We start from the raw sequence: 70573 nt of genomic DNA on the forward strand, positions 1-70573 counted from the left end.
CAGCTACGGCCAGTGGCCTTCAGAGATGAGCAGGGGCTGTAATTGATTCATCAGGACTCCTGTTAACTGGGCTTTGCTCAGTTGTTGCAATATATTTCATTCCTGATTATTACGCTCTGGAGCCATGGTTCCTTTAGGTAATTTATGCTGTAGCCTACGTATGTGTAAAAAATTTATTGCAATCATGTTTTTAATTAAAATGCATGCGATAATACTAAAAGCAGAGAGGGGGAGGGAGGGAGGAGAACGCAGATTAAGTTTTTAATTGTTTTAATAGTGAGATTTGTTTCAGAGAGAACAGGGCATATTGGTTTCCTTGGAAACATTGGCGATGTATTAGCTGTATAAAATCTAGCATAAAAGATTTGAGAAAGTGAAGCCTTTAGGTTTTAACTGATGTTATAACTCTTTTCATTTGGAAAACCAGATTCACACATGCTCCCTGGAGTCCCAAAAAGGTGTCTTTTTGTGTTTTCTCTTAAGCCTTAGGAGTTATCATTTCATAGATTATCGGAATCATTAGAAATCCAAAACTGCAATAACAACAAGAAGAAAAAAAACCTTCAACAATTCAGTATCCCTGATTCATACGATTTAATTAGATGTGCCTGTAAGTTCTCTTTGTGCCAAACAGTACCAGGCTCAGGCAAGACTCCACGTGATTTGAGAAAGAAGTGCAAAAAATTTGGCTTTTTCAAATGTTCCAGTAAAATTAAGATTATTGGTAATGGACAGGGGGTTCAGTTATTTTATTGTACATCACCTGGAGGTACAATATACAATGCACAGACAGTTTCAAGCTCAGAGAATCACTGAGACTGCTGCTGATGATCTGGCCTCACACAAAGTCTTCAAGGCCTCTGTTTTTCCTGGCTTATGTTTTAGGAACCAGAGAACCCCTGGAGAGCCTCATCCCCAGAGACAGCACGTCAGGTTTGGGGCTACAACACTCCAAGGCAGTACAGGAGGTCAAATGTCCATTTTAAGGATGTTCTCATCTGAAGTTAAAACACTTTCTTTTCATTCTCTTTGAAAAGCAGGCTCTCAAATTTTAAATTTTGTCTCTTAGTGAGGAAGGATTCAGGTCTCTGCAGCCGAGTGGGACTGAAACAACCAATTTTAATATCTGTGATTCACCTCTGAGCCCAAACTGTGATGATACAGTGCATCTGGGGATCAAATACCGCAGAAACGCTCTCTTTGAAACAAGGGGGGGAACAGACTGCAGATAAAGTACCAGATGTAGGATTTTGGTCCATCAGAGAAGAGAATGGAAGGCTTGGTTTTAGCATGTAAGACTAATCACTCAGTTGAAATCATTTCAGCAGCTGAGTAAATAGACTTATGGAAAAGACATTTATGGGAGCATTTGTGTTCCAGGATCCTCCCTCTTTCCTAGCCCTCCCGTTTGTTTGCTTTTCTGTCTCTTTGGTGTCGAAGCCTCCCCGCTCGCAGGTTTATGAGGCAGCGGGGACGGTGTCAGCCGTGCCGTGTGCGAGCAGAGGGGTCTGAGCTCCCCACCCTGCCCAGGGACAGGGGCCCCTCTGCCCCGCGGGGCTGCGCTGGGCTCCGGGCACGGGACCGGGAGCACCGGCCCGGCCTCTCCATCGCTGTCCCGGTGCTTCCCCCGCTCCGTGTCACTGCCAGCAGCGGCTCCCGGCTCGGCCAGCGCAGGGGATGTCCGGGGCGGTGCCTGCCGGGGTGTCACGGAGGGGCACAGGGAGAGTATGAAATGAGTAAAGCCTGAAGGAAGGGCACGGTCCAGGCAGGCTCGGCCTGCACAGGGAATGGGGGGACTTCATGGCCCAGCCCTGCCTGGCTGTCTGTCTGTCCTGCCTGGCCTGAGCCCTGGCTATCCGTCCATCCTGCGGATGCAGACGAACCCTAGCTGTCCATCTGTCCTGCCCAGCCGGTGCAGGCAGGGCCCCGGCTGTCCGTCCGTCCGTCCGTCCGGCTGTGCCCAGCTCAGGGCAGGGCACGGTCACCGCTCGACACCCCGCAGAGGTGATGCCGTATGTCCCTGCCTGCTGTGCGTACGGGCGGGTGAACCGGTTCATGACCGGGGCAGGAAGCGCTGGCAGGGCTTGTGTGCCGTGACACACCCAAGGCACGCTCAACCTGCAGCGCCGGGGGTCGGAGCAGCCCCGCCCGCTGCGGTGGCGCAGGGCCCGCGCTGTCCCTTTAAGGCGGCGGCGCGGGAAGGCGCGCGCTGCGCCTTTGTCACGGCCCCGGGTCACGGCGCGGTCACGGCCCCGCCCCACGTGGCGCCGCCGCCCGCATGGCCCCGCGCGCCACGCCCCCTGCTCTGATTGGTTGCCTCGCGCCCCGCGGCCGCGGCCGCCACTCCTGATTGGCTGAATCCGCGCGTCCTTTACCGGCGGGGGCGGGGCAGCGCCTGCCCGTGACACCGGGGCCATCTGGGGCTGCCCCGCGGCCTCCGCGGGATTTAAAGGGGCCGCGCCCCGCGGGGCGAGGCGAGTTCAGTTCTGGGCGCACTGTGCGGCTGGGTTTTCCATGCGAGACCGAGGGCGCATTCCTGGGGACACCCTTATGGTACCCCACGAGTGATGGTGATGGCGGGAGGAGGGCTCGGGCTCGCCCTGTGCTGACGCTGAATGGCGACTCAAGACAGGGGCATTTTCAGAACCTCCTCCTCGTCCTCCTCCCCGCAGAGGTTCCCTGTGGCAGGCGCGGAGGGGCTCCGGGGATGGCTCCCGAGCTGCTGCCCGTTTTGGGCCGGGGCAGTGAGCGGGGCCTGCCCTGCCCCGGCTGCCCGGCAGCTCCAGCCCAGCCTGAGCGTCCAGGCAGAAAAATGCAGAGCAGAGCCTGGGTTTGCCTGAGCTCACCGTTCATGCAAGAAGCAAAAGCACCGAAGCGCAGCAGTTGTGTTTTGGCAAACACCAGCGTGTCCGTGTGTAGCATTTTTGCGTGGGAGTGCGCTGGGTGGGCGTAGATGGGCATCAAACAAGGACAGTTCAATCCATGAGCTGTTTGCAGCTGCTCCGCTTCCAAAACAATGCTGAGAGTGGTTCCGAGCTGCCTTCCAGCATCACTCAAGTGCTTCCTTGGATGAGCCTGAAGTCTTCACTTGGTTGTGGCAGAGCTCAGGGTCACTCACCTTTGTTTGCTTTCCAAAGTGCCATTCCCCTCTCCAAAATGCCTGCTGTTCCCTCAAGAAAAGTCAGGGATTATTTTATGCTTAAGCAGTTAAAAGTCTTCCCTCGGCGCTGTTTTATTTTACACGTGCCATCCCGGTTTCTCTATCACAAGGCAATGAAATGTGCTCAGGCGGAGAGCTGTGAATTCGGAGGGTTATGTATCTCCTACCAGTGCCTCAATAAAATGCAAAGGTAGGGTGGAGTCTTTCCAGTGATGTCAGCCGGAGTTATATTGGGCCCCAAATGAGACAGAATGGGTTGGAATAACATTCTGGTGGCTTCAGTGAACATTTTCATTACAAACAAATACTCACTGACTTTTTATCCGTCCTGGATGGGAACGAAATCTCCTAAGTGGGACCCTTAACTAAAGCTGCTGAGCATCCATGTCCCCATAGCATTGTTCTCTGTGGCAGCAGAGATCCTGTTCAAATTGTTCGGGAGAAAGCCTGAGTTTCTGGTATCAAGCAGTTAAAAAAATAAACTTAAATTGAGAGGTTAGTCACCAGAAAGTGGAAACCATGTCTGGGATTGTTAGAAATAAGGCTTGCTTGAAAATAAATATAGAATTATTCACCATGGTAACTATTGCCCTATTGCGTTAGTGCGTATCGATTTAACATTAATCCAGAGACTAATGCTGTGAAATATTTGAACTCTTTAATGGACAACTGTTTGGTTAACAAAGCTTTGGGAAGTTTTGCAGTTTTTTTGGTTTAGTTTTCCTTAGGTTGTCCTGAACACGATTTGACTCTTAAGGTTACTTATTTCTCAGATGGATCTTGCTTTTCCATTACATGTTATGAATTTATCCTTAGTGCTGCACTATAATGATCTAAGTGATGCTGGAGTGTTGCAGTGAGGAATAAAAGGAAAGATTTAAATGTGACTGCATAGGCAAATGCCTGACTTCTGGTCTGGCACTGAGCAAAATTATGTTACAATCCCAGACTAGCCAGAGCAGGCTGATGTTCCCATGTCCTTCGGTTTGTCCAAGGATCCCAGATGATCTCAGAACTCCTGTGTGTCCCTTTCCCTGGCTGCAGAGCCTGAGGCCCAGGGAGCAGCCTTGGCTCTCCCTGAAATTTTATGGCAAACCCAGGAAGCAAAGGGAGATCTCGCAGTTCCAGACTCATCCTGGAGCCGTCTGAGGTGTCTCCAGGGAAAACATAAAAAGAAGTGGAAAAAAGCTGATCAGTGACAGAATACAGGAGCCAAAATCAACAACAGTGTGTTCTGGAAGTGTCCCACAGATGAGCAGCACTCGCTGCTGGGACAGAAGCTCTGACAAATGCGTTGGGCTGGAGGCTGGATGGTGTCATTACAAAGAACAGGGTGAAGCATTTTAGTTAGCTGATGTACTTTTAATTTTTACAAGCCCATCTGGGATGACTTTAATTATTTGTTCTTAAATCATGGTGGAAAAATGCTGATTATTCTTAAAGCCACATGAGTAGTTCAGATGAAATGGGGATGGTGGTAAACAGAGCATTTTTAAACCAGCATCGACTTGCAAACAGTTATTTTTTTCTTTATTTTTAAAGAAGGTTAGGAAGATGTGTGAACTTGCAGCAGCCTGCACCTGAAATGGGAGCCTTTATCCACCAAAGCGTTGGGAACTTGTAAAAACTCCCCCTGAGCAACGGCACGGCCAGAACCCGGTGCCCAGGCTGCACTGGAGCTGTGGGAGAGGCAGCTCCAGCGGGGGAGGGCAGGCACTGTGCCATTGCTCAGGCCACCCCATCTCCAGTCCCTGTGCCCAGGAGTGATGCCTTTTGAAAGGCAAAGCCTTGCTTGTTGCAGCAGAGATTGCAGAGAAGGACCCTCCACTCAAGGAACTGACCTGCCTCAGAAGAATAATCCATTGCTTAGAGCTGCGTTTACTCTCCTGAGACTGTTTAAGGGTGTCCCAACTGTCTTAAAATCCAAGAATTCTGAACCAAACGTGAACTGTGGCCACATCCATGCACCTGAGGAGCTCGGAGGGCTCGGCAGTGGTGGCAGGGCTGGTGCTGCCAGCTGGGATCTCACATGACACGGGGACACGTGCAGTCTTCACCTTGACTTATTTATGGCAGTACTACGTGTTTTAAGTGCAAAGGATGGTAATTGCAAGCTGGTAGGCTCAGATAAGCTTCCAGCCACTTTTTCTGGCCAGTCAAGCAAGGTCCTTTGAAAAAGCATCGCTAATATTCAACTGCCAAGTGTTTTAAACATAATATAAAGATATATTTCCAGATAAATAATAATAAAAGTGGATTGATTGATAAAGCCTATCTGAACTGGAATTTGTCTTCAGAGTTTTGACCGTGTGTGTGCCTGGCTTTAACTTTCTTGATGGCCTTTCTGGGTCTGGTAGGCTCCCTCCTGCCCCAGGCCCATGCCCCTGTAACAGAGGTAATGTTTCTTCACATTTTCAGAAGGCATTTCTAAAAATCTGAGTGCCACAAAATAAATTGAGCCCCCAGAAATAACCTGAAGGAATCAGGATTACCCCTCCTGTGTTACTGATGAGGAAACTGAGGCAGGGAACAAAATATAAAATAGGACTGGAAATGCTTTATCTCCAGTTCTAGCACAGATTTTTTTTTTCAGGTAATTGTCCCTAATCTCCCTCCACACCAACCCCCACCTCTGGTGCCACCCCAGTAGCTCCTCCTGCCTTTGGGAATGGCACTTGTTGGATAATTCATGTCTGCCCAGTGCTGGGAAGCGCAAACTTCTCAAAGCTTGTTTCTATCTAAGCCACACGACCCTCTTCCGTGTTTCCTTTGGATTAGTAATTGCTGGGAGTTACCATCTGTCGAGTGACAAAGAGTAAAAGATTAAACAACCTGGCAATTCCTTGTTCTTTCTCTCCAGGCATTTTCAGTGGACTGAATGGGGGCTGCAGAAGTACAGGTGGGTATTTAACATTAGTTTGTAGTAGTCATGTAGAAATAAATTCCTTTTTTGGGGAGGGAAATAAAGGTTAAACCTTACCAGTGAGTGCCACTGTCTCTGACCCAAATTTTGAAGCCATGCATCTCCTGTGATTGCTTCAGCTTTGTTGGAATAGGATTTCTGCAGGTCGGTCGCCCATGCCCACCTCGATGCATCTTCCCAGCAGCATCTCTGGGGTGCACAGGCCCAGATGGGGACTCCTCAGATACTCCCAAATCCTAAATCAGAGCTATCAACAGTTATGGGAAAATGTGCTTTCTTAGAAGATAACTGAAGCTGCCTTTATCTCCCAGTAACAGAATTCACCAAGTATTATAGCAGCTCTTCGCACCACTGTAGTTAAGCTTGTTTCAGCATTTTCATTATAAACCTTTGTTTTCACAGGTTTATTTCCCAGAAAAAAAAAAAAAATCTGTCTTGACTAAAGCTTGGCACACTGAGCCCTCGGGGAAGAGATGATGTTTTTTACTTTTACCTGTCTTGCAGTGAATGGGGTCACTCCATTTTACAGTGTGTGGTTTGAAACAAAAGTGGGAATGTGTCTGGAATAGTTCCTGAGCTCTGAGCAACATCACTGGCACTACCATGGCAGCTAATGGTAGAATTTTCACTGAGCTCAGCCATGGCCAGACTGGCCCTTACAGGTTTATCCCCCACATTTCTTTTCCAATCTTTCCCATTTTTCTGTCTGAAATGCTGCACTGGGGACTGGCTGTGTGAAGTGAGGCTGAAGCCCTGTGGCTCGGTGCTGTGGGGCCGGGGCTGAAGGGGGTCCCCACAGCTGGGTGGGTGTTGCGGGGTGAGCCTGACTTTCGGGTGGTTTTCCAGCAGGATACACAAATCCAGGTGCTTTTGGAGCTGATCTACAAAATCTCTGCCAGGTTCTGGTGGAGGCTGGGAGCTGGGGGTGCCACTGGACCCACCTGGGTGAGCTCAGTGCAGGTTGTACTTTAAAGATCCACTGTGGGTGGGTGGGTGGGTGCATGACTATGACTGGAGCATCTCTTATGAGGAAAAGCTGAGAGAGCTGGGCCCGTTCAGCCTCCAGAAGGGATGACTGAGAGGGGACCTCATCAATGTCTGTAAGTATCTAAAGGGAGGGTGCCAAGAAGATGGACCAGGCTCTGCTCGGTGGTGCTGAGCAATAGGACAAGAGGCTACAAAACTGATGGCCAGGAATTTCCACCAGAACATGAAGAAGAACTTTGTTCCTGTGCAGGTGAACGAGCACAGAACAGATTGCCTAGGGAGGGCGTGGAGTCTCCCTCACTGGAGATATTCCAGAGCCGCCTGGACACAATCCTGTGCCCTGTGCTCTGGGATGACCCTCCTTGAGCAGGGAGGTGGATCACCAGCTGACCTACGGTGGTTCCCTCCAGCCTGACCCGCTCTGTGGTTCCGGGGGTCCGCCGGAGCTGCCGCCGCCCCGCCTGGGCGCGTCCCGGGGGGGCCGCACGGGCGCTCCCCCAGCTCCGGTCCCGGCGGCGGCGCGGGGAAGGGAAGGGAAGGGAAGGGAAGGGAAGGGAAGGGAAGGGAAGGGAAGGGAAGGGAAGGGAAGGGAAGGGAAGGGAAGGGAAGGGAAGGGAAGGGAAGGGAAGGGAAGGGAAGGGAAGGGAAGGGAAGGGAAGGGAAGGGAAGGGAAGGGAAGGGAAGGGAAGGGAAGGGAAGAGCAGTCCCCGTCTGGCGCTGACGTCACGGTCCCGCCCGCGGCGGCGGCGGCGCGGCCGCGTCCCCGTGGCCGTGAATGAGCGCGGGGGGCGGGAGCGGAGCGGAGCGGGAGCGGGCGGGCCGCGCTCCCACCGCGCTCCCACCGCGCCGCGCCCCACAAAAGTGCGGGGCTGCCGCGGCCGGGCCCAGCGCTGCCGCTTCCCGGGCCGGAGGGGCGCGGAGCAGCCGCGGGGCCGAGCGGAGCCGCTGCCGGGGGCGCTGCGCCGCGCCGGGTTTTTTATTTCCAATTTCTGGTCGCAGCTGCATTTCCCTCCCTCCGCCCCCCCGCGCCGAGGAGGAGCCCCGGCTTTATGTGGTGCTGCCCGGGGAGCGCTCGGCGGCCGGGAAGTTCTTTGTGTCGCCGTCGCCTTCCTTTTTTTTTTTTTTTTTCTTTTTTTTTTTTCTTTTTTTTTTTTTTTTGTGTGTGTGTTTAAATGTATAACTTCATGGGGCTGAACAGCACGGCCGTAGCTATTCAGCCCAATGTGTCCTGCACATGCAACTGCAAAAGGTCTTTGTTCCAGAGCATGGAGATCAGTAAGTACTCGTCCTGCTGCTCCCGGGGAGGGTGCGGGAGGTGCCCGGGGTGCGGGAGTGCCCGGCGGCCCCGCCGCGGGCGGGGAAGTTCCCGCGGGGGCTCCCGGCGGCGCCCGGGACCCTTGGCTGCGATGCGCTTTCCAGGAGTGGTTTTCCTCCCCCCTCCGAGCGAGCCCCGGTCTCTCATCTGTTGCAGCTGGGATGTCGCTGCGGGTGTGACACGGCGCGGGCCGGGCTGGCGGAGCTGCCCGGGGATCAGCCTCCCCCGGCCGCTCCCCGCCGGCACCGGGGCTGAGATCGCCGCTCTTCCCCATCGCGGCTCCGTCACCACCCGCGTCTCGCCCCTTGCCCGCGATGCCCTGGTGCCTCTGCCCCGCACCTTCCCCTCCTGCGGGGGTGATGCTGGGGGCCCCCGCTCTTTGTCCGGGGGTCTGCACTACCCCCGTGTCAATCACCCTCGCCTCGGTACCGGGGGGACACCGCGGTCCGGACGCCCGAGTAGGGTTCGTATTTGGGAACCTGTTCCCCCCGTCTCCAGCCCCTCGGGGCTTTTTGTTCCGAAGGGCGATTTGGGTTTTTTCATTAATATTTTTCAACCCTCGCAGAGTAGCAGTGAGGGCAGTGCCTGACCTAAATATCCACCACTTCTCTATGTGCTCTTTCCCTCTTGGAAATGAAGTGCACGGAGGTGAGAGAGAAGGAATATTACTGCTGAGGGGAGAGGAATGAGTTGGGCTCTTTGGCAGTTTTGAGCAAATGGTATTTTCTGTAAAGGGAAGGTTTTCAAGGCATCCCAGACCGGGCGGGTTGTCAGGATTGTACCCTGCTTAGCACCTTGTTCAGTGCCGTGAAATCCAAACCCTGCACAGACTAATGCAAAATGGCCCAAAAGGAAAACTTGGGAAAGAGTCCGGATTTTGCATATATTCCTGGCACTGCGACGGGGCAGGCTGGCGCTCGGTGCGTGCAGGGAGCGCCAGCTGAGCTGTGCCTGTTTCTGCTAGCACAGGATCTACCCCGTTACCTCCAGCGGGGCTGCAGAGCATCTGTCCCTTGGTATTTTGGATGGCTTTTGTCCAGTGTCTCTGCCTTCTCCTTCTCGAGTTTCATCGTTGTTTAATTCAGGTGTCTTGAGTCCTTGAGAAGGTCTGCAGACATTTGTATACCAGGTACTAAAATGTGTTCATTCTGAATTTTAGCATAAACCATACGCTTTGTACTGAATGCACTTTTAATCTTGATTTAATCTCATTCGTGTTCAGACAAAACTAAGCTGGATTTGCCTGATTTTATTAACACTACCGGTACTGAATAGACCATTATTCTTCCCTGACTTTAACAGGCCGGGCTAGATGTGCATACCAATAGCAGTGTATAAATAATGAAGATACAGTTCTTTTTTGTGTCAGCCAGTTGCTGAACATAAACTGTGTCCCACAGAATCCCAAGGATGAGAGACTTTACTTTGTGTCTGATCAAGGCTCATGGTTATAATAAAAGTTGTGAATTAAAATGTGTAATGTCTTTTGAAGAAAAAGCTTCTATTCCAGTCTAACTCTTGGCATGAGGTTTTGTTGGAACAACTCAGGCTTTTAATTTCACTCCTTGACTTTTTAGAAATAGCATAGTTTATAATTTTTTCCCCCATTTTTTTCAGCATATGATAGGCTTGGTAAGAGGCAGGTGCTGCTTATGGATGGGGGGTGTGAGAGACTGGGGACACTGAATTACACCGGGGGAAACCTTGCCTGAATTTGGATAGGTATTGTGGGAGCCTCGTGCCTGATGCTCCCGTGGTCCTTCCCTGACTTGTCCCCTGCCCTCTGTCAGCTCTGAGGTCCTGATACTCGGGTGCTGAGTTCCCATTAGCTCCTTGGACTGAGCCTTGGAGCCTTGGACTGAGCTCCCTTACTGCTGCCCTTCCTTATTTCATGTTGGTGTAGGTTTCTTATCACTAGTATTATTATTTATTTCCTGCTGATGGCGGGCAGCGTTCGCTCACCTCTGTGCTACAGGAGAGCTTTGGTGGCACTGCAGGGTTGTTACCTGATCGCTTCCTCCACCTGGCTCCAGTGGAAAGGGCAGAGATGAGCCTCCCTGAGATAAATTCATTCTACAGCATTTTTCCTCCTCCAGTCGCTCGATTTTGTGTATCTTTCTGATACGACTTTGAGGGAACCTCAGAGCAGCTACCACCAGATGCTCCTTAATTTTTCAGCCACAATTTTCAGTTACCAGGCAGGAACGATTCAGGAGAGCGGCACGTGGAGGAACATGCAAACTCCTCTGATTTATAACCATCTAAATAGGTTAACTGTCCAACCGATGCCCAAAACCCTTTTCCTCGCAGGCTTTATTCCGTATGGTGGCTGCGGCGCTGCGGTGGAGGAAGCAGCTGGTTTCTGTGTGTGGCGCTCCCAGATTAGGATTATAAAAGGGCTTTTTGGGGGCGGGGGTGCGAGTCTCGCCCGCCGCCGGGCTGGAGTGCCAATATGCCGGGCGGTGCTAAGCAGCCAGACGTCTGCGGCAGTGGGCTCTAATCGCCTCGGCTGGGTGAAGGAGGTCAGGGGTGACCGGTGTGGCGGAAGAGGCTGTAAATAACTAATTATTTGGCGCGAGGAGCCTGCCTCCCCAGCGGGCACCGGCACCTGCCCACTCCGGCCATCCCGCGGGCACGGCTCCTGGAGGGTGCGGGTGCCAAGGCGGGGATCCCGCGGGCACCTGGGCATCCCTGTGGGAGGTGTGAGGGCAGCTCTCTCCCGGCTGGGTGGCTCTCGGCAGAGGCTTCGCTCATGCAGACACTTTGGTCGTGCAGGAACATTATCTGAGGCGTTTGGGATTTTTGGGAGGCGTCGGCATCTCCCAGGAGTCGAGTCCCAACTGCAGCGCCGTGTCTGGCTGGGCTGAGCGAACCGTGGGAGTGGGTTCCTGTCCAAGCCAAGACTTCTAGGTTTTCACATTCTTTGGTTTAATAACAAACCAAGTGCATATGGCTCAACCAGGGATCACGTCTCCTTTCCACTTTCACACTGCTTTTCTGACACTCTGTCATCGACAGTTACGGCCTATTCCAGGGCAGAGTGGGTAAGAACCATGTGCTTCTTTATTCCCCCCCAAAGTTTTCCTCGTGGAGGAAAGCCAGAGCTGCTCCCAGTGTTTCAGCAAGCCCGAAAGTACTTGCACAGAGGATGTTCAGTTTGTGGCATCTCGGTTTGACCTCAGCCAAACCGGGAAGTTCCCTGTGTCTGCCTCTGGCTGTGTGTCTGTGACAAGCTCTGCTTTTTGCTGAGATCAGCATCCCAAGGTATGATCCTGGAGGAGCAGAGCACGGGTGGCTTTTGCTTGTGGTGGCCCAAGAGGTGTCTGTGTGTGCCCTTGGCCATCCCAGGAGACCCGGACACTCTGCAGTCCCAGCCCCACAGGTCCTGTGTCTCATACCCAAGAAAAAGGCCTGATTCCCTCAGCCTGGACAGCACAGGGGTCTTTATTAAAATTACAGTTTATTTTGTGCCCTCAGGTAGTGGTTTTAATCTTCGTGTTTTGTAATGGATGTTGAATGGGAGAATGAAAAGACACAGAGAAGGAAATGCAGGGAAAATAGTCAAACTTTGTTTTTTTCCTGTGGGTGAACACCTGGATTGTGCCGTGCTGCACAGCGGGACTGGCACATGGCACCAGAGGTGATCCTGTATAATCAGAGGTGATCATTTATAATGCAGAGTGGAGGCAAGACATGGTTCATTCTTCGTTTTCAGTCATTGTCAGGGTGTTTTCAGAGGAGAGTGTTTGCTGTAGTAAGTCCTGTTACCTTCTGCCATGGAGGCATCCCCCACGCCCTGAATGTTTGCCTTCATTTGTTTAGTAGTGTGTTTTCAGATCCTGGTTGTGAGAGGACCAACACTGAAGGGTGTGTGAGGAACAGCAACCATATTCTTTTCCTTAAAGCCAGGAATTGCCAAGGTGGGGTCCGGGATCACCTCTAAATTTTTGGGATATTGCATTAGCTGCTACCACTGCTTCCTTTGCGAATGGAGAGAAGAGCACCTACAAACATGTGCTCTTACTTTTATTTGCTGTTGCTCACCAAATATACTAATAATTTTCAATTTCCCAGGCTGAAGTTGGTGGTTTGATAAATCCAGTTTTAGAATGAATTTGTAAACTTAAATTATAAGTGGAGAGACATGAGGAGACCTTTCCAAGGGAAGTACCAAACTACGTGGTGTCACTAATAGAGGGTAATTACAACCCAGCTCCTTTCCTGAGTAACTCATTCTACAGTCATGTCTGTCTGTGTTGTTTCATTCAGGTAGCAGCAGCCATCAGAATTTGCTAAGCCTAATTAGTGAAAAAAAAGGTCATTTATTTGCAGTGGTGTCTCATGTGAAAACTGCCAACCAGTTTGCTTCCTGGAGGGAGATCCCGTACTGGTGTGTGGTTTGTCTTATCAGATCCCTCCCGTTCTCTGATACACTGTGCATCTGCTTCTGGCGGGTTTCATCAAAGTGATGAAGCCTGGCTGGAGAGCTCATGAGGAGAGGTACAAGAGCCACTTCGCTGCAATTAAGTGGAAACTTGGTTCACGCCATGAGCGCGCTCCCAGACGCCCATAAAGCACAGGAATCATTGATGTCGATGAGGATGTTTTTATGCAGTGTTCTTCCTGTCTGTGTGGCTGAATTGCTGGGTGATTATTTTATAACTATTTTGGCAGAAGGTAGGTCACTCAGGCAGGTCCCAGGTGAAGAAACGCATCACAGACCTGCTCCATCTGCGAACGTCACGGCTGAGTCTGGCACAGGGAGGATCAGGGAGGAATTCTGTGGCAGCAGGGTCTCATCTCCATCTTTCAGAACTGATCAGTGGCTGTTGTGTTGCTGCTTCCTTGCTGCAGGGAATGCAGTAGTAGTCTGGGAGCTCCTCCAGGAGTGATGGGTGAATGTGGGGTGTAGTGGAGTGGGGCAAGGATGATCCCGGCGCTGAGCATGGGAGCTCAGGTTCCAGGTCCCTGAGTGCCAGCACCTGGAACCTGGACACTCAGTACTGAGAGCTGGAGAGACCCTGCACACACACACCACCAAGAGCTGACAAGTTTTAATACTTGAGGAGGTCTCAGGGTTCTCCCTGTGTGTGCACACAGCCATAAACACATCGGTGAAACTGAATTTAGTAATGCAGGAAAGTGGCTCCAAATGAACTGGTTAATGAAGTAGTTGGTAACCAGAGAAAGGAGTTTTGGGGTTTGGGCTTTTTTGATTGTTTTTTTGGTGTTTTTAAAGCAGATAAATTTCAGCTGTAAGAATTTATCACTCAAATCAGAGGATTTGGGGAGCTATTGAGAGTAAAGGGAGCTTTGATGATTTGGCAAGGAATACAGCTTCTAAGGCAGTACTTTGATCTGCATTTTAAATGCTTCTTTGTAATGACAGTTTCACAATTTCTTTTCTCATTTTGAGTCAGTTTTGCAGAGGTATGTTTTGAGAGAAAATAGTAACAGCACACATTATTCTTGTTGGCTTTGGAGCCAGCTAGAACTTGTAGTTCATCCCAGATCTTTTGGCTACCATGGTAAATTTATGATTGCACCAAAAAGGAAATTAGTAAAGATGTTAAATATTATCAAAGCTTTGCAAATCTTTTGAAATCTCTCCGGTGTGAAAACTAAACTTGCATTAGCATTTCTGCTGTGGTGTGTTGAACAGTGTTTATCCAAGCATCCACCTAATACTGCAGGTTCCTGATTTAGCTTTCTTTTTTCCTTCTGAAGGACACGCTACTGTTTAGCACATGCATCCTTTTAGTTTTGCATTGCACCTGAAACCTTGGCTCTAGTGACTCAAGTTTTCTAAAGACAACCCTACTGGGAACCTTTCTCCTTTCTTTCTATCTCCAGCACCTTCTCAGGTATATCTAACTAGTGTTGGATGGAGAAGGTTGTTGTTGCCTGCGTGTTCTTATACAAGAGCGCTTGTTGCATTAATTTGTATGGTATGGAGAGGGGTAAGAATTGGGAATGTTTATTAAGGTTTTAATTGAAATTTTGCATAGCATCTTGAATCCAAACGGTGGAGGGGTTTATACCTCTCATTGGAAATCAGCAGCCTCAAGCACGAGAACCAATAAGCAGGTTTTCCCAGATCAGTTTGGAGCTGTGTGGCAGCTCTTCTGGTGCTGGTTTTGGCCTCTGCTGAGCTGTGGCTCTGAGCTGTACCAGGCTGGCAGCTCTCTGCTTGTGCAGCAGGTGTGTAAAACAGGGCACACATTTCATTTGCAAGGTAAATTCGCCCAGGAAGTTGGGTCTTCAGTACATGCAAAGGGTACTGGTAGGCTTTAGATAAATAGTGCTGTGGGTACATTTAACTTGCATCCCTCCCAAATTGTCAGTGACTGTGCTCAGTGGGGCGTTATCCCTGTTTTTGGATCTCTCTGGTAGAAGGTGTTGATTTGGAGCATGTGGCCCTGAGACATGTCAGTCATCCATCCCACTCGGAGATGGTACAGCCAGGGCACTGTCTGTGTTCAGGCTCAGGTTGGCATCAAGTCCACCTTCACTTTTAGATTTTTTTCAACTAAATGCCACTTTTTCACTGCATACAGCGAGGTAACAGTGCTAAGGTTGTCATCCATCAGTGTCCCCTTTTTCTCCAGGTAGTCAGACTTCCCATTTCTCACTGACACAGGACTAGGTTAATGCTCCATTTAGAAGAGGGTGTGTTTTTTGCTGTGTGTGGTGTGTGTTAGCGTGTCCCAGACTGTGGTGTTACGTAAAGACACCTTGCACATCTTTGGAAACTTGCCTCACAAGTTGTCAGTGTTGGTGGATGTCCACGGTGCTTTCAAGTGGTTCACACATTTGTGCTTGGTGTATTCAGTCTCACACATCTCTTTAATAAAATGCCTCAAACTGGGTAGTTTTTCACTTGCAGTATGCATTCAAAAATGTGCAGTTAGAAAGGCAAGTGCTTTTGCACATGGCAGTTCTCTGAACCATTCACAAGACCCTGCTGATGCCTGCTGAGCTGAGGGATTGTGCCTGTGATGGTTCGTGCTCTTGAGCAGGTGCAACAGGATTTCCCACATTTGCAAACTTGGCCCAAACAACCCAGCAAAGCAAAATTTAGCCTTGGCGAATGAAAACTGATTAACCCCCAGGCCTGGAGCGTACCAAGGATGAAAAAAGTCACTGGCACAAAAATCAAGGCTACTTTTCAAAGAATATGTGCAAGACATGGCTTGGGGATTTTTTTCCATCTCTTCATTCTGTCCAATATGTAAAGTAGCTGGTTTGTTACTCTAACCTCCTACAAATGATTGTCAGTAATAATTCTGTAAAACTGTGAATCAACTCTGCATGACTTTGTGCAAATAGACTGAGTAATTTCTTTGTTCTTTTCTTCTTACTTTGTAATTGGAGTCTGTAAAAGCCCAAAGGTTTGGTCTTGTGGAAAGCATGATTCATTTATTGGTGTCTGTGCCGACTAGTTATCTTTCAGTAATTCCAGAGTGCTGCTACAAGCCAAGAGTGATTCATACATGGCTAAGTGCACAAACAAATGGGGTCATGGCCATCTGCAGAAACTTTTCTAATCTATTTATGGTATCGGAGAAAGAAGTGGGTGTATTAAGGATGATGGAATAGGTGTCAATTACATTAGTGACTATAACCGGTTAAGTAACGCTCACCATTACTCAAAACCACATCTGCTCCTTGCTAAAGATCACAACAGCAGGTCCTGTTTAAATGTTAACGCAGGTCTGATACGAGAGATGGATTGAGTGTCTAGCCTGCTTCCTGAGGAGCTCGCCATCCTCACAGCTCTTCTGCCTTCCTTGAGATTCAGACAGGGATCAGGAACTTGCACTGGGGATATCTGTAGTGGCAAAGTCCATCTCTGCTGTTGCTGTAAGCTTTACACACAGAATTTGGCCTTACACTTCGCTTGTGTTGATGATGAGGGTAGGATTTGTCATTGGCACACCAGGCAGAACGGCTGTGTGACATCTCACAGTGGTGGTCAGGTGGTCAGTTTTCCATCCAAATGCATCTTCAGCGGTTTAAAATCTTGAGGGCAGATGACCAGCATTTTACAAGGTGGCATTTCTCTGCTCCCGTCCCTTTTCAGTAATTGTGAGAACTAATTTTCCCTTTGTAACTCTGGTAACAAAACAGCCCTGGCTGCAGCTGTGTCACAATTGCTCCGTTCAGGTTTTGGCTTTTGCTTTGGGGGAAGCCATTTGCTCCTGCCCTGCTCAGGAGTGGAGGAGCCGGGCCCAGGGCTGGAGTTGGTTGTGAGGAGGAGAGAGTTTGAGACCAGCAGTAGGAAACAGCAGGGCAAGAAGCGCTCCAGAGGCCTATGGTTGAGGGTCTCTGGTGGGCTCCCTCTGGACCCCTGACTGCCAGAGCCTGCCTACTTGTCAGCCTTGCACACTGCAGCTGCTTTTGCACCTGAGATATGTGTGTCCAACAAGATCTTGGCCTTGCAGAGCATGGAGTGGTCTCACAGTGGGTTAGAAACCTCCCATGTCTGCAGGATGGATGAGTGTTACTCATGATGAGGTTTGGAAGTGGCCATGGCCTCGTCTCCCCGAGCCCTGGGAGACCTTGTACAGTCACTGCTCAGTTTGACTTCAGAGGACTTGAGTAGAACACAGAGCTCACGGACTCCAGTTTCTGTAAACTGAATTTAAGCATCAGCACTGGCCAAAAATATGTAAGAATTTGGCAACACATCGTTGTTGTCCTTCCACTGATGTTTTGAGCACTGTGTTCGGCTGCACCCTCGCTGCACGTGCTCCCATGGAGGGAGACGAGGCCTGGCTGACACCCTGAGTTCTCTGCGGACAGGGAATTGACCCAGACTTTTGCCCAAAGGACTGATGAGTCTCTCCTGATGTCTGAGCAGCTTTCTTCTCCTGCCCTTGCTTTACTTAAGTCAACAGATTGTGTAAGCCACATGCGAGATTTACCTGCAGGGCAAGTGGGAGAGAAGCAGTGCCATTTGGATGAGTTCCCAAGAGACATCTAACCGCTGAGCGTTCAGACTCACATTTCCAAGCCTGAGTCCTACAACAGTCCTGAATCTCCTCGTCGCCTCTTCCCTCCGTGGCTTTGGCTGCCGAGGAAGAGTCCCAGGGAATTTGCCGGCTTTGGCTGCTGGCTGGCAGCTCCCCTGCGGGCTGGGCTCTGCTGAGCAAGCTTGGAAATTCTCCCCCTTAGTGGTTTCTGTTTAATGTTATGATTAATGTCGTTATTTCTTATGAAAACAAAAGATCCCCCCAAAGCAGAGCGGAGCCCCGCGCCTCCCACACCCTCCTGTGCTGTTTCCCACGGTGCTGAGGGTACATGGGGCTGACTCTTGGAGCCCTTCACAGGGTGAAACCCACAGCTCAGCAGCTGGAATGACCCAGGGTTGGGCTTGTCCTTGGTGCCTGTTCCAAGCCTGAAACCAGGCTGGGTTTCCTTGTGCTCTTCACAGGTATTTGTGCAATGAGAGTCAGTGGTTGTCGGTGTCCCCTGCGCTGGCTTGGCTGCCAGGGCTTGGCTTCACTGAGGACAGATGTCTCAGCTGCTTTCCTGGAGGAGCAAGTCTTGCTCTTTCTGTGTTGTTTTCATTATTTCCACCGTTATTCCACTTACCAAGCGTGGTCTCTTGGCTTCAATACCTCAGAACAGCATACACAGATTAGGCTGTTAAGCACTGAGCTCTGAAAGTACCTTGTCCTGCTAGGTGCTCTCTTTAGGACACTGAAGAAACAACATGATTGATGGGCACTTGCTTCACACAATTCAGGGAAAATTATCTTAAATTGCAATTATTTCCCATGTAATAAGCAGGAATGTAATTTTTGTTGTTACACTTACATTACTGTAATGGGACTTTCCTTCAACAGGAAGATGTGTTTTCAAATTCAGCATTTCCCTCTCCAACTGCTCAGACACACACAAGGTGTGTAACACTTAATGATACTGATCACTGGTGTGTAATGCAATCAGGGTTTATGTTTCTCTAGTGTGACTTAGTCATAGCAGTATATAGACACTGCACCTTCCTCAGCTTTTTCTGGGAATGCAGGTGCTGGCTGTCCTGTCAGCTGATGTGCCAGAGATGGGCTCAAAAACCAGGAGAGGGGGCAGAGGTCTGTAATGGGGGTCCTGTGCGAGGTGCAGAACAAACTGCAGAGTTACAAACACATTCTCTCCTGCTGATAGCTTTTAATCCTCATCGTTCTCATGGGTTTTCTTGAGAAATACACTTCTCAACCTCCACTGAGTTGCCATCCAGGCCTGAATTGTAAGGAACAATAAACATAATGGACAGACTCAATTTAATAGATTTCGCTATGAGCTTTTTATTAGTGCAGCTTTTTTAAAGAGAAGGAAAAAGAGATGACTGCATTTATTTACTTGAAGTGCAGAAAGCAGCTCTTTAAAATCTGAGGGAAGCATGCCTGAGTGGGCTCAGTTCAGCTGGTGGTTGTGGAATGAGGGAAGGATCCCTCCTGCTGTGCAGCCTGCGGAATGCTGGCTGGTCTGGAGTGGGTTAACAGTGTGTGCAGATGTTCAGGAATTCCTCTTTTGACTTGACCGTGGGGTTTTGCTGCTCTTCAGAGCACAAGTGCACTCCAGTCACAGCAGGTTCATGGGTTTGGAGATGCCTTTCATCCTCTCCTGTTCTTGCTGTGTGCTCGGAAGGGATCACGCCGTATCTTGCAGCCATGTGTCTTCCTTGGTTGCGTTTCTAGAGATTTGCAGACCACATAAAGCATCCATTAAATTAAGCAAAATGGCCTTTAGAAAGCAACATTTCAAGTGGAAGAAATGCTTTATGTAACGTAGGGGTATGTGAGGGGACCTAAATACAAGCTTAAATTGGCTGTTACGAAAATAGGTATAATTGGGTTTTTGCACAGTGATTTTACAGCTTCTGAGTTTAATGTCCTGGCGAAATCCTGTGTCCAGTCCACGTGCAGCCGAGGAGATGGAGGTTGAGGAGCCCAAGTAATGGGACGTGTTCTAGGAACAGCCTTGCCCTCGATTGCAAAACTGGCCATACCTGCCATTTGCTGAGGCTCTGCTGTGTCTGAGAGGTGTCTGGAGCAGTGATTCGCTCTCACCGGTGTTTGCCCTTCGGTCTCTCCCCTCAGCCGCCCCGTGTCAGGGGAAGGGGCATCTCTGACCGTGGTTGTAACTGCTTGCAGGTGAAAAATGCAGCTGTACCCTCCTAACTGGGCACGTGCCAAGAGCTGCAGCTTTGTTTTGCAGCCAGATCAATGCAGTTCGTTTAAGTCGTTGGGTAATTTAGTAGCTGGAGGCACTTCTGTGGGCTTGGCGTGAGAGTGACTGCTTCACTCCCTCCTCGGGAAGGCTGGGAAGGGTTTCCCTCTGAACCCAGGCTTCCCCAGCTGCATCCGGGCACAGGTGATGCTGTGGGGTCGTTGTCCAGCCGTTCTGGGATCAGGAGCCCGAGGAAGTGGAGGATATCACATTTTGACCTTGCATCCTCATATTAATCCCGATGGTTTTTCCTGTTTTAATATTTAAAGCCTTTCCGTTCCTCTCTGGAGAGACAGAGTATTGTCTCTCCTGGGTAAAGACTGACACATCCTCTTTTGGAAAGCTCATCCCAAAGCAGGTTTTCGTAATAGAAATCAAGGTGCCTTCGAATCCTGTTGGCAGGAATTGAAGGAATAATTTTTTTATTTGGTCTATCTTCAACCAGTTAGGCCTGAGAGATGGTTTCCTTTCTAGCCTACTAAAGGTCCTTCAAGGATGAAAAAAATCTGTTGCTTTCCTTGGAGTCTCTTAGCCAAGGCATGGCAGGAAGGCCTGGCAGTGTGAGACAGGGTGGAAAAAGCTGAGATAGTATTTGCTGCTTCTTTGAAACTATCCCTTTTTAGTTGTCTGAACAGCGTTTCAAAGAAAATCTCTGCTCTTCTCTATCTTCTTCCAACATTATAATTCTATATAATCACTTTTCTTTCTCTAAAAGAATAGAGTGTGATTTTTTTTTTTTTTGCAGAAGGAAGAAGGGATAAATTCCAGATGTTGCTGGGATACACTTTTTGCCTCTGTTTAATGTTTAGTGGCTTCAGTAAATATGCTGCAAGAGGTGGGGCTGGTGTTTTTATTCCAGGACAAATCATCTACAACAAATCCCATCTGCCTGCAGAGGGAGAGCATATCTTGGGTGTGACCTGGTGGGCTTGGAGCTGATCCTGCCTTTCCTGCCCTGCAGAAAGGCAACAGAGACTGAGGCTGGCCCAGGTGCTCCTTTGGGGTCTTTGTCCTTGGTCACTCACAATCTTCACGCTGCCCTTCCCATGTCACTCCAGCTCCGTGAGTGTGGGGGTTGGATCCCTGGCATGGGAATGGGCACTTCTGCTCTAAACTGGCACAGGGCATTTTTGGGAGCAGCTCTGCCCTGCAGGCAGCCCTGGGTGGGTGAGGGCTGTCACGTCCTCCCTGCTGTCCTGCGTGGGATGCTTTGTTTAGAGGGACTCTCCCATCAAGCCAGGCTTTTTTTGGTGCTGGTGTTGCAGCCCAGCAAAGAACATCCATGTGCCCTGCACCAGAGCGGGGCTGGATCCAGGAGCTGGGCTCTGCAGACAGGCAGCCTTTTCCCTCCTTTCCCAGCAAAGACTTGCCTTTTCGGTGCATGCCATGCTTGTCTCTGCTTTGCAGCCTTGCAGGCTGAAGCAGCAGTGATTTTCCAGCATGTGTTGCTCAGAGGCGTTGTGGGACCAACACGGCAGCTCCGTTCCCTGTTTCATGTTTTCACCTGTTTAGGCGAAGTACATCCCTGCTTTGTTGGCAGCCTGTTGGGTTGCACAAACAGTGTAAGGCAAAACCACGAGCAGGTGTTGGTCCAGCCAGGGTAATTACTGGTTCCATGCTGCTGCTGGTAGGCAGAGGAGCCTGAGCCACCCTTCCCATGGAGCTGTCTGGCAGCACTGCGGCTGCAGAAGGGCTCCGGGCACGGCTCAGCCGCTCCCTGGATCTCTTCCCTGCTGCTGATTGCATAAAAAAAGTTTATGCATATAAGGAGGGAGGGAGGAGAGCTGAGGGTGGCTCTGGTCAGGTTTAAAGCACCGACTTTATGTGCCAATGCCCATTTGCATTTAAAAAGTTGGCAAATGCATGGCTGAACCTAAAGGGCAGATGTGAGGATGGGAGAGACAGGCGTGCTAAGAGGGAGGGGAGAAGAAACGTCCCAAAATCTTGCCTGACTTCAGAGGGTTCAGGCTGGCTTCTCCCACATATCCCAGACCATAGTCAAACATCTTGGATGAGACATGATGGGGACAATGTGCTCACATGTGCACAGGGTGTCACGCTGCATCGCCCGGGCTGTGGAGCAGGGAGGGGAGAGACATTGCTTTCTACCCTTTTGGAAATTTAGCCAGAGAAAAGCTGATCCTGATCCAGCCAGCTGCATACATAGGGTCTCTTCTTCTCAACCCTTAAATTTCCTTTGGACTCCCACCCTTCTGGGTCTCCCAAGCCGTTTTGGAATCCACTTTTTCTCAGACTCTACATTTTACTTTTGGGACTCCCACCCTTTTTGGCCTCCAGTCTTCTTTTGGCCTTTTACTCCTTTCCAGCCTCCCACCCCTTTCCAGGCTCTGTGCAGTGAGCTGGCTGAGCAAGAGGAGGAGGTCCAAGCTTGTTGCCACACGTCGGTGTTTGGCTCGGCAGAATTCCTTTCTTTCCTTTCCTGTCACGCTCGGTGTCGGTGCCCATTCCAGCGGGGTGGTGATGGTGGTGCACATGGGCCTGGAGGCTCTTGGCTGCCCATGTGCATTCAGGTGACACCTCGTGTTTGCAGGGCCACTTTTGAACAGCTGCATGTGAAGCATCTAAATCAGCCTGACCTTCACATCGGTGAGCCCAGCCTGCGACCCCTCATTATTTAGCTGCTGCAGTAATTTACAGCAACTCTCTGATCCTAAATCTTTTCCTGGGATGAAAAAGTTGCTTATCTCTGTCCTCCCAGGTACATGGGAAGTAACTTTTTAAAGCTTTATTTGAGAGCAGTGATGTGCTGATACATTCCCTTGAGCCTCCCAGCCTGCTCTCTTGCTGGAGAGGCAGGAGCAGTGTGAGGAGAGGGCGGTGTGTCCGTGGCCCCAGCGTGGCATGTCTGGCAGCAACAGCCTCCCTTGCTCTCGGGTTAAAGGCCACTTTTATAGGCCAGTAGGACTCCTTCTGATCAGACTGTACTAATTAGTACCAATTAACCATTATCAGTGACAGACAGTTCTTAAAGGCTTCATAAAAGAGTCCTGCGTACACGCGTTTCTCTGGCAAACCTCCTGCAGGATGCAGAGCTCCCACCCAGCCCACAGTGTCTCAGCTTGCCAGGCCCTGGGGAGGATCCATGTCCCATAATCCCTTCAGTGTTGCAGGTAGTCACACACTGATGGGTGAGGGAGAAGTCAGGAGTTGTCTTTTATTGCAAACTTTTTGCTGCTTTGTTCTCCTCACTTGAAAATACATCTGCTGGGCATTGCTCCTGGGGTGTTGTGCAAGGTTTTGCTGTGGCTCTTCCTCTTCAGTACTCCACAGCCACTGCCCTCGCTCTGGGCACGGGGTGTCAGGAGACCCTGAGCTTTCACCACAGTCAGCAGCATGTGGGGCTCAGCTCTGTGTGATTGCAGAGGAGACAGAATGTGATAAATAGTCCACCAGTGCCTTGAAGAGCTGAGTGCTGCCCAGGGCCATGGATAGGCAGTCTGGCACTGCTGGATGTGGCAGGGAGGTCTCTGGGGTGGGCTGAGTGATCCCAGAAGCTTCACAAACCTCTGTAGAGCTTTGGCATTGCCATCAGGCACGATCAGGAGAGCAGTCCTGGGGAAGCAGGGGAGAGAGGAATGGGACCTCGAGAGACAGTGTCTGGTGTGGGAAAAGCATGTGGGGTCACTAACCAGGAGTGGTGGCACCCCTGGTACTGCTGGCCCTGCGGAGGTGGTAGGCGTGGGAGCAGGTGTCTGCTGGCCACAGGGGAGCTGTGCCAGGACGAGTTCCCAGGAGGGGAGCTGGGGTGTGTGTGCAGCCGCTCGGAGGTGGCTCCCATCACTGACGGATCCTTTCTGTTTTTCTTTCAAATGTCTCCAGGCACTGAATGTTTAGGTCGCACCTTTCCAGGTAAACTGGGTAAGTGAAGTATTTCAAGAGTTGCCAAGATCTAATTACGAAGGCTGATTGCATGAATGCAGCTGCTGTACCGTAAACACCCCGGTTACTGCTCCACGGAACGGGTGGGACATTGCCTGGCCCCGAGAGCAGCAGGTACCTGCTCCTCTGGTGCAGAGGGGATGCAGTGGTGTCTTCAGAGGCTGACTGTGCAAACTTGCTATTTTTTGTCTATCCATACCTGGCTGCACTTTGGTAATCCTGGATGGGATTATTTTTCTTCTGCTGTTCAGTGTAGAAACATGTTCAAAAGCTGAGTGTCCTTTTAAGCACCAGCTCTCTTCCATGTGCTGCTACTCTGGCAAACTGATGAGCAGCATTACATTGAGGAAAGAGACTTTCACTCTATTTTATGAAAGTAGTTGACATTCTGAACCTTTTTAAGTCATGGGATGTGGGACTTCTGAGTGTGGCCAGAGATGTTCACAGACAAAACCAGGTGTTGGAAGCCTTGCTAAACCAGGCTCCTGGATTTGAGCTGAACCTGTTCATGAAAGAGCCTTTAAAAAGACACTGTTATAATGTTCATGGGTCTGTCTCTCAGTTTAGAATCGAGTTTATGACAGTACCTCAAAAGTAAGGTGTCTTTGCTCAACTGTGGTGTTGCAAGCCTGCTGGGGAAGAACCAGCTAAATAAAATGTTAACAAGGGATAAATAAATGATTTTAATAAATGGCAAATCAATTGCTATAGAGCCTGTGAAGTCAATAGAGCTTATGACCTTGGCTTATAACCACACTCAGATCCTTAACATGCTTATAATGCCTACAAATCATTCATTAGGCTTTTATCAAGCATCAATTAGTAAAAGTCATGATCTAAAATAAGAGGAAAAAAAAGGAATTATTTCAGTTCCTTTATTTCGAGCCTGGTGGCACAATTTGGTTGCACAGCAGGATAGTCCTTGCCTATGCAAAAAAGCTGTAAGACACCACTGGTCCCCCGGCAGTGTTATCGTGGTGCAGACATCAGGCAGGGAACCGCGGGAGCCTGAGGCTGGGATCAGCCCCGGAGCTGGGACACTGACACCAGCCCATAGAGAAACTGTCCTGCAGCAGGCAATGGTTTGTTTACATTTATTTGATATTAATGCCTTAAGATCCCAGCGGATAAGGCGGGCAGAGGGAGCCCTGGTGTCCCCGTGCTCAGGGCAGCTGCTCGGGGCGTTTTCACTCCAGCAAGAGGTGTTTGGCTGTCTCTCCACGGCTGTAAAACTCACACCCGTTTTCTTGTGCTGTGATTTGGGAAAGCGTGTGAGCAGGGATGTGTTCGAGCTGTGCTGCTCTTCCTGCTTTCCCTGGTCTTCCCATTTTGTGTGTGTTTGTGCCTCGGGGAGGGAGGCAGAGATGCAAGTGAAAACATGCGGTTTTCTTAGAATATAAATAACAGAAAATTAAGTATAATTTTTGTTTGTTGTAGAGTCATTCCCTGCAGTCTCCAGTTGTTTGCTCCTTTGCTGCACTCCTGTGCTCTTCGGGTTTTTTTCATCTTACCAGATGGATACTATTTGGAGCGTGCTGCAGGACACTTCGGTGATCTTGCTGCGGGGTTCATTGTGCGCCCAGCGAAGAGCTGCGCTTGCAGACATCAGTGCATGCCCGGGCTTCTGAAAGCCCGGCCTGCCAGGCGGGGCTGCCTCTATCAGACGGCTTTTTGCCTCGCCTTTGTTGTCTGGGTCCTTGTCTGCAGCTCCAGCCTGGGCCGGCATTCCCAGACATCACCACCTCCACCACCCGCGTCCTCCCGGAGCGTCCTGGTGCTGCTTGCAGAGCCAGAACCCCAGGGGGAGATGGCCGTGCCCGTCCCTGTGCCACCTGCTCTAAAGCCCTGCACATGGTGGGTCAAAACACCAAACCTGGGCAGGGAGCGGCACTACCTCCCTCAAGGGAGGTTTGGCTTTCACTGGGCTTTTTTTCCTGGGTTTTTAAGGTATTCCACCATGTCCTTGGTAACTCCTGGGTGTCTGCGGTGTGGATGTCAGGCTCTTGGATTCCTGTACATGACTTGTGGATCCCTCTCTTGCCTGCTGAGAGGGCCGAGCTGCAGCCTCTGCCCAGATCTGTGCACTGCAGCATGGTCAGGCAACACTGTGTCCCCTCCATGGGGAGTAAAAAAAGAGGTGCTGCAGTTTCTGCTGGATTTTGTGTCAGCTCTCCTGCTTCTCACGGAGGGTGGCTTGGACATGGGTACAGAGGGGGAGGAGGGAATGCCCTCAACAAATGGCTATTCATCTTGTTTAGGAGGAGATGCATTCCTTGAACTCTAAAATCAGAGGGCAGGGTGGAGGGTTTTCACCAAGCAAAATTCACATAGCTAAACATGTAAGTATGTGAAAACACATGGTATCTTAGAGGTTTGGGTGAATTCTGAGAGAAGCTGGGTCATGCTCTGCATTCACTGAGATGCTCTGTGAAAAAGCCAGTGTGCACCATTCTTTATTTTATTGTTGTGGGTTTGGGCATTTTGTTATATTAGTCTTAAATGCGTTTGTTTCCATAGCTGCGCACTGCTGATAAAATCCCAGTGTGGGATCTCTCAGTCTCCCCGTGCATGTGCACCAAAAATAAATCCCAGGCAGTTGTCAGGAGATGAGCTGCTGCCATGGCAGGTGCCAAGCTGTGAGGAAGTCCTGGCTGGACCCTGCTGAGGCTGCAGGTGTGTAACATCTCACCCCGGTGCCACCACGCAGGGCCCAGCCACAGCTCCCGGTTCTGTTGGTGCCTCAGTGGTCCCAGGGACCTGGAGCACCTGAGGAAGGCGTTGCCACAGGACTGGTGATGTTTTGGAGAGGGGATAGGAAGCAACAGAGGCAGGGGGAGAAGAAAGTCCTCGTCCTTCACCTTTTTGTTGTGTAAGGTATGGATGTGGTAAGGTGTGCTGGTGAAGGATTGGCATCACGTGGCCACCAGGACAGTAAAATTCCTCCCTTGATCTGAATTCACTGCATTTGCCATCAGCTGTTGAAATTTCACCTCTCATCACAAGGAGGTGGGGATTTAATAGCTGTTTAAACTATCTCAGCTGCTGGGTCTGGTTTTACTTGGTCTCAGGCTGTAACTTCAGAGGTCCAGCCTGGAGCTGGCAGAAGGATGGGGGGTTCCCTGAGGTGGCTGCTGGCTGTGCCCGGGGTTGCAGGTCCCGTGTGGAGCGGTGCCACTGGGCCAGTGAGTGTCTCTGATGCCCAGGTTGGCACCACACCAGTGCCACCATGGGTCATGGTGGTTTCTTAGCTGTATAGCTGGGCTGGAGCACATCTTCCAGGTATTTATTTACCTTTCCTTCAGGAATAGTGAAACTAAAGGGTTTTGTTTTGCCCAAAGTTCTGACCTGTGGGTTCCCAGGTTTGCGTGCGGTCCCACTGTGTGCTGGGTGTGCTTGGGGAGCTGCTGCTCCTGCTGCCTGTGCTGACATGGTCAGGGCATGGCCAGGGCCTGCGGTCACCCCAAAACCGTATCCTGAGGGCACTTAGGGGCGGCTGGCCGGGAGTGCTTCCCCTCACTGCTCTGCCAGGGGTGTCCTTAACCCCCCCGGATGCTCTCTCTCCTTTAATGCATCTTTTTAAGTACTGGGTAATAGTGTTTTCTTTCTGGCAGAGACCAACGAGGGCTTTTAATAGGTCTTTTGTTTTCTCTTCGTGCGGTTCCCTGGCAGTAACCGGCCATTAGCTCCAGCATTTATTTAGGGTATTTGTATTTTTATATGTGGGGACCTCAACACTGAGAAGCCAAGGGGTTTGATCAGGATCACACAACAAATACGTGTTAAAGCTGGGACTTAAGCTTTTTCTGAATGTTGAGCTGACCTCTAGGCTTGGCAGAGAGTGAACATCTTGGTTTGTCTCCTTTTAACTGAGCCAGACAGGGAAAGCAGAGAATAAAGGTTCTGTGGAAGGAAGCATATTTTTTTTTCACTCTTTCCTGTTGGCAGTCTGCACGGAGCTGGAATTGCAGGATCACGGTGTTCAGGAGTGTGAGGATGGTATGTGTAAAATACACGGAGGCAAAGGGAAACCCGGGGCTGGAAATCTGACGGGCTCCTTCACCTCCCCGGGTTCCAGCTGCGCTGGGAAGTGGAAGCTCCCCTGCAAAGGCTGTGCTGGGGAGGAAGGGTGGGCTGTGCGAGCCCCCTCCCCCGGCAGCGTTTCGGGGCGATGCTGGGGCTGCAGCTGGGGCTGCCTCGCTGCTCCTGCCCCGCAGCGCCTCTGTGCCCGCCTTGTCTGAGCAGCCCCAGTGTGCTGGAGCACAATGCTCCCTTCACTCCCCGTCAGACTGGAGGTCTAGACGCTCTCCCTGCCTTTTGTTATCAGGGTCACAGGTTAGGGAGCGTTCCCAGCTCCTTTTCCCTCCGCTGATCAGGAATCCCTCCCCGCATCCAGTGCTGCGCCGGGGCACCCCTCCGGAGGGAGTCACCCCGCTACCCAAACACGCTTAGACTTAAAATTATTGTGGCAGCTCCCAGAAAGAAATGCGCCTTTGAAAGGCAGTCGGGATCACCCCCACTCCAGTTCTTGCCGGCACAGATGCTCAGCTGACACCAGCTAAATAGAAACCTTTTAGCCCTTGCCAGTAAGTCTGGAGCAAACTGCCAAGAAGCATCGAGGACCAAGATACAAAACGAAGTCAGGCCTGAGCAAAGTACTTGCAGATGAAGGATGGAACTGATGTGTTCTGTCTCTTGATTTTTAGCACATGAGGTGCTTCAGTCTCAGGGTTTTTTTTTTAAATACATGGTGGCATTTTAAAGGTTTTCAGCAGATACAAAGCAAGTAAGTCCCCTAGCAACAAAGGGATGTTTTTTCCCTTAATGCAGGCTTTTTTAACATGAAGCATTTGTGAAATTTTCCTTCCCCCTTGAAGACAAGTTTAGCTGAAGGAGACATTTTTAGTGGCTTTTAGACATATTTAGAGATGGGACTTGAACCTGTGATGTTGCTCCTGCCCCAGCCCACCCTTTGTCAGCCTTGCCCTGGCCAGGAGGTGCTTCTGGGCTGCAGCCCCTTGTCTGGAGGAAGGAGGTGCAGAGATGGGAATGGTTCAATAAAGAAGTTGGGAACAACTTTTTTCTTCTTCCTGGCAAGAAGACATAACAAAAAATTGGCAGGTTCATGCTTTTTATTATTGAATTAAAATCTATTAAATAGTAACAGAGAGCCAAAACCTGAAATTGCTGTTAGGCACTGTTCTTGGTGAAGTGAAATGCTTCTGGATCTGGCTCACTTCTGCATTTCACGTGTGTGTGTGCGTGTGTATCATGTGTGAAGAATGAGTCTATGAAGCTCAAATAGAGGTTTTAAATAGAAATAATGCTGGCAGCTCTTTCTCCCTGAATCCAAGGCTATTATGTGTCTGGCTGTTGCCAACATGAATTGCAGAGGAAGTTCATGTGAACTCCATGGCTGATCTGACAGCTGCACAGCCATGGTGGGTTCGAAGCCCAGGCACTGTTGAGCAGAAGTGATGACATTTTTTGGTGTTTCTTCTTTTCAGAGGGTGAAGGGGGACCAAGGGAGCCTATTTCCCATCCCTGTCCTGGCACATGCAGGGATGGGCACATTGGGCAGTGGTGGCCCAACTTCTTCCCAAAGCTTTATCTGTGGTCCCAGATACTTCCACTCTCAGGGGAATGTCACTGATTTGTGCCACTGATGGGGGACATGAGGGGGACACAGACCATCCCACTGGCAGTGGTGGAGATCACAGAGCCCCCAAACCTGCCTCTGTCACCCCTGTGGGAATCCTCATGCACCTGTGTGCAGTGGGAACAGTTTGGGGTTAATTCCTCTGCAAACCCGCAGTGCAGCGAATGATGCTGCTTGTACAGGGCATGGGGGGAAATAATGTTAAATTAAACTCACTGTAAGGGAAGAAAAGCATCCAGCCTCATTCTTTACTGCTCATTTTAGTAATTTCTTCCAGATAACCTACACATCTGTGTCAGTGCAATTAAAGCAGAAATTCTGTCTAATGAACAGTTGTAGCCCTTGGGCTATTGCGGAATGAACAATGAAGTTGGAAACAGTCTTATTAAAATAATAATTAAGAAACAAGGGTTGGGAGACAGGGGGAGGTGCAGATGAGGTGGTGGTGGGATGCTATAGGGTGAGGAGCAGAGGAGAGCTGACTTCAACCTGGTTCTGAACTTCCAGGGGTGACTCCCACCATGACCCTGCCCTGTAGAAGGGACTGGGCAGTGAGGCTGGACCCGGGGCTGGGCACAGGTCATGCCAGGGACATGTGGCCATTCCATGTCACAACAAAACAGTTTCTCAAGCCCGTCTTGCACTGGAGTGGGAGTGGTGGCCCAGGCTGTGGCCTGGCCCTGTCACGAGCAGCGTTTGCCCTCCTGTTCAGCAGATCAATGATTTTGGCTGTGTATTTTATTTTGAGGTTTTCTTCAACAGCTGATAAAGCTCAGAGAGGGAGGAGAATGTTTCTTGTGTTAGGCAGGATTATATCTTGTTTTGCTTTCCCCAGAAAACCATCCTTTCTCAGTAAAAAAACCAACACTGCTCACCCACATAGTTTGCTTTAACTTTCTTTTCTCTTTTGCATTCCTGAGGACTGGGACTGACCAGGCTCAGCTGTGTCAGTGATGGGGACTGGCCAGTTTTTCTCATGTGGTACAGTTTATTCTTTTGTTTCTAAGTAAATAAAAACAAAAAATTCCTTTTCAGTGTTAACCCTTGGGGTTATAATAGTGTCTCTCCGCAAGTCATCATTTTTTGCCAATAAATCAGTTAAAACTTGGAGCTGGCTTTTTCAAACTTAATACACTCCTATTTAGAAATGCATGTGCTGCAGGAAGCGACTGACTCTTGGATTAATAAAAATAAATTTAAAAAAAAGCAAATGCCATAAAAAAAAAAAGAGGCCAGACAAATCCCAGTGGAATGATACATTGGAATGATTTTAGTGGGATTTATATCTACGAGCTGTGGGGGTTTTGTGGTTTTTTTTTTCTTTTGAAATGGTTGTGAACCAGAGTGATTACTTATCATTTTCATTTTAACTCCATCTGACAAATCGTTTTAGATGGAGAAAGCAATACTGCATCTTTAAATGGCTACTCTGTCAGCGCATCTTGCAGGGCTTTAAATGCCCTTTGTTATCACAGTCTAGACAGGACGCAGGCGGAATATTTGATATGTTATAAGGCAGAGATGTGACAAGGTTGAATTAATTTACTGGCTTATTTAAAACTGAATTTCAAAACATTTTTCCTTACAAACTTGTCTTTTTCTCTCTCTATCCTATATTTTTTTTTTTTTCGAAGTTCGTGCAGTATGTTTCGACTGTTTAGACTGGGAGAGGAGACATTGGCTTACTGCAGCCTGCAGTACTTTAATTGCCCTTTTTATGACTGTCTAGACATCATGCAGATGCATGTTTGTGGTGAGAAGACATTTCCCCCTCTGGTTATACGATAGTCTGAAACCTTTACATTCCCTATCTCCTTACCCCCTCTGCCTTGGAATGCGCTTTACTCCCTCCATCCCCGAAAATCACTTTTCCCCATAGTTTTATTTTTTGAAGGACACTTCAGCCCCCGTTTTCCTGCTCTTTTCCACGTGCTGGCGTGCAAACGCTTAGTGGGGATGGAGGTGTGAGGAGGGGATGGCTCTCGGGGGTCGCTGCACCGGGGGTGTCCCCGCGGTGGGTGCGGGTGCCCGTACGAGCGAGCACATCGGCGCGCTTTGAATGGGTGCGGAGTTTTAGTTATGCAAATCGATGCATTAATTAACCCCGTTGCTATAGCTACTGCTTTATTGTTAAATGCAGTGAAAAGGGGACAGGCTGTGTCCATGGATAATCCTCCCGTCGGTGCTGTGCCCCCTCCCGCCCGGTGCGGGGCAGCTGCCGCCCGCATCCCGCATCCCGGCGGGCAGGTGGCGGGGCAGTGCCGGCCCGACAGCGGCCGGGATGGGCTGGCCGGGGCTCTGCCGCCTGCCCCCGGGCCCATTGTGGGGGCTGACCCGGGGGTCGGCTCCGTGCAGCCCCCCCCCCCCGCCCCGTGTGTCTGGGGATGGGACGGAGGAGCGGGACAATGGGGCGGTGGGAGGGACGCAGCTGGGCCGGGATGGGGATGCTCGGGGGAGGGGGGCAGAGCACCCCGGGATGGGGACTGGGTTGCTCGGGGAGGGCGGGGAGGCCCAGGATGGGGATGCTCAGGATGGGGATGCTCAGGGAAGCCCAGGACTAGGATGTTCAGGAAGGGCAGGTGACCCCAGCCCGGTTCTTGGCCCCAAACCCCATCTGTGGCTGGCCTTCTCTTTGTGTGTGCCCTAAAACCTGCACATACAGAACCCCCCAAGAAAACAGACTTCCCAGCAGATCTGCTGTGGGAGTTAAAACCTTTCTCAGGCTGTTGCTGCAGCTGAGGTGGAAGTAAATTTATTACCTTTAATTTTGTCAGATTTGGGGCGGTTGTACTCACCTCCCCCATTCACTCTGGTGTGTGCGTATATATATATATAAATATAATTTTTTTCCACATCTCTGTGAGAGTGTGCACATGCATTCGCTTCCATCTGGTGGTAGCGACCAGTTCAGACCAGTTCAAGAACTCAAATCCTGCAGTGACCAGACACAGTGTGCCTGTCTGGGCATTTGCATGCGTTTTGCATATTTTCTCCCTGTAATGCATAATTTTGCCTGTAACTTAAGAGTGTCCTTGTTCTCTGGGAGTAACTTGCCTTGTGAAAGGTTGCTCCTCTGGTGCGCGGGAGCTACAGAGTGGCACTGATGGTAACGGCGCTTGGGAAGAGGCAGAGCAGGGAGAGTTTCCCGTTTTTTGGCCCTGGACGGTGCTGAGGAAATCCGGTCGCAGTTCCAGCCCTGTCATGACCTGTGTGGCTTTGGCCAACTTGCTCAATCTGGATTTCGACACCCGTCTGCGAGCCAGGGCAGCCCCTGTGGCACTGCTGCCCAGGGCTGCGTGTCCTGGAGCCCCCGGGGGAGCTGCAGCATCAGGACTGGGGCACGGCAGGGTCTCCAGCACCGCTCCCAAATGTCACGGGGCTCCATGGGGCTGTGCTGGTTGATAAGTGAGGTGGTGTGAGGGAGCCATGCTGGTACAGAGGAGAAATGCTGAAGGAGCACAGGTTCCCCAGCCACAGTTCAGGGTGTTTTGTGGCTTTTCTGCACCTCAGTTTTGTCCCTAGCCGGATGCTGGGTGTGAGTTGATGGGTGTCATGCTTGTGTCAGGGAAGCACAGGCACTGCTGCTGTCTGTGTCTCACTCAAGGTGCCCCTTCTTGAGCACTGGTCCCACAGGACTTGCTGGGCACCATGACAGGGGTTGGGTGCTGGCACTGGGGCACCTGGAGCTGCTTTGGACTCTGACAGGGCCATAGCTGAGTGCGCTGGGGATTGACCCACGGATGGTTTCCCCAAGAATAAGTGGAAATGGAAACTTCCTAGGGGACAGCCAGGGTGGAGAGACACCTGGTGAAACCCAGCGTATACAGCGTTTGTTTAGCTGGAAGAGGCTGTGGTTGATGCCGATGACATCCACAAACCCCCATCTCCACACCCACGTGCTGTCTCCGCCGGCTGTTGTGCGCTGGGGTGTCCCACCCAGAGCAGGACAGCCTGTGCCATCTCCCTGCTCCGCTGCTGCCTGCCTTTCTGTGTGCACAGCAAGCGCAGCCTGCTGGCCCCTCGTGACCTTCACAATTCAAGGCGCCTTGTTGTGCTGGGCTGGGTGACAAATGAATCCCATATTCCCCATATTCCTTGGTGTCTCCGTGGCAGCAGGAGGAGGGAGCAGCTCCGGCACTGCTGGGTGACGCGATGCAGGTGGATGCAGCTGATGGAGGCTGCAGGTGCCCCGTCAGTGCGAGGCAGCTCCGTTGCAGTGGGAGACAGGGCTCAGAGGAAGCTGGAATCAGAAACCCAGTCCCTGTCATTGCTGTTTGGAGAGGGGGCAAAGCCCTCCCTGCATGGAGCACTTGCTCTCCTTGGAGCATCCGTGTCTGGCAATTTGTCTGTGGAAACAGATGTGGGCAGCGACAAACATCTATTTCTATAACTAGAAACAAATTTGGTAATTGCCTCTTTCAACAGGACTTGCTCAAGCAGGAAATGAAATTCCTAAATGGCAGTTAGCAAAAGTATTTATAGCTAAGTTCATAAATGAGATGTGCTTTCCTTTGTCATGAGTTTCTGCTGGGTGGAAGGAAAAAAAAACCTCTACAGTAGCAAGCCACATATTGATGAGGAGTGTTTCCAGGGTATACGAAAATACTTATTTATTAATGTGTTTATTTTTACTGGCTGTTAGAAATACCCCTGACAAACAAAACCTGTTTGGTCTTTCAGGGTCAGCTGGTGGGGTTTGATCCGGATGTTGTGTGCTGTGTTTTTTCACTCATTATTTGGTAGTTTGGTTTTTTTTCTGGTTCAGGCTATTTATGATTGCAGATGGTAAACTCTTTTTCCTGTGTCCCTCTCTCTGGATGCTCATGTTCAAAGGGGTGGGTGATGTTCTGGCCTCAGTCACCCCTGCCCAGACATCATCCAGGCCTGATGCCATTGTGCTTCCTCTCGGGAAGCAGGAGATACTCTGGATGTTCTCAGCTTGGTGGGGGCCATGAGCCCTGCTCAACATTTTCTAGTGAGCAAGCACATTTACCTGTCTTTTAAGTGCAAAATCAAAATGACTTTATTCTTTTAATCCAGTTTAGCTGTTCTCACCCTTGGGAGTAACTTCAAAAGCCATGTACTCCTTCCAGTCATCTCGGTAGGCTGGGATCAGCCTTACTGTGTGTGAAATACCTTGTCTAAAAATCCTGGAAAAGGGGAGGGTGATAGAAATAGGCACAGAAAAGAGAGAAGGAGTTGGCATATGCAAGATTTCAGAGAGTCTGCATGTCCCAAAGAACCTTGTTAGTTCTCATTGCTCTGAGGGAGCTGTTTCATGTCTTCAGGAGTTTCTCTAAACAAGTCTCCGGTTGACAGGTCTCTGCTCGGAGCCGGGAAGTGTCCTGGCTGACAGAGCTGCTGACCCCAGCTCTCACATTTGCCATTTCTCTGTGAAAGCCGAGTTCTGCCATGCTGATCCTGCCTTTCTGGCCCTTGGATGCATGTCCCACTCCCCACAGCTGCCACCGAGCCGTGCGAGCTCGGGAAGGTCACCTTCTGAAAACAGGCCCAGTGGTGTGGCCAGGACAGTTGCTGTGTTTTTTGAACGCTAAAAAATTTTCTGAGGCACAACCAGTTTGATGTTTCTGTGACTATTAAGCATGAAATGGGGCTGTTTCCTTTAAAACGAACGAAAATGGGGGTGGGGAGGTGAGGCCATCATTTGCCAGTGACTCAGAGGATGTGATGCTTGATTACCTGGGGTGACAGATGAAGAAAAAGAACTATATTAAACGCATTTATGGCCCAAGGCTTGGCGCTATGGACAGGACGTCTTGGGGCCCTATTCCCTGTTTTCCAGCAATGTTTTTTCTCAGCTGGCTCCTTTTCTAAGTCTCACTCGCTCCTTGCCCTCCTGCCCCATCTCAGCCTGCCGTCACTGGCTCACACGGCGTCTTCTGTGCTCTCTGCATCAGAATTGTCTGTGCTGAATCCAGAAATGCAGTTTAGCTGTTAGCTGCACTGATGATGCATGAAGCAGCCCAGTATGAGCTCTTCCCAGCTGTCCTGCCTGTTGTCACAGGCCTGATCCTGGTCCCTGCAATGCCTCGGTGCTGCTGCAGCTTCAAGGTGCTGCCAGTCAGTGCCAGCAGTGGCACTATCAATATTGAGATAGTATTCTGTATCTATCTGCAGTACTTACTGTGCTGTCTTGTAAACAAATACAGTTGTGGGCAATCTGATGGGCCCTTTGGATCTGGTTTTATGGAGGCATTAGAAGATAAATGTAGCAGATGCTAATACAAAAATAGTGCAGTAATGACTTTGCCTTCTCTGATTGTTTCTAAGATGACCTAGCAGACGAGCAGCAGAGGATGAGTAATCTGCTGTCTGAAGTTCTTTGTTCTTTCATCTCTTCTTTGCTGTCCACAGCCTCTGAGAGGGAGAACGCTCTTAAAAGAGAGTAAGAGTGTGTAAGAGCGTGTGTGAGTGTAAGAATGTGTAACTGTGTGTGAGTGTGTACGACTGCGAGGTTTTTTTAACTTTTTTTCTTAGGAATTGTGGCTAGTGCAGCTACATTTCTTCAGTTTAGCTGTTATCTCCTGAGCAATTTCACTTCTTCTCATCACTTCTTACACAATACACAATTCCAGTACGCATAGAAATTGTAATTGAAGCTTGGCGATGACTAGTTTGACCTGCAGATGTGTGTTATACCTGGCTGAAAGCAAGGGTTATCTTGGCCAAGACCCTGCCTGAAAGCTGTTCTGTCCACCTGTAAATGATAGCTGGAGTGTCTGAAATGATTGCAGCAAAATACAGGTTTTGGGTTTTTTTTTTTCTCCTTTATACTTGTGGTGGTTTGGAGAATTTGTCTTCTGCAGAGATACTCTGTGTGGAAGGAAGAGCATTAATAAAGTTTATAGGAAGCATTTTATGAACTGAAGTGTAGCTGTAAAAGGCAAGGCAATGCATTTAAAGTGTAACCAAGCCTCACCTCCCCTACGGCCGTGAGGGTGCTCCCAGCATCACCATTGACTCAAATCACTTTCCCTCCTTGTAAATATATTAATTAATTTAAACCTGTGGGTGCCAGTATTTTGTTTATAAGGACTCGAGGAAGCTCCTAGATGCACCTTCCTGCAGCAACTTCTGTGGAGCCATGAGCGTGGTCTGCAGTGGGAGGAGTGCAGCCGGCACACATAAATCCATACATTTCAGACACTTTAGAGCTTTACGGTGTTGCTGACTGGACAGCAGGATGGGCACCAAGGGCATGAGCTTCTTCTAAATCCAGGAGAGTGGAGACCACGGCCTTTGGAAGCAGCGGAGTCCCCATCACTCAGTAATACATTCAGATAATCCATCGCGAAGCCCTTGTTCAAGGCCGCGCGTGGTGTGAAGTGGCGAGCGAGCAGCGAACGTGAGGAATGGGACGTGACAAGTCATTCTCCTTGGTCACGAATACCCCGTTTTAGGGTGGTGAGAATCTGGGGAAAAAATGCTTAGTTGCAAAACAGTTGCACGCACGGTGCCCGGCTCCCGGAGCTGCCGCGTCTAGACAGAAAATACGGAAAAGCAGGTTGTGTCACTTAAATGTGATGTCTGAACCTGTTAGTTTGAAACGTATTCTGGAATAAAAATTATGCAAAATTAAATTAGTGTGACCTTGCTTTGCATTTGGAGGCGGAATATGCCCATCTTGTAAAGCCTAGTGCATTTATAACACTTCCCTTGGGGAAAATTACAGAGAGAAATGGAATGAGGTCTCTTCTAATTGAAAAGTGACGATGATTAGGAAGCCAAATACAAAATGTGTTGAGTATTTTTTTTCTTGTTTTGTTGTGTGTGTGTTTTTAAGAATACCAGTAGAATTATAAATTATGTGCTTTGCAGTTTGGCTTGTTTTTCATTCCCCAAAGGCTTTTTATTAGCATAGCAGCTGAATTGCACTTGTATAATAACATATTAACTCAAACTTTGGGTTTTTAATGATCTTTCTTCATTAGTTTGACTGAGCTGCTTGGATAAAAATCTTACTGAGTATATCCAGCTTTCCAGTGTGTTGGGTTTGTTTTCACTTCTGCAGAAAAGCCCGTGAAGACAAGTTAAAACAGAGAGAGAGCTGGCAGAAACTTTAGTGCCTCGAGTGGGTATGAGTCTCTTGAAACATGAAAAGCACAAATTCAGTGTGTGGGGTTTTTTTTATGTTTGGTTTGACTTTTATTTTATTTTTTCCAAAGGCCAGATTGGGCAACCTGAGTGTTCTTGCTCATCTCTGCATACAGGATGGGTTTGCTTCTGGGCATGGTAAGGCTGGGCTGCTCCTCAGAGCCTGGGCTTGGGGTAGAGATGGGGCAGGAGGAGCATCCCTGCTGGAAAGCAGCATCCCCTTTGTTCTGGTAATCATCCTGTGCCTTCCTGTTGCACCTCTTGGCGAGTGTTGTGTAATCCCCAATTACAGCAGTCCCAGAGCACTGAGGGATGGATGAGACACTGGTGTGTCGTCCCAGATGCTGATGGAATTCCCACCCTTTCTTCTGCTTCAGGCTCTGCTGGTTCTGTGCCTGTGTGTGCAGGAAGCCTGGTTTAGATAATTTGTAAGTGACACATCTTGTGTGTTCCTTCCTGGGAAGGAGTTATGGCAGTACTTCCCCATGGCCAAAACCTCATCTGTGTCACTGAGGTACCAGGACCAATTTAGCAAGGTTTAGTTCATTTAAGGGATCTCTTGTCCTAGGAAAGGAACTTTTCTTTACTACTACTTTGGCCTTGTTTTTCTTCAGAAATACAGCCCCTTTTAACAGAAAAGGAAGTTTTCCATCACTGGCTTAATTTATATTTTTTCTTGTGTTTTCTTACCATGGCCAAAGCACATGCTGCATTTTGAGGCTGAAGTGACTCATCCTCTTAAAAACATTTGGGGGTTTTTTGTTTGGATCTTTCTTTTCCATAATGGTTTGTGCAGAAGATGGGCTCTGCACCCAGGCTGGGTGGCTGCTCTGCTGCCCACGGGGCGGGCAGGCACAGGGGCTCTGGGATCTGGCTCTTCATGGGTGACCAGGGGAGCACCCAGGGGAACTGTGGGGAGCCCTGCTGGTGGTTGGGTGCTGGACGTCAGGGGGATGCTGTCAGTGCTCAGTTACAGCTGGCACCAGGAATGTCTCTGGGGTGTGTAGGGACACCCCTGCATAGTGGGGGTGACATGGGAACAGTCGCTGTGTCTTTTTTTAAATGGTTTTGCGTCGTCCCCTTTTGCAACCCTTTAGGTTTTGGTGTGTTTGTGCCTGTGGTCAGTCTGGGTTCTGCTCAGAAGCAGCGAGCTCCTGTTCCAGCCAGTTCCTCCAGCTCAGGGCACTGGAGGCAGCTTTTGGGTCCCACAGATGAGCTGTACTGCTTTGGGGCTGGATCAAATTGTTGGGAATGTGGTTTTCTTCCATGCTCTTCCCCTCACAGTGGCACTGGGCAACTTGTTGGGGTTGCTGTGAAAGACCCAGAGCTTGTCTTTTATTCTAGCTGAAAAGCATTTTTAAGGCAAAACTCCTGTACAATGTTTGGCTTTTAATCCCTGTCTCCCCACCCCGTGTGCAACTGTTCAGAGTAGGGGCAGCTGTGTCTTAGGTGGAAGGATACGGGCTCCTAGTCCCTCATCCATCCAACTCCAAGAGCCAGATAAGGCTCCTGCTTTCAAGGCATAATTCTGCTTTCTGCAGGCAGTGGGCAGAGCTGATGGAGCATTTTGGGCAGTGGCAGAAATAGCTGCTGTTTAGCAGAAAGAGCTCCAAGGTAACTGGCAGCACTCACCACCTGGACTGTTTTCTTGACATTTATTTGCTTTTACTGGCACTCAAATGCCACCTGTCAGGAGAAAACTTTCCATAAAAAAAAAATCTAATACATTTTCCTGACTCAGCAGAAGCCACCCCAGCTGGTATGAGTGGTGCCCTTTGAGTTCTGGTGGGCCTTGCTGTGTATCTGCAGATATACATGTGTGTGTCTGTATAGATTAAATACAGATGGCAGCATCCATGATAGCTTCAGGCATGGCTTTCCCAAACTGGATTTTATAGCTGTCGCTGCTGAGAAGCAAACAAAGTGTAAATCCCCAGAATGATTGAATTTTCCTGTCTGGCCCCTCCTTCCCTCCTTTATACTGGGCACTGGAGTTGCTGCTGCCCAGTCCTGGGCACTGCTGGCATGAAGGGGGGCTGGGGGGAGTGACTGAGCAGTTTGGGAATGGCATGTACTCCCTGGGCACCAAATTCATGGAAATAATAACCCAGCACTATGTTTGCCTCCAGTACTCAATTTTCCTAAGCCTCAGAGAGGTGTGAGGAATTATTTCCTTAGGAAATTTTAGGAGTGGCTTCTCGCTGCCTCGTGCCAAGTGTCTGCAGAGTTAACGGGATAGTCTGTTGTTTGCTTGTTCTTGTTTGTTTGGAGGGGTTTTGGCAGTTTTCCTTTCTGCCAGTTCAAGCCACTCAAGCTGCCGCTGTCAGCTGGCCGAGCCGCGAGCTCAGGGCTGTCTGGAGCTCGGGGATGTGGCCCCGTGGCAGACGCATCGCACCCATCTGGCGTCTCACCCAAAAGCAGGAGGTCTCCCCGCCTGCTTCTGTGGCGGGTGGGCAGCTCGGAGATGGGGGGGCTGCCACTGCCTCCAGTGCTGTGCTGTCCCCTGGGCCCCCACTGCCTGACCCCTGGCACAGAGGGGACGTGTCCTTGTGCAGGGATGTGCCGGGGAGGAATCACTCCTGTCCTCCACGGAGGAAGCAGTGGTGGTGGCGGGAAGAGAATTGCAGAAATGTAGCTTGCATTGAGCTGAACTGTTTCATTAGGATGGCTTGTGTTGGTTCGTGGCTCCACAGCCCCGAGAGAGGTACTGGGATGCTCCTGGTTTTGTGCCCAGCACTGAGGAGGGCTTTGGGAAGTCCAGTCTGTGCTGTAGCCTGGAAACACTCTGCAGTATAGATTGTCTTTTTAAAGATCCCTCCTGGAGACTCTTCTGTGACACTGAAAAACTGAATGAATGAGGCTTTTGTGGGCTCAGGGCACACAGAGCCCACGTGTGAGAGCTGTAATGGGAAGGGTGCAGTGTTGTCAGTGGTGTCTCAGCCACTTTATTGTTCTTGTGCTGAGTTATTTGCTGCTGTTCCTGATGGCTCAAAGTCTGTCTGTCTCTCTTGCAGCGGAGCTGGAGTTTGTACAGATAATCATAATCGTGGTGGTGATGATGGTTATGGTGGTGGTGATCACGTGTCTGCTGAACCACTACAAACTCTCTGCACGATCCTTCATCAGCCGGCACAGCCAGGGCAGGCGGCGAGACGAGAACCTCTCCTCAGTAAGTCACACCCTGCTCTTCCAGCCACACATGCCAGGTTATCTTTGGCCTTGGCATCGTCTGTCTCTGTTACTGGGGGTGGGAGGGCGTTTTAGGGGTGCCTCTGACTCTTTAGGGTGCTGTGTGTGCTAATCTATGGACAGCCATAGCCTCTGCCTTTGCCCTGAGCTTTCCAAATCTGATTTTACATCAGTAAAGTGACTGCACGAGGCTGTTCTTGGCATATCCTGTTCCTGAAACCATCACCCTCATCTGGTTGGGGTTCATATGCCTTGGTTTAGCAGACCCAAACTATCAAGTCCTTTGGCTCCAGCTGGAGAGTCTCAAGTGACTGTATGAAAACTTCCTGCCTGCCTTGCAGGGAGCAGGAAATCCTGTCTGACTCGCTCCAGTTTTCACCAGTGCTGCTGCCATTACTGTGGTGCAAGGGGCAGAAAACACTTGTCAGCCAGACAAGCAGAGAGCTCTCCAAGGGGATGTGTGAGAGGCTGTCTGTAACCCAGGCTCCTGGCTTCATAAAAGCCCGAGGAGAAACGTGTGAATTGTCCCTCTGACAGGGATTTGAGGGGAAGCCTCTCCAGCCTCGAGGCAGATGTTGGTTCATGCAGTTTCCTTAAGTGTAGTGGCTCAGAGAAACTCAGAAGGATGTATAGAGAAAAGGCATCACATTTTCTTGGAAGGTGAGCATGTGCTGTTCGCTGCTGCCTCTGTGGCTCCGTCTTCAGTGCAGGGATGTCTTGTACTGATACTTCTCTTTGTTAGCATTCACCTTGAAGGGTCTTAGAGCCCTTTAAGTAGGGCTCCCTCAAGGTCACTGCTCCATGCCCCCTCCTCTGCAGGCTGCCAGGGCAGGCTGGACACACCGCTAGTGCTGTGGGGTGCTCTGTGTGGGGCCAAGCTCCCTGAATCAGATCCGTACTCGCTGCAGGAAAAAGATCAAATATGGGGATTGCTTGGGGGTTTTTTCTTCTATTTTTCCATTTTCTTTCCTCTATTTTTTTTTTTTTTTTTGAGAGAGATATTTAAGATCTTTCACTAAGCCAGGCTTCAGTGCAGCTGAAGGCTGCCCAGGGCTGTCCCTTGTAGCTGCTGTTTTTGTCACACGCCACACGCAGCAGACAGAGCTCCCTCCTCGGCCGCTTTGTGGGGGGGATGCCCCGTGGGAAGGAGAGCTGTGCAAACCCAACCCAATTAACCCCCTCCTCGTTCCGTGGGCTGTGGGGCACCTCCCCAGAGGGCACGGCCTGATCCCAGCTCGGGGTCGTCTGTCAACGCTGCAGTGGCATCAGAGTGCTGGGAATGCCTGATCCCACGGGGTGCCTGATCCCACGTTAAACCAGCTGGTGTGAGGGTGGAGATAGCTCAGGCACCTCCCTGCTTTGGGGATCAGAGCCCAGCTCCCCACACATATCCCAGCTCCACCCGGAAATCTTACATTCCTCTTACGATCCCGTGCGCCCACTTCCAGCAGCAGCAGAGTGTGGGCATCCGAGCACATGAGTTATTAAAAATAGCAGAAACATTGTTTTCCCATTTTCAGATTCTTTTACTGTATTATCAGGTCCAGAATGTTTTACTTGCACAATGCCAAATCGTGTCATTTTACATTTTCAAAGCAGAATTCAGATCAAGCCCTCTTAATTTTAATACAGTAATTTCTGTTTTCTTAAGTGGCCTGCTATTTATTTTCTTTAAAAAGAGTTAAGAAGGCTAACATGGAAAGAGAAGAGAAGAGAAAATCACATGGAGATTGACCAAAAATTTCAGGTTGAATGAAAAATTTACTCTTTAAAAAACAATTCCTTTTTCCCCTTTATTATTTTTTTCTGTTTTAAATTTTACCAGGCCAGAATTTCTACCCATTTTTTGGTTCAGCTCTGTTACTTATTCAGCCTTGAGACACATCAGTGATTAAATGGCTTTTCAGCAGAGTTTGACCTCTGTGCTTCTGCTCGACCCCAGTAAGGATGTGGAGTCTTCAAACCCTTTTTTGGAGCTAAGGAGAGAAATAGGAATATATAATTTTGGTTGGTTTTTTATTATTTCCCATCTTTATGGTTGTTCCCCATCTCCCTGTCCTGTCCATGTGGTGTGTGCAGCACTGATGGAGTGGCAGCAGAGATTCCCTGTGGTCCCAGCACCTTCCTGATGGGACAGAGAAGGCCCTCATGTGCTAATGAGCGGGAAGCTCATTACAGTGGGATCCAGCATAATAAAGATCTTAAAGGCAGCACCTTTCAGGCTCAGCACAGCGTGTCTGTCGGTGGAAAACAGCTCCAGACTGAAGGAAAGCTGGAGCCTGGCAGGCAGAGGCCACACTGGGCTGGATACTGGTTTATGCAATCTGTTAAACTTGCACTGAACTGGTGTTGGGCTTTTTAAATCCCAAACTTCATTTTGGTGTCGTGACCGCAGACGGGCACTGGAGCTGCATTCACGCTTTTCATCTGCTGAAATATTAAAGCAGTTCATCCCATGGTCGGGATGCTGCTGGGTCTGCTGGAGCTGTCCTTTTTTGTTGCTGCAGCTCAAAAATTACAGCTGAAGGAGAAATTAATTTCCCTAAAGGGTTTTTTAATGCGGCTCTTGCTGGCAAGCAGTTTTTGTATTACTTCATGCGTTTCTCCACCACCGTTCTCGCTGTACTTAAACTCTTGTCTCCTCATGACGAGTACTTTTGATTTTCCAGAACTAAGAATATTTAAGAAATGCTACTGACATCTCTCTTTGCCATAAGAATGGCACTGTCCCTGCACCTTTGGAACAGTGGTATCCCACTCCTCCAAGAAAAAGTAGTGTAAGTGCAATTTCCAAGCGCACCTTTGTCCCCTAAAATAGAATATATGAGTCTTCCTGAAGGCTCAGAGACTTAATCTTAATTCTCTGACATCACTAAAACAAGTAGTTCTCAAAAAGTTGAAGATTCATCTCTAATAAGAAATTTAAAAGTAATTTTAGGTTCTGCAGCAAGTCCTGCAATACTTGCGGAGGCTTTTACAGCTGTGTTGCTCACCAGACAACAGAATCTCAGCTTTCCTTTCAGAGACCTGTGGCTTTCTAGACTGTTCATTGTTTAGATGAATTCAAGCCCTAAATATGCTGAAAATCAGAGGCGAGTGAGGAGAGGGTTTGCAGTGATGTTGCTCCTGCAGTTTTGCTTGGCTCAGTGGGGCTGTGGAGCCATCCCAGAGCCAAAGTGAAGGCTAAAAGCAGGGATGTATTCTGTCCCAGAGGCTTTGCCCTCCTCTGACTACTGATTTCCAGCAGTTTTAATCTTGCTGTGGAGTTTTCAGGAGAGCTGAGCTGTTCTCCAGATGGGCTTTGTGGTAGTGTGTGAGGTGGGGGTTGGTGTTGGGGAGCACTGGGTGCCTGTGGTCGGTCAGCTGTGGGCACAGGAGCATGGCCAGGCCCTGGAGTCCTGGGAGAGGTGGTTAATAGTGGCTGCAGAGATCCAGCTCCTGCAGAAAATGGGTCTCCTGTCTGCTGCTCCTCTCTCTGCACATCCCATTTTAGTGCTGTTTCTGTAGGTTTGCTACTCTTGCATCCGCGTGTTGCCCAGGGCATCATTCCTGGAGCTCATCTGTACAAACAGATGAATGGTGTGTGAGCCAGAGCTTTGATTCCAAACACATGGGCAGGATCTTGGGGCAGGCTCTGGGTGAGTGGGCACCTAGGGGTAGGGATGTTTTGGGTGGAGCAGCCCTCCCCATCCCCTGCCACCATGGGATGTCCCAGCTGAGCCTGGCAGGGCTGGGAAGCACCAGGCTGCAGCCACCCTCGTGGGAGCTGGCTGACATCACTCCCGGGAAAAGGGGGAGCAGATGGGATATTGCCATGGCACTGCCCACTGCCAAGTTAAATATAAAACATCTAGCAGAAGGCAGCGGGGTACTCGCTGCTCAGGAAGTCTGCCACGGGGGCACAGCAAAATAAACACAATTTTCGGAGTGCTTCCCGCTCCTGCCCACTGCTTTGGCGTCCTTTGGGATGAGGGGATGGGCTGGCAGCGCCTGTGGTGGCACTGGAAATCCTCCCTGGGCCCTTTGGTGTCAGTGCCTGAGCACAGAGTCAGAGGGAGGATTTGTCCTGTGGCAGATGCAGTTCCTCTTGGATCTTTTGGCTGCTGGGGGAATTTGATTGCAGACTCTCCCTGCAGGCAAGAAATCCATGTAAAATGGACCAGACTAAACAGTCGATGCCTGTGTAAACAGTTGCATGTTGGAGTCTCGAGGTCTGGAATGAAACAGGGTTGTCTTGCTCGGGAAGGGCCATGGGGCTGCAGCTCAGCCAGCACGTTCCTCAGCTGCGGCCAGGGAAGGTGCTGGCATTGTGGCACTTCACCTCTGCTCCAAGGAGATGCTCCTGAAAAAAACATGGAGAAGGGGGGAGGCTCTGGGCGGTCTCATTTCCATTTAAATCGCTGTTTTCCTTGCACTGGCACCAGCATTGCCTTCAGGTTTGTGTGCAGAGCTGAGCTTTAAAACCCAGAACCTGATGGGTTCTCTCCATACCTGATACCACGTGCAATGCCGCAGGAGAAAATATGTTCCAGCTTTGGGGAAAATGAAAAAATAGGATATAATAGGTGGTTTCTCTGGAGATTTTAACATGGTGCTAGTGCTGTGTTTGGGGCAGGTAGAGAAATAGGTGTTCTCGTAGCAGGAAGGCGTGTGGTTTGCTCAGACCAGCTTCTGAGTGCAACACTTAAAGGGAAAAAGGGGGTTTCCTTTTCCCTTGGCATTTTTTTTCACTGGTGCTAAATACTCCTGCCTGTGCCTGGCTTACTAGTGCCAGAACTGGAGATTCACCTGCAAGGAACTGGGAAGTTCCAAGTTATAATTACAAGCCTTCTGGCTGTTTTCCTCCAGCTCTGCCTGCCAGAGGGATGTTGCTATATGTGAATATTAGCAATATTTAAATATTGCAGTTCCTAAGGCAAAAATGTCTGGGGTGAACTGTGCATGCTCAGAGTATCACCAGCAGATGGGAAGAACCTTTGTTTGTTTGTTTTGATCATGAATTGTAAACTAGTGTCAGGGTTTGGGGGAAATCGTGGCTTCACCTTGCCTGGGGTTGTTGGCACAGAGGTTTGGATCTCAGGATCAGGGTGATGCTTGCAGTGTAAGGAAGCTTCTACACTTCAGTCCCTCAGTCTATTTAAGCCAAGGACCATTTACTCTTTGGGGAAAAAATACTCTGAAACCATCCTGTTGCTACAGAGTTTTTTCTTTTGTTTTTTTTTTAGCCAAATCAAAATTAGGCTTAACATTTGGTTATTCACTTATTATCTTTATTTTCCCATGATGTCCGTGGTTGTGAGCATCAGAATGTGGGTGTGAGGGGTTTTTTTTGGTTTGGTTTTTGTTGTTTTTGTCGGGTTTTTTTTTTAATCTTGTCATTATTTCGTGGAGCATTTTTTGATGTCTTGTGAATTACCCACGGCTCATGGATCACAAATTGAAAAATACTCCTCTGGCGTGTTTGAACCAGGGAAAGAACCGTGCTGGGGGTGTGGAGGTGGGGGAAGTCTGCAAACGGGGAGAGGGTTCTTTGCTGGTGCCATTCTCATCATTCATTCTGCAAACGATCCATTAAATGGAGACGGAGGTGCAAGGGGAGGGAAGTTTCGATCGGAAGGGATGTTTTCAGTGGTGATGTGGTAACACTTGAGCATGTATCCACATGATGCCCAGCACACTTGATCATGGTTGGAGATGCTGGTTGGAGTTGGTGCAGGCGGGTCAGGAACACGTTGGTGGCAGTGTCTTCTCCAGGTGACACCTGGCACGAGCTGTCTGCAGAAGGAGCTTGACTGCCCTGGCATCAGACTCACCCTGCCCTCTCTTCTCCTTTCCCATGCAGGAGGGAAGCCTGTGGCCTTCGGAAAGCACCGTGTCGGGGACCGGCATAACCGAGGTGAGGGTGCTGCGGGTCCCGCTGTCCCATCCCGCTGTCCCACCCCGCTGTCCCACCCCGCTGTCCCCCATCCCGCTGTCCCCCATCCCGCTGTCCCCCATCCCGCTGTCCCATCCCGCTGTCCCCCACCCTGCTGTCCCCCGCCCCGCTGTCCCGTCCCGCTGTCCCCCACCCCACAGCGCCTCATGCCTCTCAGCCTCTTCGCTCTCTCCCTCCAGCAGCAGATCTACACCCCGCGGCCCAGCGAGCGCCTGGCAGTGCCCTCCTTCCTGCAGAGGGACCGCTTCAACCGGTTCCAGCCCACGTACCCGTACCTGCAGCACGAGATCGACCTGCCGCCCACCATCTCGCTGTCGGACGGCGAGGAACCCCCGCCCTACCAGGGACCCTGCACGCTGCAGCTGCGCGACCCCGAGCAGCAGATGGAGCTCAACAGGGAGTCCGTGCGGGCCCCCCCAAACAGAACCATCTTCGACAGTGACTTGATAGATAACTCCGTGTTCGGGGGGCCGTGCCCCCCCAGCAGTAACTCTGGCATCAGTGCCACCTGCTACGGCAGCAGTGGCAGGATGGAGGGGCCGCCACCGACCTACAGCGAGGTGATCGGCCACTACCCCGGCTCCACCTTTTACCAGCACCAGCAGAACAACAACGGGATGCCCCCCATCTTGGAGGGCAGCAGACTCCATCCCTCACAGATCAATGGCCTTGAGAGCACAACGACGACGGCGTGGAACAAAGAGAAAGAGAAACAAAAAGGGCACCCCTTTTAAAAAAAAAAAAAAAAAAAAAAAGAAAAAAAAAATGGCAAGAAAGTAAATGAAACACTCTGCACTTCTCATTAAAAGAAAAAGGAGAGAGAGAGAGTTGAGGAAGATGAGCAAAGAGAAAAAAAAAGCCCTTCCCCATCTCTCAGTGTATAAATATTTACTTGTTATGTCTGGTCTGAATGCACAAGCCTACCAAGCTTGCAAAAACATTTCTTTATTGAGCTGTGTCTAGACATTTAAAAAGGAAAAAAAAAAATCAACTGTAGTCTTTTTTTTTGTTTGTTTCTAGTTGGGCTGTGTGTGAATGCTTTTTTTTTTGTTTGATTATTTCACTTATCTTTAAAAACAAAATATTTGCACAAAAACCATTTTGTTTAAAGATCTGCAATATAAATATATAAATATATATTAAAAATAAGAGAAAGTGTATGTGTAAGGAGCAGGAGTATTTTTGTATTAGAAGAGGCCTATTCAAAAAAAAAAAAAGTTGTTTTCTGAACTAGAAGAAAAATGGCAATTTTTTGAGTGCCAACTCAAAAAGCGTGTATTACATTGTAAAAAAACAAAAAACAAAAAAAAATCAAAAGCAGGGGTTTAGAGTTATTTATATAAATGTTGAAATTTTGCACTATTTTTTAATATAAATATGTCAGTGCTTGTGTTGGTCAAAGCCTCTATCATGTCTACCATGAACCTGTTAAGGGATCTATGTGGAAGTGAAGAACAAAGTAGCTGGAAGGGGAGGAGGATCCCTGAAGTGGAGATGCCAGCCCTGGGAGGAGCGGTGAGCGAGACTGCAGCTTATGCAAATCCTTAATTTCCAGAGTCCCTGTGCGTGGCCGCCGACAGCCACGGCTTTATACATTCCCTACAAAGCAAGAGGAGTTGGTGTGTGTCTTGTTTGTCATCCGGTAGGATTTTTGGAGTAACAAGGTAAAATGAAAACTCCCTGCTTCCCACAGTCAGGAATGAATGAAGCAGGCAAAAATTACTTGATTTTTTTTTTTCTTTTTTTTTTTTTTTTTTTTTTTTTTTCTTTTTTTGGACAACCTCTAACTTTTTGGAGGGGAGGGTGGTGGGGGTTGAGAATAAACTTCTGTGTCTGAAGGAACAAAAGTGTTTTTTGGTTTATTTCTTTCCATGTTCAACTGAAGGGCCCTGTTGGAGCCAAAGCGGTGGTTGTGGAGGTCGATGTGAGGAACTGGTAACGCACCCACTGGCTGCCCTTCAGCTGGGTTTAAATGTCTCATTGAAAGGATGAGGTGGAAAGTGTGGTGGTGGTGAACATCATTTTCATTTTGTTTCAACCTCCCAAACCTCAATTTGGGATAAAGGGGTGCAGCCGTGTCCCGCGGCTCCGCCCTCCCTGGTTGTCGCTATTTTTTGCGTTTGTTATCCAGCTAAAGAGGCAGCAGGTACAGTAGGTGGAAATGAATCTGCTCCTGTGTTGTATTAACTAAAGGCTACAAAAATGATGCTTAAGGCTTTAGAAGCAACCCCCCCTTACCTCTTCTGGAACATCCTCTCCCCCCCAGGTCCCGCTGCCCTCCCGCCGCGGGGTGTTGTGCGTGGTTCATTTATCTTGGTTTCGGAAGCGTTTTGTCTTGCTCTGCTCTTGTTTACATTTTCTGTCACCTCGGTGTCTGGTAGGGGCCTCACCCTCGCGGTGAATTCGTACGTGAGCGAGTGAGTGAGTGGGAAACCTGAGAGAGTGAGGGGGAGAAGGCAAAAGGGAAAAATCCCGTCGTGGGTCCCGTCTCTCCGAGCGCGAGGAAGGGTCGGTAGGGAACCACAGAGAGCGAGGATTTTACAAGGGGGTGTGATTTGATTTCCTGCAGGATGCTATCTAGTAGAGTGACATAAATGAAAGATATAAAGGCAATAACTATTGTTTTTAAGCAACTTTTTTATTACTTGAAAAAGAAAACAAACCTAACCATGAGAACGGTTTTGAAGTTCTGACCATTTGAACAATATTTATATATATTTTAAAGAAGATGATGAATAGCTGAACTTGAAGTTTGATCATTATTTTTTTGCTTTTTTTGTTATTTCTGCCTAGAAATAGTCCTGTACCTTCTCAGTACTTCAATCTGCTTTTCCACAGCTCTTGAAATCTTCATAGTTTTACAGTCATGTAACCTAAATTTTGATGACCTAAAAAAAAAAGAAAAAAAAAAAAGAAAAAAAAAAGCCACAAAAAAAAAGTAATGCAAAGGAATAAATCTAGTTTGTCATGAAAGGTACAAAACTGACGAATTTGTACGAGGTTTTTAAAATGTATCTTTCCTTTATGTAACATGTCTATTTAGTGCCTTATTAAAGAAACAGTAACCCTCCCTTATTAGAGAGAGGGACACAAAATCATCATTAGCATTACAAGTAACCAGCGTCTGGTCTCTTGCTCCTTTGGACCTTGCATTCACTTTTCCAGTCCCTTTTTCCCGGAGCAGCTCCCTGTGCCTGGCCACGCCGGCTGCTCCCTTGGCCGCTGCTCTGCTCCGACTGTTCTTAGGGAACTTGAACACGTTTTATGCACATTATCCTACCCGGGGAGGTAGGAATTTGTGGTGGATATTGTAAATGAGATACCAACCAAAAGAGAAAGCGAAATATAATATCTACTGCCCTCTTGAGCCAAAATGCGTGAATAGTGTTGTTGGGGTTGGGTGTTTTTTTGTTTTGTTTTTTGGGGAGGGAGGGGGGGTTGTTCAGTGATCTGAACTAGTTTTGTTTGCTGTAAAAAAAATACGGTTACCTCAGCAGATTTTGGGTGGAATATGCATCACATGTTTAAAACTGAGCAGTGAGTAAAGAGGTGGTGTGGGGACCAGAGGTTGTTAAGGAACGAGATTGTCTTGTCACAGGGTGTTACCTGGCCACCAACCCCCGTGGAAAAGTCAGGGAAGTGGGCAGGGGCTGGATAGGCACAGAGGGGTAGTGGGAGAGGGTCTGAAGATGCAGTGCAATTGAACCCAGCTCTCATGCTTGAAAGTCCTCGAAATTTCAACCAATTCTCTTTCTTTTCCCCCTATTTTTTTCCCTCCCTCCCCAATCTTCTCCCAGTGTGAGCTTTTATTTGTCTAGTGTCACCCCAAGCTCTGCAGTTGAGTGATCAGTTTGTTGAGTTCCTGGGTCCAGTTTCATTTACCTCTTTCTCTAGTTTGAGGAACTTGATGAGTGTGAAACGGGGTGGCTCATCAACACCAAATTTCTGTTGCAAATGATGCCTTTCAGCCCATCCATGCACAAACCCCAAGCTGCCACCTTTCCCTGGGCTGCTGCAGCCCCAAGTGGGGAGAGCCCCAGGTCCCAGGCAGTGGGTGCAGCTCCTCAGCAGAGCTCAGTCGTTATCTTTTGTCTTTCTTCTGTCCATCCCTCTCTTTGCAGTCCTGAGAACTGTGTATTTCAAGTGCAGATACCAGATCAACTCCAAGTTCTGAATGGGTGTTTAGAGATAATGGTCTGTTCTTTTTTTTTATTACTATTATTATTATTGTTGTTATTGTTATTATTATTATTACTACTATTTAATGTTACTTTTCGCCTCGGGGTCCATTTCTTCCCAATTACCACATCCCAAATTGCCACCAAGGCAGGGAATTTGCTTTGCACACCTTTGCTGATGCCCCGTTCCCTCTGGCCTTGGTGCAGCTCAGCGGAGAGCGGTGCTAGAGTGTCCCGCAGCTGCCAGCAGAGAGATTCAGGCCCCTTAAAAGTGATTTATTTTTAAAGAAGTACAGAAGAATCAAGGCATTGCTAATGCTTAGCAACCTCATGTCCTAGCCTGCCTTTTTGCTCGGAGTTTTAAGTCGCGTTAGCTTTAAAAGGGGTTGTTCATCTTACAGAGTTTCTTAGCTTACAGTACGGCAAACAGCATCCCTAAAGTGCCCCCAAACCTTCCTAGCCTGGAATGGGAACGTGGCTTTGTCAATCCTGGTGGGGAGGAAGGATGGGTTTCATTTGGGGCTGACACTGGTAAAACACGTGTTCCCTTCACAACCCTTGGTTCCACCGGTTTGAGGATTCAGCTTTACTAATCCAGTGTGTTGTTTCCATAAGTGTTACAAAATTCATTCTGTCTTAAGTGGGGGTCTAAGGAAATCCAATTGCTTTCTGGAGAATCACCCTTTTATATGTGTATTGAATTATAAAATTGCACTAACTGCTATATTAAAGAATAAAGAAATAAAAGCCCAATGTTTTTCCTAAGGATTGGGAAAAGACTGAATCAGAGGTGTAGCATTAACAGTGCTAGGCCAGAAAAGAATGAATTTTAATCTCTTCTGTCTCTGTACCGCTCAGAGATTTTCTGTGTACAACACAAAGCTACAAAAAAAAAAAAAACAAAAAGAAGTTTTCCAGAAACTGCGCTTCAAATTTTTGCTGTACTATAGAAGCTCATGAAGGACAACATTAAAGTCCTAATTTGCCTGCCTTATAGACACATTTCATTGTATTAATATTTTCTTAAACTTCCAGTTGCATTGTGTTGGCTTTGGAGTTTGTTATAGGCAGTCCTGTATCCTGAGTTCTGTTCAGTTTAAACTTATGTAAACTATTGACAGCACATGCAATGCAGTACTTATCTATATTTTGCTGTTTTAGTATGAATATGTACTCTGATGCCAATTTACAAAAATCTGTTGTAAACGCTTCTTGTGTACCAGTAACCGATAGTGGCAATTATATGTCATTCTAAAAGCTGCAATACTTATACAAATAAATTTTACAATACTTTGGAAAATTTGCCTTCACCTTTTGCTTTGTTACCCAAAAAAAAAAAAATCAACCAAAAAAAAAAAAATCAGGGTTTGTCAACACAATGTAATTTCAATTTTCCTAATTTCTTCTCGAATGTTGGAAAATGAATCTGCTCAGTTTTGGATATTTGTGTGGGTTTCCCCCTTCCTTGTTCTGAACCATGGCCCCACCTCTGTATTGCCCCCCGTGTGCTCCCCGTGGAGCTGTAGCTGGTTCCTGGTGTATTTGCATGCTCTGTGTGTGTGTGTGTGCGTGTACAGCTGTTTCCTTTCGAGTAGATCAGGTGGCACAGCTCTAATCCCAGAAGAAGCATTCCTGGTTTGCACCAGTGTGTCCAACCTTTCAGCGGTCCTGCCTTTCAGCCAAGAACGTCACTGTTGGTCAGAAGGTCTTAACTTGAATAACGTCAATCAACAAGAACTGCGTAGATTGACTCAAATCCTAAGCACAGAGAATTTGTGTGACTTTTTTCCTCTCTGAGACTGTGGTCAAATTGCAGTGATCACATTAAAGTCATTGAAAACTTGACTGTTTGCAGGGGGTTTTCTTTTGTGTGTCTGAAGGATGGATGTCCCGTAGATTCACCCAGACCCTGGGTTCCCTCTTGGGGCTAAGGGATGTGTAGTCATTAACCCCTGGGTTTTGCTGCCAGCTGTGCCCCAGCCCTTCTCTCTGGCTGGTCACAGGCCCCTGGCTCTGACAAGCAGCTCCTCCAGCTCCTTTGGATGGGTAAGTGGCGGACACTTGGCTTTGATTTGGGCACGAGGAGCTCCTGTGGGCTTCAGCAGGATGCTGAGATGCTCTGCCTGGCCAATTATTTGCAACGCAGCCCCGGGCTGATGGTCACTTGGGAGAATATCTCTGGTAAGGACTGAAAGCAGCTTAATTGCAGCCCAGGGAGGAGAACCCCAAATCCACCCCTCCGGCTTCGATTCTGGAGCTGTGCCACTCGCCTCCCGGTTGTGGTTTGTTTTGTGGGACTCCTGGTGTTCTTTGTGCATTGCTGCTGGAAAGACAACCCGGTGTGATACAGTGCTGGAAAGAGCTGGCCTTGGCTGGAACACTTTTCCCTGTGGTAGGAAGTCAGATGCTTTTAAGGCTGTGCCAATGCTGTGACCCCAGTGTTGGCTTGAGCAGCTCCAAACCTTCTTTCCCACCTCATGCCCAAAGAAATGCCAAAACACAAAATTTCTGAGAGCAGGCAGTGCCCCTGCCCCAACCTCAGGATCACAAATATCCAAGTGGAATACATCCATCCACCTTGCCCCAGGCATGGCGAGGCAGGGAAAGGGCAGGGTTTGGTTTGAATCACTGTTTCGAAATTACATTTTTGGAATCACAGCTGAAACCAACATCTTCCCACAGAAAAAGAGAGCTCAGCTGAAACCACATTTTCCAAAAGGGAATTTTTTTAAATGACAAAAAAAAAAGAAATCAAGTTCAACCAGTGCAGTGCGTGGGAATGGGCAGAGGTAGCTGTTACTAAGCTACCTTTCCATGTCTGTTGAGGAGATCTGGGGACACTGCAGCACCACTGATTGCCAAAAGATTATTTTTAAATTTCTGGGTTTTGGTCGGGTTCCTTTTTTTTCAGCTCAAAGGAAGAAACAAATTTATGACTTTTGGAAACCATAGGTGGCAAAACCTTTGTTTTTAAACAGATTTCTGTGCTGCAAATGGAATGGGAGTTAAGAGATCAGGTTCAGATTTTCCCTGTGCTTCCAGCACCAAAGCCCTTTTTGCAGCTCTTGTGGGCCTCCATGGTAGGCTCGCTGGAAGGTGCAAATTCCAACTGCAGAGAATTTAAACTTCATAGAAGCACTTTTATTTTTATTTTTATTTTTTTTTCTCCGTATTTTATCTACTTGTCCTGTTCCAGCTGCTCCCCTCTTCTGCTGCCTCTCTGCCACTCTCAGTCCAGCCCATCCTGCTCCTGCTCTCCTGGCAGATGATTCATTCCTCACACTCATGCCTGTGTTTAATCTGGTTTTTGCCTGGAGGGCACGAAGCAAAACCCCTCTGGGACTTGTTCAGCTCCAGTCCTGGTGCTCTGGAATGGTGCCACCACTGATTCCTTCCCAGGAAAGACAGGGATGGCTTAGGGTGCTTTGAGGTGGGGAAGGTGTGAAACCTGGAGTCAGCCTCTTGCTTTTTAACCTGCTCAGGCTGCATTTCCCTCAGATTGATTTACTGGAGGTTTTTTTTCTCCATGCTAGGCAGACAGAGCTCTGTCTCACCACTGAGGGAGGGGAAGCCTTGACCAGGGATAGAAACCCTGAGTAAAGTGGCTGGAAACAGATTCTCCTTTACAGCGAGAGCCGCAGTGATGGGTTTCACTGAGATTTGTTAAGAAAGCAACGTGGTCTCACAGGGATCCTGCTGTTGACTCTCCCAGCTGTAATGGGAATTCACTCCAAACGCTGCTATCCCTTTTTTGAAAAAAAAAGTGTAGAAATTCCCACTGCTTCGGAATAAAACAGGACTGTGTAACAGTATTAGTAGCTAAAGCAGAAGACCAGACAGGAGAGAAGAGGAAATAATTCCTGCCTTGGGCTTCTAGACGCGCTCAGGCTGGAAAAGTACTGCCCGAGGTTCCCTTCTTTAAGGTCTGACAGGGTCAAAACTGATTCCCCCTCCCTCTTTTCCCTGCTCAGGAGCCCTGCAGACAGCTTTCCCCTCTCCCTGGAATGCTGTGCAGGAACACTCAGGGGCTTTGCTCAGGGAGCAGGCAGGGACAGGCAGGAAGGAATGGGCAGCTGGTCCAGGTGGGGGCTGTGTCCCAGGTGGGCACGATCTTCCCATGGCCCAGGAGGCAAATTTATGAGGGTGGGGTTTGCTCTGGGGGTTTCTCTGCTCTTCTGCTGCGTCGGAGCTATAGGAGGTTTTGCACAGTCTTTCCTGACCGAGTTTCTGGAGCTGCCTGGATGATGTGAAGAAAAGATAAACCCTCTGAAACAGCAGCCACCTGTTCTTGAGATGAGATTGGGATTTATGGGATTTGTAAGGGTACACAAAAGGCTGTCCTGGAGCCGCACTCTGCAGGAGCTGTGAGTGTACTTCTTCTTCCTCTGTGGCTGAAAGCACATGGATCATGGCAGCTCCAGGGCCTCCTTCCTGTCTGCCTTCTCCCCTGGGGAACTTGTCCTGTTCCCTGAGTGAGCAGGGCTTGCTGTCTGCTGGAGATTATCCCCGTGTGCTGCCCAGCAGGTCAGGCTGGTGGCTGCACCACTTCCAAGTTTCCTGCCCATCTCTGCCCACGGAGAGCCTGTTGTCAGGTAAGATTGAAAGGTGCATAAATGAAATTCAGAGCTCTGGCTGACCAGACTGATGGCTCTGCACCAGGCAGAGGAGAGGTGACATGAAGCCCTCCATGCAGTGAGCTTGGGGTTTGAAAAGGGGAAATGGGGGAGAGCATTGACTGCAGGATTCATCAGTTGTGAGCTCGTGGTGGGTGTTTATTCCCCCCTTGCTCAGTCCTGACTCAGTTCAAATGTACACAGTTGCCTTGGGATTGATTGTTATCAGCAGCAATAAATCACAATCACAGCAGCCAGTGGTGAGTTTTGGATGCCAGTCAAGATGCAGCTCCTCGGAGTATTTATCTCCATGGAGGCAGAGAACCTGGACATTGAACAATTAGATCAGCGTGGCTCTGTGAAGCTGCATTTGATTAAGAGAGTAACTGCAGTACAAAGTTATTGCTGGGTGTTGCTGGGCATTGCTAAAAAGCAGCCTGGCTTTAAAAACAGAGAGACTGGGGATGGGAGTATAAAACACCTCTGTGCATCGTTCTCCAAGCAGCACCTGCACCAGGATCCCACCTTGTCCTTCCTGCTGTGGCCTCGCTGCTGCCAAGGCATAAAAGGAGAGAAGAGGCGGCTTTTGCTGCAGTGGAAGTGTGGCACAAAGGTCCTGTCTTGTTTTCTCACACTGCAGAAGCTACTGGGTGACTTCAGAGACCTTAAGATGGGAACACCTGACCCTGAGTCTCTGGGCAGGGATGGGGCAGTGCCTGTATGTCCCAGGCAGCCCCTGCAGTGTCACAGGTGGGAATTCCCAGTTCTCTCTGTGTCCCCACTGTGTTCCCAGCAAGGGATGGGCTTGGCCACAGCTCCTGCTCCAACACAGCACCACTGAACCCACATCTCCAGTACCAGGAGCAGCCAGCTGCCTTTCTGCAAGTGGTCTTTATGGATTTCTAGTCCTTGGGCTCATTAAGGTGGGTAAGAATTAAGCATCCAAAACACTCCAGCTCTAAAACAGACAAGCAGGCATGCAGTCCTGCAAGACCAACCCCTTCAGGGTGCTTTGTGGTGTTTTGAGAAGTGTCTGCAGGTCTGGGGTGATCAGCAGAGCTGGTGTGAGCATGAGGAGCGAGCTGGGTTAGGTTTTAACTTGAGGTCAGTGCACATCAAGGGCTTTCCCAGGGAGGATGATGGGCTCCAAGCACATGTTCACTCCAGACAATTTATTAATGTGCACACAGAGATTTTTTTCCTTGAATCTCAAACCTAGGCTCTGCAAGGTTCAGATGAGCAGAACCAGGTTAAAAAACAAATGTTGAATGACCCTGATGGGCCCCACTGCCTATCTCATCTTTATTTTTCTTTTGAGAGCTGCTGTTTCTCTCTGCTCTGCTGAGCAGGTCTGTTGATTTTCTATTCTGAGGAGGAAAGCCTGAGATTCTCCAAGAGCCTGCCCTGGTGCTCTGCCTCCCTGTTCCCAGGGCAGCCCTTCCATGGGCATGGAGGTGCCTGAGCTAAATATAAGGTGTGGAGGGGAAAATAGGGGGAGTTGGAGGAGGTTGAGTGAGAGGATCTGTTTATTTTCCCTCTGATCTCTAAGCCCTGTTATGTTTTATTGCTTTACAAACAGGAGGTCTGGAACGCTTCCTTCCCTCCTGTGCCAGTGCAAGGTCAGCTGGGTGCATAATTCCTGCACTTGAAGGAAAAAATATCAACTATTTACAGTAATGTAGTAAGAGTGGCATGGAACTGGAATTCTATTTACTTTCTGCAGGCCAGGTTTTACTGTAAATGCCCAAATAAGCTATTTATATAAACAATTTCTGTGTATTTGCTCAGCGCCTGGATGCACTTCCACCCTGCTGCTGAGAATTTAGATCTGATGAGTAACCTGTGGCAGAAGAGCAACTTTGATTGCAGGAAAGGTGAAGCAGACAGGTGCTTTACGTGCAGGGGATCTCAAGGAAGGTGAGGCACCTCCAGCACACTTGCTCCCTACATCTGCAGAGGAATGTAGTCACCTATAGCCTGGCAGTGCTTCAAAAGAAACCCATTTTGGGGTGCGTGGTGTTTGAGCAGCTGTGTCAGAGAACAAAGGGGCAGTACCAAGGAATGCAGCTGGGGTTCCTCATGGTGTAGAAAATCCTGCTATGAGGTAAGGCTTTAAGGAAGCAGACTAACTTACAAAAATGTGTTCAGGTTTACTCAGCTCTTCCCATTCGTCAGAACATGCCCAAGTCCTCTGTGGGGTTTCAGCTCAGAACCGAGATCTCGGACTGAGTCACGAGCAAATGTAACTGCTTGTGAGTAATTGCTGGAACCAAATGTGAGCTTGGAAAATGGGCTTTGTCTCTTCTCTAGAAGCTCTGTTTTATGGGAAAAGGCAGTGGTTTTCCTTTCATGCTCTGGCTTTTGGCTCCCCGTGTGGGTAAAAGCACAGCCACGAGTCGCTGCTTCTGCCAGTGCGTGGGAGTTTGGCACCCCAGGACACTGCTCATTGCTGCTTTCTGTCTTGGTCCTCAGCTTCTGGACTGCCTTTAGGCAAATGAGACAAACTTCATCCAGCACAGGTACATGTTGCTTTTAAAGAAATGCTGCATTATCAGCCCTACACAGAGAAAAAGCCCCTGAACCCTGAGGCACTGCATCCTGCTGTTCTCCATCCCCTCGTGCTCTCTCTGTGCTGTCTCTCTGCTCCTGGGTCCCTGTTAGCCCAGGACTTGACTGTGGCTTGAGGGCCAAGGTTCAGCTGCACAAACAGCCCAGTGCCCCAGCCCTGTCCCCTGTGCATCCCAACATCCTCATGGCAAACTCAGGGGTGGCATTCCCACTGCTGTGATCCCCGACCTGCCTTTCCTGGATATCATAATTTTTCCTCCAGATCTGGCTGAGGTACAGGGCGACAGGCTAGAACTCGAGTGGAATCAAAATTGCATTTTAATTGTAAACATTTGTCCAGAAATTAATGTTTCTGAACTAATGTTTCTCTCTAACCAATGTGTTCAGAAACAAATGACTCTCACTAATTGATTTTCCCCTGTATAACGGGAATTGTACACGTAGAAAATCAACCATGCACAATTGAAAATCCCCCTCTTTCAGCAGGTATCCACACAATCACTCAACTGATGTGTTTGCCTGTCCTCTGGCAGATATCATCTAGGAGTCATGTGGCCGGCTGGAGGGGGCTAATTTCTCCAATTTTTGTTCTTTGTGTTGGATTAAACATTGAAAGTCACTATAAACCAGCTTCCGTGTCTAATAAATTTGCTTATAGTTCCAAATGTGTACCCATGAAGGAATGTTATTGATAGCTTCCTCCATTGGAAAGGTGTATTTGATACCTTTACACCTCTGAGATCAGTAATCCCAGTACATAAAACAGCTTTGAACAACTTCCAGGAGCCTTTTAGCAGCTGATCGACGGCTCCTCCGCAGTGAAGGCAGAAGGGACTTGGCTCCGAAGCCCTTGGCTCCACTGTGCCAAAGCAGCCTCAGACCCCCAGGATGCTCCCAGAGAACTTACAGCCCGAGGGAGTGGGAGCAGAGGAGAGAAGTGAGTGTAAAATCAGTTGTAAAACTGAAAGGCTGTGATTCACTGCTTCTTGTAAAAGGCAGGTGAGACCTTTCCCTGCTGCAAACCAGGTCTTGAAGGTGGCAACAGATTTCAGTCAGTTTAGGAGGGTTAGGAGCAAGTCCTGCATGCAGCTGGTGTGTAAATGGATGTGTTTTAGGAGAGCTGTGGGGCCAGGGTGATGGTATTAATAAATTTTGCTTCATCCAACTTCCTCACCAAACTCCTCCAGTAACACCCACGATGGGTCCCAGCATCATGCAGTGCTTTACAGGAGTTTCCCTGAGGTGCTTTGACCTTTCCTACCATCAGCCTGAACAGGCAAAACCAATCAAGGTTTGTTCAAAAGTAGTTTTGCATCGCAGCTTCTGTTGAGGAGCAGAAAATCAGGTTTCATTAATTTATTTGTTTGTTAATAAAGCTGTGTAACAAAGGATTTCATCATTCCAGCCATACTGAATGTAATGTTCTTGCAAGAATTAATGCCACTGCTAATGGAGGATTGGAATTTTGCCTTAATTATATCATTAAGACACATTTCATGCATTTAATTGTTTTTGTAAAATGACAGCCAAGCTCTCCTGCCGCATATTTCCCATTTCCAGATTAAATTACTTCCCATGCAAGGGCAACCTGCTAGTAATGGCCTCTCACAGTTTTTGCTTTCCAGGGGAAATCAAGTGGGTTTTGGTTAGATATGCCAATACTTTTCAGGTTAGCAAAGCTTTTACGTGTTGTTTGTCAATGTTAGTGATGAACAGATGCACCGAACTCTCCCTTCCTCCTTGCTGGCCTGGATTTCATGAAAAATAGGGGTGGGGGGAAGGGGAAAGTGTGTCAAGACAGAACAGGAAGGTAAAAAACCAATCACAGGATTTGTCACATGCCCTGATGCACCTGTGGGAGGTTAATTTTGGGGAAAACACACCATGTCTGATCCAAAGGCAGCAGTTGGAATCAGAAACTGCAGCCTCAGAGGGGATGATGTTCTGGTCTTTCTCATGGGACAGTCCCAGCCAGGAGGCTCAGGGCTTCCCGTGCAAAGTTTCCTGCTTGTTCTTTGGAACTAAGCTTGCGTCTGCAAGGCCAGAATCAGTCACCCACAGCAAGCCCAGGCTCCTGGAGAGGCATCTCAGAGGTGTGTGAATCAGTGTGGTCCATTGTGCTCCAAGCCAGGACCCAGAGCCCTTGGCAATGGTGACGCACGTGGATTTATTTGGGATGAGTAAATACAGTTTTCACTGGACAGGAATTTATAGTTATGTCTGCAGCTCCCAGCTGCTCAGGGGGATGGGAGGGGTGTGTTCTCCCTAGTTCATGCCTTCTCTGGCTGCAGCTCTCTCCCAAATCTGTAATCATTGCTGCGTAACGACATAAAGGCAAAATTCAGGGTGAGGGTGGTAGGAAATAGGCATCTCTTCTGAAATACAGAAAATATTAAATTGCCTTGAACAGCATCACTGCTGGATTTTGGACCATCTGAGATAAGCCAAAACCTCCCCAAATGCCATCCACGTGGCTATTGCTGTTTGCATGGCAAACCCAGCAGCCCACAGATGGAACGTGACAAAAAGCAGGTAAAGCAAGTGGAGGAATGCAAGTGGATTGTGCAGACGACAGAGTGGGAACTCCCATGCCAGGCAGCAGACACAGCAACTGGTAAACACCTTAAAAACCTTTCCAAGTTGCTCCTGCAGCACTGACTGTGGGAAGCATTTGGGAGCAGGCTTTTGTTCTCAGACCGTAACCATGCTGCTGACTTGATGAGTCCTTGACCTCAATTAGTTACATTCGTTATTTGGAGCCCAGTGGGAGTGAAGTCAACTCTGTCTTTCCTTCTCTTCTTTCTTCCCATCCTTTCTTGCTTGGTGTATGAAAGAGCTGAAACTTGGCCAAGGCACAAATCCATTCAGCCCTTGCTGGGTTTTGCCCTGGAGAGGTGGAGGAACCGTGTGAGCTGTGCAGACACAGACAACAGGAAGGAATCCACCATGAGAAATGTCCTGCTGGATGTGTTGCACATCTGCTTTGCCACTGACCTGCTGGAAACCTTGAGCAAGAAGCTTCCCATGTCTCTTTCTCACGTATCTTGAAAGTGATGAGGGACATTCAGGCACCACGTCCTGGTTGCCTGAAGCCCACTGGGGAAATAACTGAGACACCAGAGAAACATCAGGCACAAAAAATCGAAATAAGAGGCGTGAGAAGCACTGACTTCTGTGTACAAAGCAGTGCAATACCATCTCACATCTTTCTACTAGGGAACTGAATTTCCAGTTCAATTTTGGTTATAGATTCTGTGTCTGGAGTGTTTCACCAACAAATACCTTCCCGCCCAGCCCCCTCCTTGCTGCTATTATTAGTAACAAATTTATGCTGTGCTTCATTTCAGGTTGTCCAACAAATTTTGGAACAAAACTGAGCATCATTAATTGTCGTTCTCGGAATAAACCAACAACATAATTTATCAACGTGGCAGTAACAGTAACGTTTGTATTTCCCAGTCTTAAAATACTTGAATTGGAGATGACAATATAATTGAAAACAATGGTAATTATCTGTCTGCAAACGTGTTTTGTTGCTACGCTCAATATCTTCTTTGAAACCAGTCATGAACAGAAGTCACCATAAGCAACAGTAAACTAAAAATTCATTTTCCTAGAGATTGGTGCGCTGCATCTGTTGTGTGGGAAATAACTCTGATTTTTCTTTTGTTTGGGATCCCAAAATGGTCTGTGGATGGAGAATTTCAAATCAATACCATCAGGAAAAATCAACTGCTCCTCTCTAGCTGAATTTGAAATGTTATATGATAATATGAGTGGTTTTAATATATGGATATATGTATGTACACCTTGAGATCACTAATATGGAAACAAGACACCTGCTGCATCAAGATGAGAAGGAAACATCAACATAATTGTTCTTGCTTTCCTAGTGAAAATTGACAAATACATGTTGTCAAACTGTGGGCAACATATTGAGTTGGGTATGAGCTGAGCACTGCCTGAGCCCAAGGAACAGCGTTTCCTCCTGGGATCGGAGCCCTGAGCACTGCTCCCACCTGCCCTGTGCTCCTGGCCAGGGGCTCAGTGAGGTCTCCCCCAGCCCCAGCAAATTTTGGTCAGATCGTTTTTTCTGGAGCAGGCTTAAACTTGAATACTAAAACACATTCAGAGCCCCTCCCTGGAAAATAATGTAGCATTGCAGGGCAGGGATGTTTCAGATTGTGTTTTGTACAAATTCCCCTTTTTATTGCTGATTTCAAGTAATACCCCCCTTTTTGCTTTGCCAGTGCCAGCAGGTGAGACACCTATCCCAGCTCCCAGCAGGGACAGGGACCTCCCAGCTGGACAGGGGAACCACGGAGCAGCATCTCTGGAGAGCATCACCAGGGCAAGCAAGAACCAAATGAGAGTTTTGGACCCTTCCAGCCTGGATTTGGGGCAGGAAGAGGCAGGCAAAAGCTTTGAAGGTGAGGTGGCACTCCACAGCTGGACTCAGGGAGGGGCATCTGGTGTCAGGGTGGGGGCCAGCACCAGCTCCGTGCAGCCACTTGCTCCTTGGATCCTCACTCCACTGTAAGCTATTGAAATGATTCCCTTATGAACTAGTTTCTGTTGTCCTTATTAACCAAGGATTAATTAATTATTAATTAAGCAACCCAGGCTACTTATTAATTCAACTTGTTAATTAAGTATAGGATGCTAATGAGGCAGATTGTTAATTGAGTTGTCAGGGGGAAGTGACGATGGAGAAAAGGATTTTTCCACCCAGTTCCTGTAGCAGAGCCAGGAATGTGGCTCCATGTGGGGACGTCGGCTGTGGGAGCTTCCTGAGAAGGGCTGTGCAGTCACAGCTTGGGAGAAGATTTGTTTATGTTTATTCCTTTTTACTGTCAGCCCAAAACAACCTTTCAAGAAGAGACTCCAGGACTTGCAGCCCAATATTTCAGTGCTATGTGCTGGACTAAGCAGGGTAAGCATGGGGACAGGACCAGTGTGCCCAGGGGACAGAGGCATGGTGATGACCTGGAGCTGTGGGGGATGATGGATGGCAGTGGCCTCTCGCTTTTCTCAGTCTTAATGAGATGCACAAATGGGAATTTTGCTCCTTGAAATGCCTTTAGCCTAAGACAAGAAAGGTCTGCAATCTACAAGCAGCAACAGGAGCAAGAGGTGAGCAGGAACTCTCTGCTTTGCCAGAGCCTCTGCAGGGAGTGAGAGCCACCTCTCCCTGGTACATTGGAGCTGCCTGTGGTCTGCCCCAGCTCTGCTCCTTCTGTTTGCAGGGTCAGGCCAGCATCCACTGAGGATGGAGCTGCTGTGTCTCCCTGAGCTGTGAGGACAACCTCCCCCAGCAGGGAGGCTTTGTGGGATGGCCCCACACGAGCATCGTGCTGTGCATTAGTGCCAGGTGGTCAGGACTGGTATGGTCATTTCAGGATGTTTTCTCTGGAAAGTTTCCGGATGGGCCATTTCTTGTTGCCAGCAAGACTCCAGCATCACTGGTTTGTTCCACTGCAAATGCCATTCCCCAAGCGAGCTGAAAATAAAACCATTTCTAATCTGTTCTGAAAGATTCAGAAAAGAACTGGGGGAGGGGGAGAGCTAATGAGGAAAACACACAGCTTTAGAAACAGGAGAGCGTTCCCTGAAGTCAACAGGGTAAAAAAAATTCTTTTTGAATATTCATTTCTACTGAGATTTTCTATCGCTATAATTAATTTGTCACAAACACCCTGACAAAGCATTTCTGGTGGAGTGATGAAGGCTACAGGCAGAGGTTTACTTGGTCTCTTTTGAAGGAAAATAACTAGCTATCAAATAACTTTAAACTCCTAAAGCTTTTCTGGATTGATCCTGCTTTCATTAAAGAATGCTACTTGGCTTTGAAGACGTTTAAAGCTTTTGAAATATTGTTATATGGATTTATTTTTGGTTAATTCAGTCCTCTTCTGGTATATTGGTGTATTATTCACAGACACTTTGAGAGGCATTGGCTACTTGTTTTCTCTTCATGGAGAGGGACACAACAAAGCCTTTAAAGCACCCCTGGAGTCATTCAGGCTCAGCTCTGCTGGTTTTCCCCTTCCTTCCTGCAGTAACTTGAGGTCCTTGGGACCTTTACCCAAAATAAAAGACTTCTGACAGCAGCCCAATAGCAAATTAATGCTGAATATCTTGAATGACTGACATGTAAAGACTCTGCCTCCTTAGGTTGGATCAGGATCCCTGCTTAGGTCAGATCAGAGCAGATCCCTGCTGGGCCAGCTGTGGTCAGCATGAGGAATTCAAGTCTTCAAGGTTTCCTCCTTTGTCTTTCTACCGCCAAATTTCTGCACAATGACAGGACATCCTTGCAGGACCCAGCAACTGACTCAAAGCAGCAAAAATATCTGTTTGATGGGAGAAGGATCAGACCTGATTCTGTAATCATTCCTCACCCCAAGGAGTACCAGTTCAATAGGATTGCTCATGTGAGGAAGCCTTCTCTGATGTGAGTAATCATGGCAGATTCTGGCCCTGAGTTATTACACAGAACCGTCTCAAGCTCAGGAGAAAGCTGCATGACTCAGACCCAGCTTTAAAAAATAAAAGTTTTAAATCCCAAGTTAGGATGTGCCATTTGGCTCCTGCTGAAGTTGGTCTAAAAAGGCAGCACTGAATAATAAAAAAGATCAAGCTTTTGATGTTAAATTGCATGTTCAAGCATAAAATCCAGCCTTGATGATGAAGCTTAGCCTGGCTTATTTCACTTGGGCAAAGACACTAAACAAGAACCTTACACTCTTTCTCACTTAAGAGGAAATGTCTGTGCATTTTAAAAAAGCAAAAAAAAAAAGTTTTGACAGATAAGTAATTAGGAAACATCTGGCCAAACTGAAGGCAACAGAAGTGATTCCAATCAAAGGTGGTTCAGTGAAAGCTTTTCATCTCGACTCCAACAGAAACAGCAAACTTAGCACTTAAAAAAAATATATAAAATTCCAGTTTCTGATGAAGTGTTAAAAAGTCCAAGACTGAGAAGTGCAGAGACATCCCCCTGGCCCAGGGCTGTGAGGAGGAGGAGGAGGAGGAGGAGGGAGAGCCCTGGCTGTGCACAGGAGGAGGCGAGTGCCAAGGGCCCGGAGGCAGGGCCGGCGCTGGGACAGTGGCACAGGGCTTTGGATGGAGTTCCCAGCGTGGCTCCAGGGCTGATGTGTCCCTGTGGATCCTGGTTCCTGCACGGGGCTTTGGATGGAGTTCCCAGCGTGGCTCCAGGGCTGATGTGTCCCTGTGGATCCTGGTTCCTGCACGGGGCTTTGGATGGAGTTCCCAGCATGGCTCCAGGGCGGATGTGTCCCTGTGGATCCTGGTTCCTGCACGGTGCTGTGGGGTTCCTGCAGCACCAGCTGCTCCGTGTGCCCCTACCTGCGGGCACCCCAGGACAGGTGAGGCTGAGGGGTCACTGCTGTCCCCTTGTCTCATCCCTCCTTCTCCAAAGCTCCGTGGGAGCCATGCACAGAGCAGTGGAATATCCTTACTGGGGATTTGGGGTGAGGGATGCTCCCTCTCAGTCTCCACATTGCACCGTGTTTTGAAGAGCTTTTCCCACATTTAGTGAACGCTGCTGGTTTGGAGGGTCCATTAAAAGAAATCCCAGCATTCTGTGTGTGCTTCCTCACTGAACTGGAAGGACTTTAGTGAGCCCACTCAGAGGTGATGTGTTCTCATGGTGTTCTGGCTGCTGTGTACCTGCTGGACATAGTCCCCCAGTCTGCTTTCAATTTCAAACAAGCTTCATTGTGAGTTTTTGGGAAAGGTTTTAGATATTTCTTTTTCTTCAGGCTGGCAGATTTACACATCCTGTCCAAACCTCTTCAGCCCCCGTGGCCCTTCCTATGGTGTTCACATGTGGTATCTCAGCAGGGGTGGGCAGGACAGCCACCTCCCCTCTTTGCAGCACTCAGAATCAAACCCTGGCATTGGTGCTGGCTGTTGCTGCTTTAAACTGCCCATTTTTGTAATTTTAACACACCAGACTAAAAGCCCAGAGCAAAACTCACTGCTCAGCATCCAGCTGCAGCCCTGAGCTCTGCCAGGCAGGGCAGGAGGGGTGGCAGGGCTCTGGAGGAGGCACAGGAGTGGGAGGGTTTTGACGAAGTCCCTTTGCTGTCCTGCCCCGAAGGGAAGGAGAGGAAGGAGAGGATCCTTGCTCCAGCACAGCAGCCATTTTAAGCTGCTTCTTGCACAGCTGGAAATCATTGCGATAGCATCAGCTGCCAAGGGGAGTTAAGAGATTTGGCAGGATTCAGAGGGAAAGAGGTAGTAGTTAAATCATTTGTGAAGAGTAAACGCTTCAAAGGCAGAGCGAGGGGCCCTGGCTCACTGGCACGGTCCCGCTTTGCCCAGTCCCAGGGCAGGGTGAAGCAGGACCCAGCACCAAGCAGGGCACCCACAGCTCTTGAGTTGCTCCTGATCTTCATTCCACAAGCCTGTCCCCATCACAGACAGCTGGAATACCTTCCAACTGGGATGGAATTATTGTTGAGTAAGGAAATATCTGCTCTGTAACCTCACCGCAAAAAAACCTCTGTAAAGCATGAACAGGAAGTGTACAATATATTCCTTTCCAAATTAATTGCTATTATTTTGATTAAAACACATTATCATATAAATATTTGATTAAGAATGTCATTAAATCTTTCTTGCTCATGAACTGTGACAACTTTAAAGTCTAACCTTTTATAGCTTGGCATCACATCATTATTTTTCTCATTAGCTAAGTTTAATAATTCGATCTCATAATATGCTTTGCCATTTGGAACCTTCCTTTGTGTGCCAAGTTCAAATCGATGCTGTTAGTTATTTGTGCCACTGCAGATAATTAAACAAAAATTAACAGCAATTTAACCCTGCAGTCTGGCTGTGGGTATAGGAGTGTTCAGAGCACAAGTCAAAGGGGTTCTTCTGCCAGCTGTGTTGGTGCAAAGCTGGCCAGGAGCAGTGTGGGAAAGTGGAGGCGTCTCCTGGAGGCTCCAGTAATTCAGAAAGTCCCTTTCCACCAGGTAAAGCCTCTGGGCATCACAAACAGAGTGAGCAAACTTGCTGTGGACTCTCACGAATGATGGGGCAGGGCAAAGTGGGGAGCAGTTGGGTCTTGGGCGTGTGGGGAGGAGAAGCAGAGGAGCCCCAGCTGAGGCTGGCAAGGGGTCACTCCGAGCAGAGCAGTCTCCCTCTCCCCCAGGACACACATCCCTGGGATTTGGGTGCTGCCCTGGCTCCTTCTCCTGGCTCCAGGCTGTTACTTTGGGTAGCTCAGTGTGCTGCAGCCTCCCCCTGTCCCTCAGCAGCATCAGGCCCTCGCAGGCTGTCTGGAGGCAGAAGGATGCCTCTGTCTCTCCCAGCTCACTGCAAACAGCCAGAACCCACTTTCCTAATTTAAACTGCACACAAAAGCTTGCCTTACATGGTCACGGATGCTATTTTTAGGTCCGCCAATTAATCCAGCTCCGTTTGAGCTGGATTAGAAATCACATACCCCCTTAATTATAGGTGTATAAACTCCAGACTGGCAGCTGTTTTGACATTCTCAGCTGGGAAATTTGCCCTAAACAGCCGTCCCCTCCCTGGTGCGGCAGGATTGAGGCCCGGGGCTGCTGCCTCCGTGCCCATCTGCTGCCGTGGCACCGCGCCTGCTCCGGCGCTTGGACGCCTGCCCTGGGACACAGGTGCCAGGCAGCAGCGAGCTGCGATGGGCAGCCTCCCTCTTTCTCCTTTTTCTTTTTTTCTTTATCTTTTATTTTTTTCCCCCCTCCATAGGAAAATCTCCCCTGGTTGCCCAGGGTTTTTCTTTCCGCTGTGGATGTCTGCCAGGAAGGAGAAGGAGCCCGTGCCAAGGCGCTTCCGAGGTGGGGTCTCCATCGGGGGCTGCTGGACGTGCCTGCCCCACACAATGGGCAATGAGGGCAGCTCCTGGCACTGCCAGAATCGAGCCTCAGTGCGGGGATGCTGGCCTGGCACGGCTCGAGCTCCCACACCCAGCAGTGCCAGCCCACGAAGGGGTGCCCATGGCAATGCTCTGTGCCCATGGCAATGCTCTGTGCCCATGGCTTGTGTGGGAGCCTGTGCCGAGGGGCTGCTGTGCACCTCAAACCCCACGGCTGCTGCTCTGACTACTCCAAGGGTGGCACATTGACCCTCTCCCTGCCAGGGTTCCTCTCTGGGGACAGGGACACCCAAGTGAGGAGTTGCCTTTTTTATTTTGACGTCCGTTGGGGAGATTTTAAAGCTGCCTGTCCATAGAACTGCCCATTTCTAGCCCTGCAGTGCCGCTGACTGCTGAGCTTCTGGCAGGAGCCCCCTGAAGCAAAGAGGAAACTTCAGAGAAAGTTCCGTGGGGACCCTCCCTGGGTCACACGGGGCTGTATCCAGCCCCGAGGCAGAAGCTGTCACTGGAGACCACCCTGTGGCACCTCCAAAGGCCCCACGTGTGGGGCAGGGCAGGACTAGAGGGTCAGACCCTGCGTCACCGTCCGACCCGAGCCGGGCCGCTCCCGGTGCAGCTGCCGGAGCATCGCTGCTAATTGCGGCTGCGGCAGGGCAGCCGGGAAGGGCCCGGGCTGAGCCATACCTGAGCAGTGAGATAATGCCCCAGCAGCGCCGGGACAGTGCCACCCCTGCGGGAGGGTCCCCCCGGGTCCTGCTCCAGCTCTCCACGGGTTTAATGCCCGGTGGTCATCTTAGCTCTTTTCTTCTTTCCTAGGAGCTGGAAGCTGGACAATAACTGGCACAAACACTAACAAATGCTTCTTTTGTTTCAGTGTGGTATCAAATGCTTTTGAGCCTAGTGAACAAAGTGCCCTCTCGCTGGAGCTCTGTGACTCTTCCCCCCCCTCGTTGTCTGGCAGTGCCAGCAGCATCAGCACAGGACAATCCTCTGTCCTTCTCTTGAGAATCTCACAGCACCTCTTGGATCACATTTAATTTCGTGTTTATGTTGAAGTCTGGCACACTGCATCTCGTGGGACAGCTCGACGACCAGGCACAGGCTCCCAAAGGAGTTTTTCCGCTGAAGCTGCAGCCATTTACTCCTGATGTTTTCCACTGCCCATTGGAAAAAAAAAAAAACCCCGTGTTACTGCTGCCAGTGCTGCCCTCGGAGAGGGAGAGGTTCACTGCTGTGTTCCTGTGTTTGGCTGTTGCCTTCAGGCAAAGCTCTTCCCTGGCACAAGCCCGTGGAGGGCTCAGTGGGGAACTCCCTCTGCCTCAGGGCTACCTGAGGGATGCTTTTATGAAGCCTGGGGCCAGAGCAAATGGTGAGGAAGGAATGAGCTCATTTCCCAAGTCATCTCTGCAGCTGCCTAGGACAGGCCAGCTCTCCCAGCTGACAGTGACACCCCAAGAGTGCCAGAGGAGCCCTGGGACACTCTGGGGCCCAAGCAAGAGGCACAGGGACAGGCACACACTGCTGCCAGCTCCTGCTCCCCAGCAGAGAGCTGGAAGGGAAACAGGAGGATTTCCTGAGCTTTGCTCCTGCTGGTCAGACCATCGATGCCCTGGCAGAGCATCAGTCCCACCTGTGTCCTTACAGAGCTGTGTGGAAAGGAACACGTGTCTGGCAGGGGTCGAGAAGGGGAAAGTGGAGATACCTGCTTTTATGGGCTTTGGGAACTGGTGGAGTTCTAGGAGAAGGCTTTTAGGCTGTTCTGATCCAACGCCCTGGCTCTGAGGTGCAGGAGCTGCTTCCTTCCCCTGTCTTGCTACAACTCTTTGGTGGGTCCGAGGCTTTCATTGCCATGGGCAGCAGAGCAAGAACGCAGGAAAGCCGGAGCAGGAAAGTTTCGTGTCTGACAGAGGTTTCCCAGAGTGACTCACAGGGCAGCAATTCTGCCCATCCTCAGCCCACTGCAAGGACATACCTGTGGTGTATTCCTGAGGCACCGAAACCATCCCCAGAGAGAGCATTGTGAGATACCACTGTGAATCACCCCAGGGTGTGAGGGGTTGGCTCAGTGTCCCTGTCCCCACACCCAGGGCTGGACCACCTGTAGATCAGCTCTGCCAGCTGAGAATTGAGCAATGGGGTGACAAACCTAGGCTCAGATCTTCCTGTCCCTGTGCCACCCATCCTTTAGCACAGCCCATGTCCACTCCATGCTAAGAATAATGAGAAAACCAAGCAGGGAAAGTGAATTTACAAACCTCTGCAGTGGGAACTGTACAAAGACCTCCACCTTCATCTCAGCGTAGTGACCAGCACCAGCCAGTCCTAATCCGGTCCAGCCACTGGGACAGCAGGACTTGGATGCTGCTCACAGCAGTCAGAGCCATCCAAATTCCTCTCGTTCACTGCCAACACAGTGAAGAAACCCCCTGTGAGGTGAGAGAGGCCCTGCCAGCCCACTCTGATACCTTCAAGTTCTCTCAATAGCCAGCAGGAACCACAATTAACGTCTGCTGCAATTTCTTCATTATCATAATGACAGTGCTCAGCAAAATACATGGGAGACGTTGACGGTGACGCCCAGATGCTGGAACCATACGATGCCACATGGAAAATCATGGTGTGGTATAAAACCCCGGCTTTCATATGGTACAGCTGCCTCTACATAATGCCCTTGTAATTTATCAGTGGATGGCATCTGGTTCTTTCCTGTCATTCTTCGACTTCCAGACAACCATAATCTCAAGTGTCTTAATAATAACACAGACCTGCCAGACAGGGGAGGAGGGAGGATGGAAAGGGGGTGGGGAGCAAAATTGCTCCTTTTGTGCTGTTCAACCCAAATTAGAGGGGAAAACCAGAAAAATGGAAGTCTGGTAGGGAGTGCTGGAGGGGGGGCTGGAGTGGCACAGCAGG

At 49.2% G+C, this 70573-nt stretch overlaps 1 protein-coding gene across 2 annotated transcripts; it reads left to right on the top strand.

Annotated features, from left to right (window-relative positions):
- Window positions 1-8242: 8242 nt before the first annotated feature.
- PMEPA1 (prostate transmembrane protein, androgen induced 1) lies at window positions 8243-47406 on the top strand (the record flags this gene model as incomplete). Of its 2 annotated transcripts, XM_082292947.1 has the most annotated exons (5): window positions 8243-8345; window positions 23461-23499; window positions 40306-40460; window positions 46323-46376; window positions 46595-47406. In XM_082292947.1, 5 exons carry the CDS (start codon window positions 8243-8245, stop codon window positions 47147-47149), a joined length of 906 nt encoding a protein of 301 aa, XP_082149073.1. In that variant the 3' UTR covers window positions 47150-47406. The 2 variants fall into 2 exon arrangements, with proteins under 2 accessions (XP_082149073.1, XP_082149074.1); XM_082292948.1 differs by lacking the exon at window positions 23461-23499.
- Between the last annotated feature and the right edge of the window lie 23167 nt (window positions 47407-70573).

This window comes from Coloeus monedula (assembly GCF_965178545.1).
Source record: "Coloeus monedula genome assembly, chromosome: 17".
Classification (NCBI taxonomy): Eukaryota; Metazoa; Chordata; class Aves; order Passeriformes; family Corvidae; genus Coloeus; species Coloeus monedula.